We start from the raw sequence: 60,687 nt of genomic DNA, 5'->3' as shown, positions 1-60,687 counted from the left end.
TTAGTTGGTGCTGGCTTTAATCTTGTATCGAGAATATCTTGTAAACCCGTGCTTGAATCGTCAACAAATACATGCCTTTACTCCTTAATCCATTCCCTCAAATAACTCTGTTGATCGAAAATTTCCTCCCCTGAGCTCTGATGCCGGTTTGTTAATGCGGAGACGTGTAAACCAACGGGTGTAGACGGAATCAAGAACAAGAAAGATTAACCCAAATGGCCAAATGTGGCGTTCTTTATTCACGTGTATACGTACATGAGAGAGAGAGAGAGAGAGAGAGAGAGAGAAGAGAGAGAGAGAGAGACTATAACCGGGAAGAAAAGTGATTACCAAATCACTTGATACTTATCCATCTAGAAGGGTCAAAGTCAACTTTGACTTTGACTTTATCATATTTGCAAAACAACCCCTAAACTACAGTTTTAAGCAACTTTACTTCACGTGTCCTGTTACTACAAATTTTGTATCTTTATGGAGTGAGAATCATACCACTAGACCAAATGCCTTGGTTTTGCTGCTTTTTTTGTATCTTTATTTATAGTTGTGTTATTTAGACATGAAAATTGCTGGTCTTCTACTCTTTTGAGTTGTACATATTTGGGTATTGTGATATTGATATGTGGGTTTCATTGCACAACCGGACTTTAAACAAAGGATTAAATGCTATAAATAGCAACATAATTTTATTTACTTGTTTGTTATGGCATTCTACTTTCATTTCTTATCAAACCATTGTACTTTCAGAAATCCATCCAACTATAGAAATGTCATTCAAATACAAAGTAATTCTCATTGCTTTAATTGGATAGATTTACAATGTATGGTTTGAAAAAGAAAAAATTGAAAGTACAATGCTATAATTGAATACATTTTCAGGTACAATGCCTTAATAAGAAGAAAAACTGGACGGATTCTATTTTCACCATTGCGGGGTCGTGTTTCAAATATGTATTTGGGGTTTGTTGTTGCGTGGTATCATAGTATGTAAAAGTAGGATGCTATAATACTACACAACTAAATGAAAGTAGGTTGCTATTTCTTGCATTTAAATTTTAACCCAAAAATGGAAAAATGAGTAAAGTATGGGTGGGGCATTCCGAGAATTGAACTCAGGACCTCTCGCACCCTAAGCGAGAATCATACCACTACACCAAATGCCCATCTTGTTAGTTCTATCTATCTCTTTGTTTTTGTTTCTTGAAATATGAGTTTACATAATCTGAAATATGTAAGACCAGTGAATTTTCAGGTGCTTCATCTACATGTGATTTTAGACTTGTATATAGAATCACACTGCAATTTGATTATTTGAGTGAGAGTAGTTTGACTTTGAGGATGGAATGTGCGAATCAAGGAGTGCTTTGCATTTGCTGTCCTAAGTTTGCTTATTTTACTTACGTTTGCAAAGCTCATATGCAAACACACATATCCATTTCTAACTGTAAAATATTGCCGTCTCGGAAGATATTTATATTAATTTTCAAAATGAATTCAGTTTTCTTAGATCGCTGTATCTGTTTGGCTCATAAATGCTACCTATCTATGTAAATACTAGAAAAAATGATAAACAGCCAGACTCAATTATTTGCCAAATTATAGTAAAATTAAACCACATTTCACAAATAACCGCCAATTTTGTAATGGCTCCACTGCCAAATGCTCTACAAAGTCGTTTTGGTCAATTTAGACTACGAAAAAACTCCCTAGAAAATGTCTTACGAAATGGGCATGCGAAAAAGTGGAGGTCATTTTTTTCGTAGTCTAATCTATCTGACCAAAATAATGTTGTATAGCAATTTGCAGGGCACTATCACATTTTGCAGTGGGCTCACTGGGAAATGGTTGGTAATTTGTGGAATGTGGTTAAATTTTGGCTACTCTTTGGAAAATGTGGCTATATCTGTTATTTTCTGTAGGTAATATATGCTTTTGTTCATGAAATCTTACATGGTGCTTGTGGAAGCCCATTCCCACACAAAATTCCAAACAACTTTTAAAAAAACATCTAATCACGAGAGTATTGCACTACACTTTAATTAAGTTCAAGTTAAAGTCCATGAAGATCACAAATCTTGACTCAGTATTTTACATTTTTTTTTTTTTGAGTTATGAGTTTAATTAGAGTTCTTTAAAGTTTGCCAATTCTTTATCTTTACCAAGTATTTTAAGCTTTTTTTTTTTTCAAAAAAAAGGATTTGATGTTTACTTTGAAATAAATTTGTCGCCACATTATAAAGGCTTCAAAGTTGTAATAGAAAGGCATCTTTCGATTTGAATATACAACAATAGGTTAAATGTTTTATGCACATTAGGAGTCAATTCTTGATTATTATTAGTGTGGTGTTATTGCTTTATCACTAATAGTATTCAACTTTCGCCAATTTAATTTATTTTGGTGGTGTTTAATTACTTTCTCCTTGATTCCGTCCGGTTGTTTGGTTTTGGCTTGGTGGTGTTTATATTTCTTTAGTAGCATCAACTAACTAGATACAACCGGTGTTACTAATCATCAACGAATGCTTATCATAGATATAAGCATATCCATCTAGAAAATTTCAATAGATGTATGTCTTCAAAAGTTGCTATCTTCCTATTTTCTTTCTTGAGTATCAACAAACTTCTTTTATACTGATGCTTTTTCTTAAATGTCATGTTAGAGCCTCACCTCTTGCTACATGGAAATGCATGGTGTTTTGCTTAAATCCTAGTGAAACAAGATATCATAAAACCCTTCCAAGTATGAAATCCATATAACTATATAATACCATATATCACCGTGTAGCATGCTTGTCCTTGCACAGTTGTAGTTGTGATATTACTGAACTATAAACATGACAATGACAAAGTGTAATCGGTTGATATTACTGGAGTTGGGGATGTTGTCCTCAAAGACATCTCTTTTTGGTACGAATTGGACATTGAAAAATATCAATACATTAGTCCATACCCAAAGAGAATGCTAATATATGTGCTACAATTTAGACGACAAAGGATATCAAGTTGATTTCAGTGGTTGAAGATGACAAAGGAGAAGAAATTTAGTAGTTTCTTGTGGGGAGAAACAAGGAACATTGTACATGTTTGAGGTGTCTGTAGATGAGGCAAACATTGTTGTTGACCTTTGCTAAGATGGAAATGTATCCCAAGGCTGAGAATCTCGCACACTTCCCAGAAACTATCACCCCGAGAGGATTTGAATTTGCCTTTGATAATTGATACCTGGATTTCAGAAACTAGCACCCCAAGATTGTTGTAATTTGTGATCAGAAGAAGTCATTGCTGCCCTTAACCTTGATTGCAAATAGCTTGTGGAAACCACGATTGAAAAGTCACCCAATACATGGTTAAGAACTCTTCCCAAACAGCTCAAATGATTAAAAAATCCCTCCAGCTTTCTGTACCAGTTTGTTAATGGGAAATGTGTAACATACAGAAAGATTAAACCCAAATGGTCACATGTTGGCTTTCTTAATCCACTATGTATATGGGGAGAGGAGAGAGAATGCAGATAACATTAAACTGGGAAGAAAATATGTAGCAAATCACTTATCTATCTGTATGGGTCAAAGTCAACTTTGACTTTTGACTATTCTCTATTTACAAAACAGGCCCGTAGACTTAACTTACTGTTATACGTATACTTCAGGTGACATATAGAGCTATCAATAAAAAAACAATTAGAAATTCAGTAATGAATCTTGGATGTAAAAACAACAATTTACTTTTATCTATCTGTTTGTTATGGCATTCTACTTTCATTTCTTTGTATTAAAGTATTATACTTTTGAAATCTACCCCACTATAGCAATGTCATCCAAAACAAAGCAATTTCCATTGCTTTAATTGAAAAGATTTTTAATATAAAAAGTTTTAGGAGAAAAAAAATTGAAAGTACAACGTTTTAATAAGAAAGGGTTGGAAGTTCAATGTTGTAACAGAAATAAATGAAAGTATGATACTATGATACCTATTTTAATGAAAGTATGTTGCTATTTCTTGTATTTAACCCCAAAATATAAAATTAGGGGCATTCCGAGAATTGAACTCGGGACCTCTCGCACCCTAAGCGAGAATCATACCACTAGACCAAATGCCCATTTTGTTGATTCATACTATTATTGCTTTTTATAGTCATTCATACTTTATGCAGCTAGTTAATAATACACATGCAGTAAGTACATAATAGAAGTAAAAATAAGTGGTTGCAAAAAGATATCTTATTCTGGTAATAAAATTACATCTTTTCAAGATTTTCTGCTGGTGAGTTGCATTTATTGACAAAAGAATCTTTTCAGATCTACAACCACATGTTTGTAATATATAATATCCCTTTAGTTGGTAGATTTTTTTTTTTTTTTCCAGAAGTCCTAGTTGACTTTAAGCTATATCAGTGATAGAATATGAAATTTAAGTAAATAGTATCAAAAAAAAAATTAAATATAAAATGTATGAAAAAGAAAGGAAGGGGGCATTCGGAGAATCGAACTCGGGACCTCTCGCACCCAAAGCGAGAATCATACCACTAGACCAAATGCCCACTTCTTTATGTGACTCTTTTTGTTGCATATCACCTTAGTTGAAATATTCATTTGCTTACATCACATTGTCTCAAATATGGAAGACCACTGAATATGGGTAACCAGTGACCCATGATGCCAACATCACCTTTGATGTCTTTTCTGACCTCAAACTCAGATAGGAGGGAGTGGATGCTTAATATCAGGGTAATGGTCCTAATGGAGTACTATTATTTACATAAACATTTATGATGTTGTGTTATACTGTTTCTAACATCACATCAATCAATAGTGTGTGTGTGTTTTTTTAATTTGCAGAATTATATAAATAGTCCCTTTGTAATAGTAAAATTACAGAAATAGTCCATGTGTCGGCAAAATGCAAATATTACAGAAATAGTCCATGTGTTTTTTAATTCAGAGAATTACATAAATGGTTTCTGTGTAATCGTAAAGTTACAGAAATGGTCCATGTGTAATAGTAAAGTTATAGAAATGGCCCCTGTATAATAGTTTAAAACAAAATTGTTGAAATGGTCCCCGTGTAATAGTAAAATTACTGAAGTGGTCCCTCTGTCCTTACATCTTGCAGGAAATAACCTTTTGTATTAGTTTGTTCTGTCGAAAATAATGTCTTAAACATATAAGATTAATAAACTTGTGCCGCAACACACAGGATTAAAACCCTCATTAAAAACAACTCATATGCTGAATTTTTATTAAATGTCAATCATTTTTTTTTTGTCTGAATGGTTATGGTTGCATTGAACAAATTTCCCAAGATACTGAACAGAAGATAGAAAAGAGGCAACACCCACCCCTACACAGGATTCACTATATATATTAAACAGTACACACAAGGTTTTTTTTTTTTTTTTTTAATGAATGTAATTGCAAATAGAAACTGCCCAACTCTACCCATGAGTTGAGAATTAATGCATACAAAATCTTGTCAGAAAAGTTCAACTTATTTCCACATGGTGAAACATAAAACAGAAATTAGGAAAATTAATGTTTCTTTACAAAAATCTTGAAATTTTAATGATATTAAACATAAAGCATTATCGAAAGCAAATCATATATTACTACTGGATAAAAATGTTAGAGACGCTTGAAATGAGATGAGATTACCCTTGTATGCAACCTTTTAAGGCTGGCTTTTTTAACATTTTGTATTTTTTTTTCTTCTTTGTATTAGAATTGGATTACTCAAAATGCAGTTGCAGTTGTTTTATCCTTGCTTTCTGACCTTTAAGAGTGGCAGCTAAAAAAGTAGGAACAGGTGACTGACAAAGAATTATGTTTACTTTGTCAATAAAAAGTAACTTCGTTGTGGTTCATATGTTTTCTTTATTTGTCCTACTAAGGGGCATTTTGGACAATTAATCACCAGGCAAACCACTTTTAATTTTTGCTTAGGCAGTGGTGTGGATTAGAAAACTGCAATTTTAAGCTTTGCATGATTAATTGTTATGTTAGTGAAGGTACTTGTGTAGTATTGTTTGCATATTTTGAGAGAGATGATAGATAATGCTGCAAAATATAAATATTTATTGTAAAATTACAAGTAAATGAAATGCTGCAATGATATTGTAACTTGTAAGATGAAGAAAGGGACATAAATCCGATAAGATCCCAAGTAAACTAAATCTTGCATTAAATAAGGTTAAGATTAATCGGGAGGAATAGGATAGTATATTATTTTTTTTTTTTTTTTTTAAAAAAGACAAAAGGATAAAAGAAGAATAATTTTAATAGGTAGATATCATGTCCATCTTCCTTTCATATTCTTATCCATATTATTACAGCTGTCCTAACAGTAATAATAAAATTACACCATAATTAATATGTGGTTTCATCAGTTATTTGATTTTGTCAAAAGAAGATCATATTACTTTACATACCAATGGCTTTTCATGATTCTATCAACTCATTTATTTATTTATTTTGCTTGTTCTGGTAACGAAGTTACATATGGTTTTCATGAAGTTACATCTTTTTATGATTTGTGCATAAATAGCAAATGTATATATATATATATATATATATATATATATATATATATATATATATATATATATATATATATATATATATATATATATATATATATATATATATATATATATATATGCTGTGAGTTGAATTTGCTGACAAAGAATCTTTTCAGATCTACAAGCACATGTTTGTTTGTGGGATATAAAACAATATCCAGTTTAGTTGGTAGATTTGTTTCAAAAAGTCTTGACTTGACTTTATATTCAGTAGTGGACTATATATATCAAATTGAGTATTATAGTGGCATTTAAAAAATAAATTAATATTAAATGAGTTGATTTAGTTGAAAAAAATAAGGAAGGAAGGGGGCATTCCGAGAATCGAACTCGGGACCTCTCGCACCCAAAGCGAGAATCATACCACTAGACCAAATGCCCTTCATGGTTTATTTCTCTATTTTTTTTCTTTGTGCTCAAAATTCCTTTTTGACATTACTTTTTTATCAGGAAAATAAATGAAAAGTAAATTACATTTGATTAAATTAGAAAGAGTAACCTGCAATTTTTGTTCATTTGATACATCAAAAGTTATGTTTTTCCTCTGGATGTTTGATTTATTGCATACGTCATCTGGTAACATGTTTGATTAAGTCCATGATGCTAAATGACCATTTTACCCTTGACGTCTGATTTCTTCATCTCCTTGATGATGAAAAGATTTTTTTAATGATGGCTTTAAGTAAATCTTTCCCTAGTTGTGGTCCCTGGATCCCTAATGAGACTATCAAAGTACTGGACTCACATACTTGAGTCTATTGTGATGTCAGAAAATTCATATTTCAACTAATAAGGTGATAAGCAACAAAAAGAGACACATGAAGGAAGTGGTATGATTCTTGCTTTCCCAAGTTTGATTCTCGAAATGCCCCTTCCTTTTTAGCATAATCAACTCATTGTATTCATTTAGTTGCATATAAATATAAACCCAGTCAAGTCTATGACTTCTCAATCTACCTACAAAAGTGATGTATATATGTTTTAGATCTCACAGTATTCTTTGTCCATATATTCAACTCATGGTTATAGTCATGGATGTTTTTATTTATGCACCAAGTCTAAATTGATGAAAAAATTTACAATTCATCACATTGGTTCTCTTTCATGCACTTACCATCTTGTGACTGGATTACAAAGAATAACTGATCTAAAAAGACATGATAGAATGATCATTTCAGCATAATTTTTCTAGACTTGTAAATGTCTAAATTTTTATGAACAACTTTGCATTACATTCCTCGAGGATAAAATTAAATTGTGAGGGGGTATTGTTTGGGGCAACATTCAAAACCCTAATTATACGACTAGGGAGTATCAACATTCAAAACCCTAATTATACGACTAGGTATAGTTATCGGAATAACTTCATAAATCCAGAGCACCAACAATTTAAAACTTGAAAACAATTCATTCGATTTTTAGTATAAGTTTTACTCAAACAAAATAATACAAGCAACAGCAGGAACTGATTCTAACCTTTTATAACCGTTTGGTTGTAGCCGAAGTAAAAGAGGGATGGAGGGCAAAACGGATCCAACGACAATTCTGACTGAAGAAAGTTCGATTAAAATGCAGCAAAGGAACCTGATATTCCAGGAAGATAGAAACAAAATTCAAAAATGTACAAGAAAGAAGTTTATTAATCAACGCGGCAAACGAAACTGATAATAAAGATCGTGATATGTGAAGCAAAATTAAAATGCGTTTGCCGGGAGTCGAACCCGGGTCTATTGCTTGGAAGGCAATTATCCTAACCGTTGGACTACAAACGCAAGATGTAGGATTTTACGAAAGCTGAACTGCTGAAGAATTACACCTAAACAAAAAATATTAAATAATCAGAACGTAAAATTAAATACTGCATAGAAATATATTAACAACTAAGGTAAATTGCCTGATTTTAGTGACTAGAAAAAATAATTTAGGGTAAGAAGAGTTTCAAGACAAGTAGAAAACACGTAACATATATCAACAATTCAGATTTTACAATACTACTTGATTAGCATAGTTAAAAGTCAAAAGAAATACAATTACTTTTGGTGTTGATTGTGATTGATTATTTAAAACAACTTATCTTTTATTTATGAGGTTATGTACTAGCAAAATGTTTTTTTAAATAAATGTTTGGATTAGTATATAAGATACAAAAACACATTAAGCTATTACATTCTTTTTTAGTATTTGTCAATATTACATCTAAATACATCCTTAAAACATTTTACTTTTGTCATTTATAATACTATTTTTGGCACATTATAGTAATGAGATTATGAAATATCTTATAATTATAGTATACACTTAAATATCATTTTATGGTCTAAAGAATCAACATACTTTGTAATCCACTTAGACTCAGAAAAAATCATTTTAAAATATTAAACTATTATCAAGTAATCATCTTTTCATTTAAAATTCTTAAGTCTAGTTTTTAAGAATTTTGCTTAGACATTTATCTAAATTATAAATCTTTAATCTGACATCCCTAGTCACACATCTTTAGGTTTACATCTTAAACAACGGTTAATCATAAAAAGTCATTATGGATTTCATTCTTACTAGTCTTTGGTCTTTTGTCTTCGTTTGTGAATAACATGTAGATCATATGTAGTGTTTAGCACAAAGCACCCTACACATTTCTCATATTTTAGTTTTTTTTAGGCACAAGTGTGTTATCGTTATTCGTCATAACTACTATACATAAGGTACCTAGTCTTACTATAAATGAGGTGTGCCTAATATACCTTCACTATGGACAATAATCTTTCATCTTTGTTATTAATTTTGTCTTTTATCATGGTTTTTATTGAACACTCAAGTCTTCCCAACCTAAATGGAATATGTTTAACTAAAATTTATCAAAATTAAAAGTTATTTTACCTAGAATTCAATGGTTGATATTCAGGGCCGATCCTAAGGTTCTTCATTTTTGGACCATTGTGAGTAAAAAGCTTCTAGCTTGCTCATTAGTTTCATAGATCTAGTTATTTGTCATATTTTCCATTTTTTGGTCCATTGAGTTTGTGTTTTAGGAGTTGGAAGAAGTGCAACACCTTTTGAGTTATATGGAACACTCTTGGGACTTACTGGACTTGGAAAATTATGCTTTGGTGCTTGTTCATTAAGCCATGCAAGCTATGTTAGCATTTTTTGTCATTTTGGTACATAAAGTTTAGATCTTGAAAGTTTGTGGCCTTGTTATGGATAAAGTTGGAAACTTCATCCATTTAAACATCATATTAGTTTAGATATGAAGGTTGGAGACTTGAAGTTAATTCATTAAGTTGAGAAAGATACATGTTGATCCTTTTGAGACTTAAAGACTAGATATTGGTTGTTTAAACCATCTTAATGGATAAAATTGGAAACTTTATTCATTATGGAGCTATTAGGAACCAAATCTAAGAATTGGATGGTTAACTTTCTGTATTAAGCACTTAACAGGAAAAGTTGGATAACAGCATGCTACGCGGGGCATAGCCTCAAATTTCCTATTTCACCACCTTATGATGTACATGGTGCGTAGAGTTGCATGCTACACGAGGCGTAGGTTGACTGAGGTTGACCATTTTATGTTTGACCATTGACTTTTTAACCGGTTTGACTTTTGGTCAAACTTTGGTAGAATTAAGTATTTTACTAAGGACTGGTCTTGGTTTGACGTTAGGTAGTTGGGATTGGTTGTTCTGTTGATGGGGGTAGCTATTGAGTAGTTTAGGTGAGTTTTCCTCACTGTACTCATGGATCGAAGGCACCAATGTTAGCTCACTAGGTTGTGTTATGTATCCTGGCATATAGGATGTTTTTATGGTATAATGATATGTTAGATTAGTAAATCAGTATGATTAGCTGTAATTGTTGGTTATTGTTTATCTGTGCATATGTCGACATAGTGCGGTTGGGTTGAGGCGGTATTGCTTTGTGTGGTAAACCAATAAACCCAGGAGTAATCTAGTCATAAACTAAGGGCTGGGAGGGCAATATAGACTTATGTTGTGGGCTCCGGAGCAATCGAATCATAAGTTGAGGGCTAGGAGGACAATCCAGACTTATGTTGTGAGCTCAGGAGCAATCCAGTCATAAGTTGAGGGTCGGGAGGGCAATCTAAACTTATGTTGTAGGCTCAGAGGTAATCTAGTCCGGTGACTGTGGGCCCAGTATGCATGTTTTTATATGTTTAAATGTATGGGGTATTTGGGGGGAATTCGCTAAGCTTTGTACTTACGATTTATGTGTAAAATGTTTCAGGTACTTCTGGTTTCAAAAAGAATGGCCCGACTGGATCACACTGCAATCCCTGCAGATTTATTCTGCACTTATCAATGTTTACAAATTACTCTGTTGTTTTGAAAATACTTTGATTCTGATAATCTTTTAAAAAAATGAATGAATGTTTTGACTTATTAAAAATGAAATTTTTACTTGGTATTTTTGGAACGTTACATGTTAAAAATAACAGTAAATCGAAAAATATACATAATATAATTAAAAATAGGAAAGATAACATTCTAACCCTACTTTTGGTCTAAATAGTCTTTGGAGATTTTTTTTTTTTTTTTGTACGGGTATAAAGTGAGTTATAACTTGCTCTTTTAGTCCCTTTCACCTCTAACCACCGGTTCAGATAGCCACATGTACATTTTCAACACAAGTTAACGATTAACATGAGATATATTGATTAATTAGCAACCTTGTTGTAAGTGTATGTGTTGCACTGTGTGGGTTTGGAATCGCTTACTACTTTTTCTTTTATTCACTTGCCACATTAATTGTGGAAAGAGATTATTTCTTCAATTTTATTTTGTTCTTCAACATCACCTTCACATATTATCATATTTCTTATTCAAGATCTTAAATATCTTCCTACATTTTTATCCTAATCTTTATTCTACTCATATTAAATGGCGACAAGTGTATTAAAATAATATTAAGTTTATTTAATATTGTCACACCCCTTAGTCGACAACGGAAATGTTGGGCGGTGAGATGACATCATTGATTACAATCATTTATATACACAGAACAAGCACAACAATAACACAACAGTAGAGATATTATTATTAAAATTGAATTACATTGATACTTGTTTAAAGTTACAATACTTTGATGCCTCAGTAGGTCGCTTAATATAACTGCATCGCAAATCTATAGGTGATTGTGACTCCACGACTTTATTCTGCGAGTGTAAGATTTCATCTCTTCTTTTCCTAAGAATACATGCCTTTTGAAAGTGTCAACATAATGTGGGTGATTTCACATGAAATGTTTGCATCAAATGTACTTTTCATCTAAAAAATATGTTTTAGAATGTACTTTAAAACTATAAGATTTGTACTTTTAACCCAAAATGTATGTTCGATGTATATAAGTGTTATTTCAACTTATATAATGTACTTTTAAACCAAAAACTATATGTGTTACGGTGTATAAATATTATTTCAACTTATATAATATATATACTTTCATACAAAAAGTATGTGTTATCGTATCTAAGTACTGTTTCAAAATATATATTCATGTATTTAGAACGATCTCAAGATTACAATGACTCCTTATAACCGATATTACAATGACTCCTTAAAATGGGCAATTGCACAGGACCCAGTTTTTTTCATTATATATTTTTATTTATAAATACAAAATTATAATAAAGATAAGGGTTTTTTTTTCTTCCTCGTCCCGGACCTTTAAGAATATTTCATTTTTCAGAACTGACCCTGACTATTATCCTATATATATGGACAAAGTAACAATAATGTATAACTAATATCGAAGTTATATGAAATGTGATAGTTTAACGACACTTAATATAACAATTAAATAACATATTTTGTTTGTAATAAACAATAATTAATAAATTAATCTATATAAACAATATATCGTTTTAAGTATGTATTCTCTCTCGAAAACAGTAAAAGATCAAAAACAAGGCCATGAAATTCACCCTCGATGTGTGCTTTAAAAATGTTGCGTTTTTGTAAAAATGTCGGATTACGTCATAATGGAAACGAGCAACGCTTTGCCGTATTTTTTGTTGGAAAGTGGTCGGGATTGAGGGGGTTGATTTCTGGAATGTTTCACCGGAAAAAGTCACCAGCAGCGTACGCGTGCCAAAGGTGGTTTTCAATAGTGGCAGCAGTTGTCGAAGCTGTTTTCGGTGAGTTCTTGAGAAGATAACATGTAGACGGGGATCTGCTGATTACACCACGTGTACACGGGATTCTCAAACCAAGAATAATAAAAAAAATTAAAAAATAAAAATAAAAATGATCCGATAGCAAAGCATTATTGTTCCTAAAGAAGCATGTAATTAATCTTATTATATAATTATCAATAATTTTAAACCGCAAACTATACATAACTTTATTAATGCACATACGAGTAGATGTCGTTGGGATAATTTAACTCGAAATAAATATTCACCTTAAACCATACTATTATTTTTGAATTTTATAATGGATATTATGTTCAATAATTATAACAAGCCGTTCAAAAAAAAAAATTATAACAATCACAACTCTTTTAATACGTTGTAATAGATATCTCACTATACGATTCAATATAATGACAAGGTTTAATAACATATTTAAAATTTAATATAAAAAATATTATTTCATAGTTATGGCAATAATTTAGTTATTTTTAATCACACACAGTTGTCTATATCTAGCAATATAATACTATTTTGCTTCAATATGCGGGTATTCAATTAGTTTACAATTACATAGATAGGTAGCATATATTAACAAAACAAGTACATGCCCAGAATATGCAATATATAAAATTTTACAATTAAAAATGGATGTGTTTGCATACGAGCGTTGCAAACATAAGATAAGCAAACTTAGGACATCAAGTGCCAAAGCACTCCTTGATTCACATTCTTGCCTCAAACTACTCTCTAGCAATTGCAGTGAATAATCACATGTAAAAGCACTTCATAATCACTACTGGTTTTTACATATTTCAGATTATGTAAACTCATATTTCAAGAAACAAAAACAAAGAGATAGATAGAATTAACAAGATGGGCATTTGGTCTAGTGGTATGATTCTCGCTTTGGGTGCGAGAGGTCCCTAGTTTGATTCTCGGAATGCCCCCATTCCTTCCTTTCTTATTTTACAAAATCAAAACATTTTATATATAGAAAATTAGGTGCATATATTTTGTTTAATTTGATATTCTACTAATGTCAACTGGGGACTTCTGGAAACAGATCTACCAACTCAAAATGGACACATTATATACCAAAAAACATGTGCTTTCACATCTGAAAAGATGGTTTTAGGTACCAACTTGGTGAAAATATAATATGCAACTGCCTACCAGAATAAGATATCTTTCTGCTACCACTTACTTTTACTTCTATTATGTACTTACTTAATGTGTATTATTAACTAGCTGCATAAAGTATGAATGACTATAAAATGCAATAATAGTATGAATCAACAAAATGGGCATTTGGTCTAGTGGTATGATTCTCACTTAGGGTGCGAGAGGTCCCGAGTTCAATTCTTGGAATGCCCCATACTTTACTCAATTTTCTATTTTTGGGTTAAATTTTAAATGCAAGAAATAGCAACCTACTTTCATTTAGTTGTGTAGTATTATAGCATCCTATTTTTACATACTATGATACCACACAACAATAAACCCCAAATACATATTTGAAACACGAGCCCCCAATGGTGAAAATAGAATCCGTCCAGTTTTTCTTCTTATTAAGGCATTGTACCTAAAAATGTATTCAATTATAGCATTGTACTTTCAATTTTTTCTTTTTCAAACTATACATTGTAAATCTATCCAATTAAAGTAATGAGAATTGCTTTGTATTTGAATGACATTTCTATAGTTGGATGGATTTCTGAAAGTACAATGGTTTAATAAGAAGAAATGAAAGTAGAATGCCATAACAAACAAGTAGATAAAATTATGTTACTATTTATATCATTTAACCCTTTGTTTAAAGTCAGGTTATGCAATGAAACCCACATATCAGTATCACAATACCCAAATATGTACAACTCAAAAGAGTAGAAGACCAGCAATTTTCATGTCTAAATAACACAACTATAAATAAAGATACAAAAAAGGAAGTAAAAACAGGGCATTTGGTCTCTAGTCGTATGATTCTCACACCATAAAGATACAAAATTTGTAGTAACAGGACACCTGAACTAAAGTTGCTTAAAACTGTAGTCTAGGGGTTGTTTTGCAAATATGATAAAGTCAAAGTCAAAGTTGACTTTGAATCCACGTATCAAGTGATTTGGTAATCACTTTTCTTTCCAGTTATAGTCTCTCTCTCTCTCTCTCTCTCTCTCTCACACACACATGTACGTATACACAGTGAATAAAGAACGCTACATTTGGCCATTTGGGTTATCTTTCTTGTTCTTGATTCCGTCTACACCCGTTGGTTTACACGTCTCCGCATTAACAAACCGGCATCAGAGCTCAGGGGAGGAAATTTTCGATCAACAGAGTTATTTGAGGGGATGGATTAAGGAGTAAAGGCATGTATTGGTTGACGATTCAAGCACTGGTTTACAAGATATTCTCGATACAAGATTAAAGCCAGCAACAACTACCTCTAATTACAGATTACAGCAATCTTAGTGTCCGATTTTCTGAGAAGTCTTTAGAAATCCAGGTTAACTATGGGAAATTCAAGTTCTCTTGGTTTGGATTAATTTGTCATTGGTTTTGGGTTGTAAATCGAAAATGGGATACTTTTAGGAATAAATTACGTGTTGAGGTGGAGTTCCGAATCTCGCACACAAGGTGTTTGACAAAAGTCCTCAAAAAAAAAGATCATTGTTTATGAAAATCTACGAACATGGGTTGTTGAGCTTGAGCATTCACGAAATAAAAGCACAAGCATGAAAACCAAGTGGCCATTTGGTCTGGTGGTAAATGCTCATTTTAACCTAGTTTAATCTTTGTTGGTTTTATGTTGAAAGTTAGCGTTTCAAAACCAGGGTTTGAGGCGTTTTGTGTGAAATATTGACTAAGGATGATTTTATGATGCCATATTTGTCGGGTGATTTTTGGGTGTGTTGGATGAATGCTATAAAGGGTTTTGAAGGATGGGACAAAGTTTCGTATGTGACTAGGTGTTGGTAATTCTCATTTATACCTGTGATTGTGGTTTAGATCCGAGAGGTAAATTTGGTTTAGACACAATACATATACAGGATCATTAACCTTAATTCTTACACTTGTTACTATTACCTTCATTGAAAAATGCAATCTCACAATTTCACATTGAAGTATAAGACACCAAGACATCAAATAAAACCACAGAATCTGACAGATATAAATTACCAATCTTATTAATCTTCGCAGAAATCCTATTAGGTATCCGATTAATTTGAAACAAATGACCCTCTTGGTATCTAAGGACACACCTGCCATGTTAGCCACAACATTGCCTCCTTAGGTGTCACTAAGACTCATAATTTTAGTGATTTGATAAGGAGAAAAAGTAAACTTGCATTCTTTTGAATCAGTCCAAGAACAATTATTTGCAATATGTTTGTTTTAAATTTGAGTATCAATTTTACCTTTATAATCCTTTGGGTATCCGATTAATTTGAAACACCTTTCCATTGTATGTACTTTTTGGCCACATTTATTACAAATAAAAAATTTCATGTTGTTATTTGAAAACCTTTTCTTACCATAATTAACTTGTCCAAAGAAAGCCAAATTAGTATTATATTTATAAATATGACAGAAAAGGAAGCTGTATAAATGAAACTATTAGGGTAAACCTATCTAAGAAAAGGACTAAACTAACTTAAATTAATAGACATTTATGGCACCTTATGACACCACTAGGCCACATGCCCTTTGTTATAAGATATAGATATGCTTCGGAATGAGCTTTTTGCAAAGATAACATAAATAAATAAGACCTTGAGTGTTTTCCTTTTCTCATTGGTTGTACTATTTCTACTTTTCTTAAAAATCATAGGTGGAAGTGGAAGCACCTCAAACACACTGGTCTCACAATACATAGTTGAGACAATGTAATAGATATTTGAAGCAAGATCATAACAAATACATCAAGGGCATTTGGTCTAGTGGTATGATTCTTCAACAAAAAATCAAGTGCCAATATTTTGTTTAATATGATATTCAACATTTAATATAAAGTAAAGTCAACTATGGACATGGGGAAGCAACTCTACCTCCTAAGTAAAATATTATATGCCCAACAAATTAACATGTGCTTGCAGATCTTTATCAGTAAATTGGAGTCATCAGCAATTACTTCTGCCTGATAATCATGCATTAAATATGAAAAGATGCAACTACATGAAAAGCATGTGTAACTTCATTACCAGAATAAGCAATTATGTAACTATTATACAGTAACGCTATTCTTTTTTTGTGAAGATGCAGCAACTTGGTGAAAATATGTAACTGCCTGCCAGAATAAAATATATCTTTCTGCTACCACTTATATTTTTACTTCAATTATGTACTTTACTTACTGCATTTATATAATTAATTAGAAAAGTGCATCAAATAAATGACTATAAGTGCAATCCAATTAACAACTTGGGCATTTGGTCTAGTGGTATGATTCTCGCTTTGGGTGCGAGAGGTCCCGAGTTCGATTCTCGGAATGCCCCAATCTTTTTCTTCAACATGATCATTAATCAATACATTTTTTAAGAGTCACTACTTTACTTAATTTGATATTCTACTATTAATATAAACCAAAGTCAACTCTCAGGCTTTTCAAAACAAAGTGGATAGTATATCATATGATTGTAGATCTGACAAGATTCTTTAAGAATTAATTCTCAACTCATGGGTAGTGTTGGGCAGTTTCTATTTTAATTACATTTATAAACAAACTTGTGTGTGTGTGTGTGTATATATATATATATATATATATAGTGAATCCTGTGTAGGGGTGGGTGTTGCCTCTTTTCTATCTCCTATTCAGTGTGTTGAGAAATTTGTTCAATGCAACCATCACTAATCAGATTTTTTTGGCATCATGGCTTACTGATGACCCATTTTCGCTGCTCTTGCATGCTTGAGAAAATGTCATATCAGCAACCTCATATTTGAACCAATGTGACAAGAAATAGCAATGTACTTTCATTTATATATGTATTATAGCATCCTACTTTCATTTATTTCTAATACAACATTCTGCTTTCAATTTTTTCTTATCAAGGCATTGTACTTTGAAAATCTATCCAATAGCATTGTACTTTCAGCTTATTAAGAGGCATTATTGCACTTAAAAGATCTATCCGATTGAAACAATGAGAATTGCTTTGTTTTGGATGATGACGACATTGCTACAATTGGGTATATTTTAAGAGTAGGATGCTTTTTAATACAAATAAATGAAAGTAGATTGCCATAATAAACAAACATATAAAAGTATGTTGCTGTTTCTACATCCATTTTTTGTTACTGAATGTCTCTAATTCATTCTTACTGACTTATGATATCCAACTCTCTGTAAGACCCAGCTATGACACCTGGAGTATAACTGCAAGTAAAGTGGCTTAAGAATATATATATATATATATATATATATATATATATATATAGCTGTTTTATAAGTAAGGGAAAAGTCAAAGTTGACTTTGACCCATACAGATAAATATGCATCAAGAAAACTTGCTAATCACTGTTTTTCAAGTACGTTGTGCTAATAAGAACTAATCTGGAATAGAACAAAAAGAATTGAAAAGCACGTAGCTATTTCTTGCATTTAGCAAAGTTAAACTGTCAAATACAATAACCAGCTAATTCCATCAAGCAGATGCCAGTCATGCCACACAGTAGTAAATACTTCTTAAGTTGTTTAAAAAAATTAAATGAATCAAACTCAGATAAGACTTTTTTTATAGTAGTTGCGTTTAAAACATTTTATTAGACTATTATAAGATGTTTTGCTGTCCGAATTAACATCTTTCCCTCTTTGGGGTACCAATTATTATTTTCAAGTGTACAGCATTTTAATAATTGAATAATTGCATATAGTATGAATGGGTATAAAAAATGCTACAGTATGAACAACAGAATGGGCATTTGGTCTAGTGGTATGATTCTCGCTTTGGGTGCGAGAGGTCCCGAGTTCGATTCTCGGAATGCCCCTCTACTTTTTTAAATATTTTGTTTGATATGATAATGTTCATCTCTTATAAAGTAAAGTCAACTATGGATTTGGGGAAACAGCTCTACCTCCTAAATTGATATTATTTACATGCCCAATAAATTAAGATGTGCTTGCAGATCTAATTAAGATTCTTTATCAATAAATTGAAATCATCAGCAATTACTTCTGCCTGATAATTATGCATTAATTATGATAAGCATGTGTAACTTCATTACCAGAATAAGCAAATATGTAACTATTATAAAGTAAAACTATTCTTTCTTTGTGAAGATGCAGCCACTTGGCAAAAATATAATATGTAACTGCCTGCCAGAATAAGATATATCTATGTGCTTTACTTACTGCATTTATATAATTAATTAGAAAAGTGCATCAAACAAACGACTATAAATGCAATCCAATTAACAAGTTGGGCATTTGGTCTAGTGGTATGATTCTCGCTTAGGGTGCGAGAGGTCCCGAGTTCAATTCTCGGAATGCCCCAAACTATTTTTTTCCCTATTTTATGGTTAAATGCAAGAAATAGCAACCTACTTTCATTTAGTTGTGTGGTATAGCATCTTACTTTCAGTTATTTCTATAACACCATGCAACAAAAAACCCCAAATAAATATATGAAATGCGGTCCCACAATGCATTGGTGGTGAAAAACGAACATTGGGGCAAATAAAAGATAATAGCAATAACAGCTAAAAGCATATACTATTACTTCCACATAAACCAAAAAACTATAGAGTTATTGAAGGAGACTAGACTAGTTTGAAGATTAGTATAATAAGTATCTGCCCAGAATTTGTAGTCTTTCACTATTAGAATTAAGAAATAAATATATGCTTCCAATTTCCAAATGTGCTTTCCAAAGATATGACATAAGCCAACTTAGGAGTAGGACAGCAAGTGAAAATCTTAATTCACACACTCACTCACTGTAGCCTCAGATCAAATTATGGTCACTCGGTTCCAGCAGTGAATTCTACACGAGAGTTCTGTAGAAAATCATAAATGTCCAAAAAGCATATCTGAAAGCACTTCAAGTTGTTCACTAGCATCACATATTTCAGACAATGTAATGTCCATAATCATGGGCAGATAGATACATTTGCTAATATGCAGAAATCTTGAAAAGATGCAGCATCATAAAAAGCACATGCAACTTCATTACCAGAATAAGATATCTTTATGCTAGCAATTATTTTATTTTTTTGTGTAAGGAATTTAAATAATTTTTTACTAATTGCATAAAGTATGAATGGGTATAAAAATGCTATAGTATGAACAATAGAATGGGCATTTGGTCTAGTGGTATGATTCTCGCTTTGGGTGCGAGAGGTCCCGAGTTCGATTCTCGGAATGCCCCTCTACTTTTTTCAACAAAAAATCAAGTGTCAATATTTGGTTTAATATGATATTCTACATTTAATATAAGGTAAAGTCAACTATGGACGTGGGGAAGCAACTCTACCTCCTAAATAAAATATTATATTAATATATTATATTATATGCCCAACAAATTAACATGAGTTTGTATATCTTTATCGGTAAACTAGTTAATATGACATTAATTAGAATGCTTAATATGGTGACACATGACAAAAAAAACTACTCTTTTATTAGAGAAGGGAGATTTGAAATTTGAAATGGAAAATTAATAGGTTGACAAGCAGCATGACATTGATTAGGATGGTTGACATATGGCAAAAAAATCACTCTTTTATTAGAGAAGGGAGATTGGGCTCATCAGCAATTACTTCTCCTAATAATCATGAATTAAATATGAAAAGATGCAACTTCATGAAAAGCATGTGTAACTTCATTACCAGAATAAGCAAATATCTAACTATTATACAATAACACTAATCTTTCTTTGTGTAGATGCAGCAACTTGGTGAAAATATAAAATGTAACTGACTGCCAGAATAAGATACATATTTCTGCTACCACTTATATTTTCACTTCTATTATGTACTTTACTTGCTGCATTTATATAATTAATTAGCAAAGTGCATCAAATAAATGACTATAAGTGCAATCCAATTAACAAGATGGGCATTTGGTCTAGTGGTATGATTCTCGCTTTGGGTGCGAGAGGTCCCGAGTTCAATTCTCGGAATGCCCCTCTACTTTTTTTAAATATTTTGTTTGATATGATAATGTTCATCTCTTATAAAGTAAAGTCAACTATGGACTTGGGAAAACAGCTCTACCTCCTAAATTGATATTATATTATATTATATTATATTTACATGCCCAACAAATTAACATGTTCTTGCAGATCTTTATCAATAAATTGGAGTCATCAGCAATTACTTCTGCCTGATAATTATGCATTAATTATGAAAAACATATGTAACTTCATTACCAGAATAAGCAAATATGTAACTATTATACAGTAACACTATTCTTTCTTTGTGGAGATGCTTTTAGGCACCAACTTGGTGAAAATATGTAACTGCCTACCAGAATAAGATATATCTTTCTGCTACCACTTATATATTTTTACTTCTATTACAGACTTACTGCATTTATTATATAACTATTAACTAACTAGCTGCATCAACTAAAAGATTATAAATGCAACAGTTACAGTAATTGGGCATTTGGTCTAGTGGTATGATTCTTACTTAGGGTGCGAGAGGTCCCGAATTCAATTCTCAGAATGCCCCACACCTTTTAACTTTTTCTTTCCTTTTTTTAGTTTATATGCATGACATTGTATGTATCCTTCCAGCATCACCCCCACACTCACCATTTTCTTTGTTGAATACTTGTTTCTCTCTAGCAATGCCAGTGAACCCCTTCTACTCATCAAATCTAAACCACTTGTGTTATCCTGCTTGCCTCCATTATTACTTTAAGTAATGACCTAATGGGCTAATGTCACTATATGCCCATAAACTCTCTCTTAGTCTCATTTTGTCCAAAATACCATTGTTTAAACTTGAAGGGGTAAGCCAGTTACCTAGACGATGTGTCAAACCATGTGGCATCTTCGGTTGATGCTTTTAGCCATGTGTAATAACCAGCATGGAAAAACATTAAAAAAACAAAGTCTGTTTTGGGAATAATATTTGAAACCGATGCTTAGATTCTATAGTTTTGCAATGTGACCAATGTTTGGATTAGGTTTCACTAAACCAAGGAAATCTTGCAAAGATGTTTGGCATTGAGGTTAGTGTTGATCAATGTAGGAGGGCCAAAAAAAATGTTTTGAGTCTCAATGAAGGTAGCGTAATAGAACACCATGCTAGACATTGGTCATACGCTGAGGAGACTAGAAGAACAAACCAGGGTTCACATATGTGTTTTAGATCTCACAAATCACAATATTCTTTGTCCAAAAACTCAAATCATGGTTATTAATGCTTTTCTTTGTGCACCAAGTCCAAATTGGTCAGTCGCATCATCGCATAGAATAGCTGATCTAAAAAGGACGTTATAGAATGATCAATTGAGCATATCTGGTTCATCGATGTGATCATATCACTCAATTCAGCATAATTTTTTTTGAATTCTAATTGTCTAAATTTTTATAAAGAATTCCTACATTGGGGGTAAATTCTGAGAGGTCTCTCCTTTCACGCATTAAACTTGTTTGGGGCAACATTCAAAAACCCTAATCATGCGACTAGTTATCGGAATAACTTCAAACTTGAGAATAACTGATACGATTTATTTATTTTTGTTTGTATAATTTTATCCACACAGAATAATACAAGTAACAGGAAACTGAAACCTGAAACATGAAAAGCAATTGATTCTAACCTTTTATAGCGAGCTGTTTGGTTGTAGTGGAATAAGAGAGGGATGAAGAGCAAAACGGCTTCCAACGACAAATTCTGAAGAAAGTTCGATTGAAAGGCAGAATTGGAACATTAACTTCGAGGAAGATGAAAAACAAAAATCGAAAATTTCGAATAATCTACAAGAAAACGCGGCAAACTAGAAGGCTGAAAATAAAAGTTGAGCGGTACTTTATTTCGAGTCATGTGAAGCACAAAATAAAAAAATCAATGCGTTTGCCGGGAGTCGAACCCGGGTCTATTGCTTGGAAGGCAATTATCCTAACCGTTGGACTACAAACGCTAGATATTTTCTATAAAAAAACTATTCCGTATTATATCTATATAAGACATGGCATATTCCGATTTCTTAGCGTTGTATGATTCAGCTCCGAATGAAAATGATTTTCCTAACTGTTTTGTGCATACATCATTACATCCTCAATGACAAAATGTTAGCATTGTAACCCTCTTATTGTAATTTCTTCATATGAAAACAGCAAATAAACTTAAAAGCATGTGGAAGTCTCCAAATTCAGTACTTGCAACAAAGATATCAAAAAAATCAATATAAGACATGAACTTAAAATAAAAGTGAAGCATTCACATAATGTCTAAATTTGCTACTTCTAAAATAAACCAACATATAATGGCACTTAAATCCTACATGTTGAACACCATGCATGTTTACTTCTTAGTACATGCATTGGATACAAATCATAAATGTGTATAATTGAAAATTACTTTTCAGATGGACGTTTAAGTAATATAAACACTTGTGAAAGTGCACCCTTGGGAAAATGGCGTTGATGTTCATAGAATATAAAAAACTTCTTGAACACCCATGGTAATGTGTATAAAGTAATTAGAAGTTTAGAACATATTTGATTTTATATAAATATAAATTACAAAATATTTTAAGATACAAATTTATGACATCATCAGTTACAAAAACTTTTACCAAAATTTAATGCAAAAATATACAAATTAAAGGAAAGAAAGATTGAAGCCAAACATGAGATTTATTTTAATTACAACATTGTATTCCATTTTGTTTCTTATTAAATCATTATAATTTGAAAGTCCATCCAATAGCATTGTAATTTCAGTTTTTCTTATTGAGACATTGTACTTAATAGATCTATCCAATTGAATCTATGAAAATTTCTTGGTGTTGGATGACATTGTTATAATAGGATAAATTTTAGAGTAGAATGTTTTTATACAAAGAAATGAAAATAGAATGCCACCATAAGCAAACATATTACAAAAAATAGCATGTTTTTATTACATCCATGATTTGTTACTCAATGCCTCTAATTGCTTCTTATTCACTTATATCGGACTCTGTAAAACCCAGCTCCATATCTGAAGCATAACTGTAAGTAAAGTGGCTTAAAAGTGATAAAACTATAGTCTAGAGGCTGTTTTGTAAAAAAGTCAAAGCTAAAGTTGACTTTGACTTCATTCTACACACATTGGTTTACACGTTCCCCATTAACAAACCGGTATCAAAAGGAGGAAGAATTTTTCGATAAATGGGGATGTTTCGTAAGAGTTCTTGGCTGTGTGTATTGGAGTTTTCACAGGTATTCCGTTTTCTCAATGCCAACGACAACTTGTTCAAATCTAATTACAGAATAAAGATTATAACAATCACGGATCAAGAGGTGCGCTTTTCTGGGAAGTCATCCGCAATCCAAGTACGAAAGGCAAATTCAAGTCCATGTTGTTTGAATTGATTTGTCATTGGTTCTGGGTTGTGAATCGAAAATGGGATCCCTCTACAAATCAAAATGAATGAAGATGAAGTCCCCCGAAATCTGCATCTTATCTTGCACACGAGGTGTTTGACAGAAGTCCTCAAAGAAATATAGGGAATAATTAGCGTCTTAAATCAAAATGAATGAAGTTGCAAGATCATAAAGGAAGTTTTCCTAAAGTGGTTGGTGAGTGAGCATTCACCATCTCTCAAAGTGCTACTATATAATATAAGGCAACCGGATGAGAAATTAAAAGTTATATGCAAGTAAAGTAACAACTCAACAATGCAGTAATAAGTCTTTAAGCCACAAGTCCTCAAATGTCTTATACTTTTTGGGTAGAATACAAACTAGTAAATGAATGAGTGAGGTCAGTATCTGCCAGAATATGCAATCTTTCACTATTAGAAATGGATATGCATCTATATGAGTTTTGCTTTTGCAAAGGTAATATAAGCAAAGATTGACTCACACACTGTAGTCTGTAGCCTTGAATTATGGTCTCTCATTGCAGTATTCTACACTGAAAGGTATAAAACATAAAACTCTAAAATTCACGTAAAAACACCATAAATTCACTTCACTGGTGTCACTCGCATACTTTGGATAATGTAATGCCAGTAAACTCATATTCAAGCAAGTGGGCATTTGGTCTAGTGGTATGATTCTCGCTTTGGGTGCGAGAGGTCCCGAGTTCGATTCTCGGAATGCCCCCATCCCTTCCTTTTTTATTTTACAAAATCAACACATTATTATACGGTAACACTATTCTTTCTTTGTGGGGATGCTTTTAGGCACCAACTTGGTGAAAATATGTGACTGTCTGCCAGAATAAGCTATATCTTTCTGCTACCACTTATATATTTTTACTTCTATTATGTACTTTACTTGCTGCATTTATATAATTAACTAGATTATGACCCGCGTTAAACGCAGGGAACATAAATTAAATACATACCACATTAATAGGTAACATTGTCTTAGGTAAAATTTTAATAAAAAAATGTTAGTTAGATTCATTTTGAGAGTTTTTGAACCAAACTTATTAAATAAAAATATTTAATATTTATATTAGAGCAATTTGGTTTTTTAATACAGTATTTTTTAACATAAATGATCCACATGATCTTTGTTTTATCACAACATGATGCAACTCTTTGATAAAAACATGTTGCGTAGTAGCTTTATCAATTGACTATAAATGACTAATGGTATGATTCTCGTGACTATAAATGCAATCCAGTTAACAAGATGGGCATTTGGTCTAGTGGTATGGTTCTCGCTTAGGGTGCGAGAGGTCCCGAGTTCAATTCTCGGAATGCCCCCAACTTCAACCCCTTTTTCACTTTATATCTTCACTGCCTTCTTTATAGTGTTTCAGGTGCACTCTCGAAATTCAAAAGAAGATGATCACTAATAAGTAACTAACATATCTTTCATTTACTATAAGAAAGTCAAAGTTCACATACATAAAAGCATGGAATTCAAGTCTGAACTTGTAATATACCCTCACATATGACCATATGATAGCTCGCCAAAATTACAACAGTGCATTTAGTTTTGGTAACAGCAATGAACACTTCCAAGTCCTTACAAAAACCTACAAAATCAGTATCATGACAAACAAACACAATACAACTCAAAAGTGTAAGAAACCAGCAGTAGTTCATGTATTTATGATTTATCACACAAATAAGAATAAAAATAGAAGTACAAAGGTGGAAGTAACCAACACGGCATTTGGTCTAGTGGTATGATTCTCGCTTTGGGTGCGAGAGGTCCCGAGTTCGATTCTCAAAATGCCCCTCTACTTTTCTCATCAACAAAATCAAAACATTTTATATAAAAGAATTTATTTAATTTTATATAAACATTAAGTCAACTAAGGACTTTTGAAAAAAAAAAAAAAAAAAAAAAAAAAAGCTGCCTACCAGATGCTTTTGCAAATATGCAAAAAACATAAAGATCTTTCTCAAGATGTTTAGACACCAACTTGGTGAAAATGTGCAACTTTCTACCAGAATAAGATCTCGTAAACTAAGAAATCATTCACCGAAGTTCCCAATTGGGTATCATCCTACTATATGTTGATGCCTTCATCACTAGAATAATTTATGGAAACACTAAACTTATTTTGTACATAACTAACTTCATTTTATAAGTTATTATTTAATGTACCATGTTATGCATTACATACCCATACATTTTAAATGCTTGTACATCATTTGTTAAGTTATGGAAACACTATGGTGCTTGATGACAAGGTATGTAGTGCTTGGTTGACGTGTTGGGTTTGTGGGCCGAGATCAAAGGTTGTTTATAAATAGATATACTAGGTTCTAAGGATTTTTGTATACATGGGAGGAGATAAGTTGACATTAGCTGGGATCACAAGGGGGTTTGTTTCTTGAAAATGTCTCAACCTAAAGAATCAATGATAAGGATGTGTTAGTCCCACTTTCAGTTTGTAGATTTGATGAAGACATGTTATGTAGAAACTGACTTACTCTAATAAATTTGACAGAGGAGCAAATACCTTCTGAACTTCAGTGACATGGTTACATATAATATTCACAATCAGCAAAATACAAAAGCATCCTAATATTCGACTAAAGGAGTATCAAACATAGAATTCAACATAGTTATCAAAATAAATTCATGAGATTCACAACCCCCGACCGATTTAAAATTTGAAAATAATCTTTCAATTTCAAGCATAATTTTATCAACGGGGAAAGATGAAAGTAAATCAATTCAATTCTAGCAGAAAATTGAAACCTCATACATGAAAAGGGACTAATTCTAACCGGATTAAGAGAGGGAGGAAGAACCTACAGGCTTTCGAACGACATTCTGCAGGAAGTTCGTGAAACCGAATGAAAATGCAGCAATGGAACATGATTTTTCGGGGAAGACGAGAAACAAAAAATGGAATCACAGTTTTGGGGGAAATTTGGAATTATCGCGGCAAACGAGAAGGTTGAAATTCAAATTTTAGCGGCTTATTTGGTGATTTAGTTGAACATTTAAAAAAATAAATATGAAAATAAAATCCAAAATTGCGTTTGCCGGGAGTCGAACCCGGGTCTATTGCTTGGAAGGCAATTATCCTAACCGTTGGACTACAAACGCCGGAGGTTATTTTTTTATATTCATACACTTAAAATCATTTCCGTGAAATGGTTATTCCATTACTCTTTAGCATGGATACTTGAATAATAGCAATAAGTTGCATGAAATATAACTTTTTAGTAAGTACGCTGAATTGTTGTTATATTCATATATTTGAATAATTTTATATTCATTAATTTAAAATCATTTCCGATAAATGGTTGTTAGATGACTTTTTAGAACGGATATTTAGATGACTCTTTAGAATAGATACTTGAATGATATAACAAATACTTTTCCTGTCATTTGAATAATGTTTATGAAATATAACTTTTCAATAAGTATGTTGAATTGTGCCTAAATATAATAAGCTCTCTTTTTGAATGGATACTTGAATGATATAACAAATAGTTTTCCTGTCATTTGAATAATTTTTATGAAATATAACTTTTCAATAAGTATGTTGAATTGTGCCTAAATATAATAGCTTAGCTAATATAATAGTTTACATATAATTGCAATTTTAAAGTGTTCAACAATAAATTTTAATGTGAAACATCTAAGAGTAACTAGTTAGAAATATTTTTCATATAGTTATCATATATTCATTGCTTAGGACTGTGTTTGTGTTCCATTCATGGTCTTTTTGATACTTATTTATTTTTGTTCTTGAACTTGATATAAGATATTATTTTCGTTCCCATTAATAACTAATTGTAAATAATGAATTTTTTTATAATATTTGTGGATATGAAGCAAACAATCAATATATAACGTTCCAAAATTTCAGAGTAAAATTTTTATTTTTAAAACAATAAGTTGTACAAATAAATTGCTCCAAAATCAATCAAAGTGATTACATTGTTGAGATAATATTGATTTTAATATTGAGTTGCACGTTATAAGGAGAATAAGTAGCCAATATAAAGGCTTTACATGAGCATTTAGGAGTAATTTAAATTGACACCTAGAATGATTATACATGTTAAACATTTACTAACTAAATATGGTAAATATTTTAATGGAGATAATTGTATGGATATTTACATGATATCCTTGATACGCCCACGCGAGATGGAAGCTCCATTGGAGACACCAATCTTGGATCGAAATTTAAGAAATAATGGACGAGCGAGCGGCTTGGTAAGAGCATCGGCTGGTTGACCCTTGAAGTTGATATGATAGACATTTAGCAGTCTGGCATCAACTTTTTCCCGAATAAAGTGGTAATCTAGTGTGACATGCTTCACTCTAGAGTGATAGACTGGATTGGAACACATATATCGTGACACAGTGTTATCGCAATATGGGCTCGGTATTGTGGAAGTTGTGATATGAAGTTCTTGTAACAAGTGTTCAACCCAAGTTACTTCCACTGCAGCATTAGTCTATGTTGAGGATCAGGAGACGGTTTTGGCGTGTAGATTTCCATTAGACTATGTTGGATCCAAGGTAGATGAGATATGCCGAGGTGGACCGGCCCCCATCATTGATACCACCCCAGTCGGAATCTGCAAAGGCAGTGATGTGGAACGGTTATCCACACTTTAAGAACAAATCGTAGTGAATGGTGCCTTTTAAGTACCACATGACCCGTTTGAGAGCTTACATGTGTTTTATGGTGCGAGCATGCATGTATTGTGATAAGTTGTTGAATGTGAAACAAACATTTGAGCGAGTGAATGTTAAGTACTGCAAACATCCAATAATTTCCGGTAAAGTGATTGGGTCGATTTTGGATGAACCATCTTCTAAAGTGTGGGATTTAGTTGAGCTTAAGGGAACGACAACATATTTTGCGTCATCCATATGTAATGTGATGAGAATATCACTGATGTGTCGATGTTGGGGTAATAATGTGCCTTGAGGTGTGGAAATGACTTCTATGCCCAAGAAATGGTGAAAACTGCCAAGGTCTTTAAGCGAGAATATTTTCGACAAAAGATCCACAAAGTTGTTCAAGAAGCTTGTATAATTTCCCGTTAAGACAATATCATCCACCTATACTAAAAAAATACATAATGAAGTCGTTATGACTATAGATAAAAAGGGAGGCATTCGATTGAGATCTCTTGAACCCGTAACTTAGGAGGAAGGTTTGGAATTCCATGTACCAAGCTCGTGGCACTTGTTTGAGATCGTAAAGGGACTTTCACAAAACCAAATAATCAGGCAATTCTATCATGCAATTTCTAAAGATCCCTAGCCTAGTACTAGCATGATGTGCTAACATATCACAAAACCAAATAATCTGTAAGGTATTTTGGGGTCTACTCACGAGCTCCGGCTGATCGTACACTTGCATCCTCCTTCAGTATTTTGAAAACCATTTGAAAAATCATTTTAAAATCCTGTCCTTAATTTGAGACTGGAAACACATGAGTGTTTCCTCCAATTCACTCAAACCAAGACTCCGATACCAACTTGTAACACCAATAAAATTCAAGCCAATTTAAAACTTTTTAAAACATTTAAAACCATTGAGTTATTACAATTTGTTTTCAAAATAGTTTAAACATCAGAGTATTCCCAAATAAATCATGAAAAATATAAGGAGGTGAACGATCACGCATTTACATTCCCGTGATCATCAAAAGTACCTGAAACATAAAGAACAACTGTAAGCCCGAAGCTAAGTGAATTTCACCAAAATACCAACGCCATAAACATATCAATAACATATAAGCAAACAACATGTATAATGAGTCTTCATCCTGACTGGACCGCCTCGCAGGACTTCAGCCTATCTGGACCACTCTTCATGCCTTTGGCACGTCTGGACCGCCCTGTAGGGCCTATAGCCTATCCGGACCGCTCGTCGGGCCTTCGGCCTAACTAGTATACCCTAACCGGGTCTGCAGTGTATTCGGTTCGCCCTAGGTACTTTGGTCGACAGCACAAAGTAGGACCTGCCTCAATCCAATCCCTCAAACCAACAAACATGTGCACATAAAACTATACACTAGCGTATATAACAGTTAAACCGATCTAACATATCACTAATCATAACAACATCTTGTCACACCCCGAACCAGACGGCGGAAACATCCAAGGGCTCGTGTGTCTATCAATTGAAATATCATCACAATGAATATACATGAAACATAACATAAATGTCACCATGCATTACATATTACAACTGATATTGTTCACTTCAAGTATATTGTTTCACAGTACATAATTCAAAACATAAATTGTACGGAGATTCACACATCAATATAAAATTCCCAAAATACTCTTGATGATTTCTTCGGCTTAACGATTACCTGAAAATACAAGTTATTTTGAAAATGGTCAACATATATAATGTTGGTGAGTTCATAAGCATGTTTAACTGAAAGATTTTGTATTGTTTGTATTGTTTGTAAAACCCAGAAAATCCGATATTTTCTGTAAATTTTTATGAAAATGATGTAATGATCAAGTATAAATGTATGTGTGATTTCCTTTGTAAAAACATGTATAATTAAGCGATTCAAAAATTTTCCTTGTATTGTATCTGTTTGTAAGTAGAAGGTAATGAATAATAACATTCCCCAGAAAATCCGATATTTTCTGATTTATAAATGTGTCGTAATCCTTGTATGATCGTATGAATTGTTTTCGTATAATTATGATTAAAGCACTTTGATTTCCATAATGTATCGATGGTAATGGATCTCTACGTGAGTCATTATAACCATGCATAATAATGACTAATTCGCCTGTCTTGGCGTTTTTTCAAACACCAGTTTTGATCAAGATTTTGTCACCCTAGACTGGCCTAGTCTAACTATAGCGAACAACTCAGGTGTGGGGGAGTCACCCCCCGTATAGATCTATACACAAACTCTCGCTCTCCCTCCAGGAGACTCTGATTATAACTACATGCTACGACCAAACACTTAATGGTGTCAACTGATAGTTCTCACTAGATCCCAATGATTTGTCACATGAATATGTTTAATGTTTAACGTAGTTTGATTTACTAACACCTGATGATACTTGAATGTGAAAGACACGACCCAACAAACATGAATAAGGACAATTGCGGCCCATTAAACACGTAAGTTATTTCTAGGCTTGATGGCATGCAAACGGACACATTGAAGCCCATTAAGCATACAACGAATCTCTCCAGGCAAAATTAACATGTGAATGCGCCACTAAGGCCCAATAATATGTAAAAATTAATTTAGACCTGTTGAGCATGTTATAGGATCACTAAGGCTCATTAGACACGAATTGAATATATTAGGCCCAATAAACATGCAAATGGATCACAAATGCCCAATAAGCATGTATCACAAGTACCACGCCCAATATTAGTATCATTGTTCTATTTTTGTATATTTGATGTGGTATAGTGTTTTTATATGAAACATTTACTTATCATGTTAATATACCCAACGTTTGATCTATAATGATATTATTAGTTTATAAAAATATACCATTTTTAAATCCTTATAAAAATTTATATCCTTGGCCCAATGGTTTAATAATTGACACATTTGACTCAAAATATTTATTTGACCATTTCAGTCCCTTTTTCACATGAAATTACATTTTCAGCCCCTTCTTAGTATAAAATGACATTGTTAGTCCTTTTTGATGAAAAATGACATTTTTAGTCCTTTAAGTCATTTTACTTGGCATTTTCGGCCCAATTATAATTTAAATTACAATTTATGCTCAAAATGAAATTATTGACATTTCCAACCCTTATTTGGCAAAATTTTACATTTTTGGCCCATTTTCCGTGAATTTTACATTTTCGGCCCCAATTCCAAAAACTTTGCATTTTTAACCCAATTTAGAAATAATGTCATTTTTAAACCTGATTTTGGTTTATTTACATTTTTGGCTCAAAATTTTGATAAAATAACATTTTTTATCCTAAAAGTCTCATTTTTTTGCAAATTGGGCCCAAAACCGTAAGGCCCAGACTTCTAAGCCCAAAATGATAAAATTTACATTTTTGGTCCTTTAAGAAAGAGTGATTATCATAAAATTTTCAGTTTTATCCAGATATAACATCTTTGGTCCTTACAAAACCGAAAACATCACTTTTAACCCCAAACTTTACTTTATTTGTCAAAGATTCTTATATAAAGCTTTTGTTTTGTTTTACACATTTTAGACATGCAATATACTATTGTCTTTGTAGTATGATGTATAAAAGTGTTTTAGTTTATGAATTCTACTTATTTTTTGTCAAGGATTTCGAGATTTGTCAAGATCTAACACATTTTCACCACATAATTCAATAAATCACACATACCATGCATAATACACATATATCTACACATTTTACTTGTATTCTCCCCCAAAAACAAGTAGAAAACCGAAAACAAAGGGGTATGAACTCACCTTTACGTTGTTGTTTTTTTGGTTTTTGAAGAAGAAATGGAGAGATTTTTGGTCTTAACAAGCTTCTTGAAGAACTTTGGAACCTAGATGGCTCTAAGATGCATGATTCATAAATGGTATGAATTAGGAGGAGATTTTTGAAGAAATCAAGAAGCTAAACCATAGATCTAAGCAAAACTTACCAAGGATGGTGGTAGTGGTGAAGTATCCTCTTGAATGCACCCTTAATCTCAAAATTTTGATGGAAGAAGGAGGAGGTTTATAGAGTATTTTAAAGTGTTTTGAAATGAGAGAATGGAGGTGGTGTGGTGGTTGCCTTGTACGAGTATAAGAAGAGAGGGGAGAGAGAAGGTTTCCTAGGAACATGGTAGGTTTGTGCATGGATACCCCATGCATTAATGAGGTTTCAAGAGCTCAAATTTCCTTCCTTTTTTTGTGTAAATACTTTATGGGCCGAGAATGGGCTAGGAGGAAAGAGGATGAAGAAATTTGGGCCTTCACCTGGCTTGTTCGAATTCATAAAGCCCAAAAATAAATTTTCGACCCATTAGGCCCTTAGGAAGGTTTACGGCCCAATATGGCATAAAGGAATCGGTTTATGGCCCATTAGGGCTAATTAATTCATTTATGGCCCAATAAGGCCCATTAGGGTTAGAATGAATTCTAGGTCCAAAATGTTATAATTCTATGAATTGGGTCCATTTTGAATCCAAATAGGGTTCTAAGCCCAAGTTAGTCAATTTGAGGGCTTATTGGTCCATTAAGCCCAATAAGGAAATTCTAATCCATATAGAACTTGAACAGTGATTTTTGGGGTTTTCAACTCCCAGTCTACTTTCATAATTGTTTTGCATCGAGTTTTGAATTTTAATTGTAAATCTTGACTAAGTGTGTGTTGTCATAGAATGAATATAGTGTATAATCTCATGTTAGAACTACAAGTATCATCATGGATGATATTTACATGATCGTAGAAACTTCCTGACTAAATTGCCAGTTGTGGCACATCCTATACCAGGATACCAACCTAACCAGGTCACTAAGCATATCATCATCCTAATTACCAGGATGCAAATCAATAGGCACATCATGCAATAAACCGGATACAAATCCGAAAAGGGCCGATATTGGTGCCTTCGACCCTATTAGTATAGTGAGGAAAACCCACCTCACACTGTTGAAGTCCCACGGACAAAACCCTAGCAGCGGGACGACAGATTCCATAACTGTCAACATCAAAACAACACCCAATTAATAATTGGGTTCCAATACATAACCATAAGTCCATACTTATGGTAAAAGACTACTTTACCCCCAACCTAGCTTGATTCAAGCCCAAGGCCCAAACTCACACTCAAAGGCCCAAAAGTCAACAAATGGACCAAAGCCCAAGATATGGCCCAAATTTCCAAATTGGGCCCAAACCCTTCACATGGTCTCATCTTTAAGACCCAACTATTTATTCTAGTCCCAACACTTGGCAAATGGATGGTCCAATATCTGAAAATTATCAAGGCCCAATTATGTCCCATCTATGGCTCAATTTTCCAAATTGGGCCCAAGTCCCTCACATAGGCCTTACCCTAAAGCCCATCCAAATATTTTAGTCTATTTACTTGTTCTTGGATGACCCATCAGTAGCCTAATCACCAAAGTCTAATAGAAAGGCCCAACTCAAGGCCCAATCGAAGTTAGGGTTTTTACATAAAATGACAATTAGGGTCGAGTGTTTCTTACTTAACCCATGAAGTCCATCACTCTACTAGATAGATCGTATAGTGTGATTGGGTGAATTTGATAGTTCAATTCCATTGACCCAAAACACGGGTCCCAATAAACCCAAACCAACAAGTCCAAAATTAGGGTTTTCTTAACCCTAATTAAGGTTTCCAACCCAATCGTGTGCCCATTAATCAAATGGTTAGGATTTTAGGTCAATTAGAGCTTCATTGGGTCCATTAGGGTTAAACAAGTTGGGCACCACCTATTACCATCTTGGGTAGTGATGGTTAACGACGGCTCACAACGGCGGCCACCACCTCGTGGTGGTGGTAATGATTTTTGGCTAAAAATATCCAAACATCCCAAAATAACAATCACACACATAAAAGCACACAACCACCCAAGGATGCGGCTGGTGGCGGCATAATGGCGACGTGAGGTGGCAACCACCACCTCACGGTGGTGACGAGTTGTTTTTATTTGATTATTTCATCTATACAATACAATTTTATAACAATATCCAAATACACACATATAGTCGCTCTCTGGCGACAAACGGTGGTCGGAGGTGCTAGCCACCACCTCACGGTGGTAGTGGTGGCCCTCTTATGATTTTCGGACAACTAGCCACATACACACTCACACATCTTATGTTCAAAAAAGGAACCCAGCCACCCACCTAGTGGAGTACGATGGCGGTGGTGGCACGAAATGGCGGGCAACAACGGTGGTCGGTCGGCAACAATAGTGTCATCGGTGACAGCCACCATGGCCGGTAGCTATGGTGATTTTTCTTGGGTTTTTCTAGGTAAACAAGAAACCATAATCACATCACGATGAAGCATCAACCTATACACATGAAACAAGATTCCCATCTATGAAGTACGCACATACGAACTCAGCCACCCTCATGGCGGCTTCTGGCGGTCGGAGCAATGGTAGCAACATGTGACAAAAAAAGAGACAAAGAAGGAAATGTGTGTGACCTTTAACCGAGAATAGCATTTGATTTGGAACTTGAACAGCTTGATGTGAAAACTGCATTTCTTTATCGAAATTTAGAAGAGAAATTTTATATGTCCCATCCGGAAGGGTTCCTTGATACTAAGAAGGACCATGTATGTTTGTTGAAGAAATCCCTATATGGTTTGAAGCAGTCTCCATGATAATGGTACAAGAGATTTGATTCCTTCATGATCTTGAATGGTTACGCTCAGAACTAGTTTGACAATTGTGTTTACTCAGAGGAATTGTCACCGGATTCCTACATATATACGTTGCTATATGTTGATGATATGCTCATCACAACAAAAGACATGGTTGGAATAAATGACTTGAAGGCAACCCTAAAGAATTAGTTTGAGATGAAGGATTTGGAGCAGCAAAGAAGATACTGGGGATAGAGATACAAAAGGATATAAAAGCAGGGAGTTTGTGTATTTTTCAACAGAAGTACATTAAGAAAGTTCTGCAATCCTTCAACTGTGATCAGTCCAAGCCAGTTGGATCTCCTTTGGCGGCTCACTTTAAACTTGGTCCAAGCACTATATCCACTACTAATGAAGAAAGGAAGTACATGAGCAGGGTTCCTTACTCTAGTGCTGTTGGAAGTCTCGTGTATGCTATGGTTTGTACCAGACCTGATTTGGCTCATGCAGTTAGTGTGGTTAGCAAGTTTATGAGTAATCTAGAGAAGACTCATTAGGAAGCTATAAAGTGGATCTTACGATACTTGAAGGGAACGACGAATGTTTTCCTGGTGTATGGAGCAACTACGAAGAGTGACTTGGTGGGATACGATGACTCTGATTATGGTGGTGACTTGTTGAAGCACAGGTCGCGGACGTGCTACATATTCACTTTATTCGGGTGTGCCATCAGTTAGAATTCAACGTTACAAGATACAGTTGCTTTGTCTACAACCGAATCCGAGTACATGTCTATGACGGAAGGAATATAGGAGAAGATATGGTTGCAAGGGCTTATTCAGAGTCTTGTTCTAAAGGTGGAGAAACCTATCTTGTATTGTAAGAATCAAAGTGCTTTGAGTCTTGCAAATAATCTCGTATATTGGTGGTTGTCGAGGCCAACACAAATAATAACCCTAAATATTACACACTAAAATAGTGTATAGTGGTATAGGGATCAAATCCACGGAGACTGGTTCAATTTGATAACTCTATGAAAAATCTCTTTGTAAAATACTTGGAATATGACAATAAATTAAAAATGGGGGTTTTGATGTTTTTAAATACTTGAAACAAACTAGAATTAACTATGATTTAAATAGACAATTGCAACAAAAATAAGAATTTGATGTAAAATCAATAAGGGAAAGATGGTTGACTTAAAGTTTTCTCACTTTGACTTTTGATGAACATATCATTAGAATTCAATGGTGCAATACTTGTTTTTAATCCTCAATTTGGCTATAGTAATCCAAGGAGCTTGAGATTACCTAGAATTTTCTTAATTGTTGAAATGGCTAGAGAAGCTCATAACAATTTCCTTAGTCAAAGTCACTAATTCCAAATAGCATGTAATTAGTGAAAGTCAACTAGCATTAAGAACCAAAAAGTCACCAAATCCAAGAGGGGTCAAATGCTTTCACCACCATGTTGGAGGAAATATTTTTATGATTGTGTGAAGCAAAAACAACAAAAAAATCATTTGTTGCTTGCTAATTTGAGGATCCTTTACTTAATCAAGAAATTAGCCAACTAATCACCACAAACACATTTAAACTCATGAACTAAAACATACAAGTAATGATAAGATGTTTAAACACAAAACATTTCCATAAAGATTCAAGAACATGTTCATGGATTCTTCAACATTCAACAAAAGTTCAAAGGATTAACCAAAAGTCAACCAAGATTAGCTTAGCCAAGCATGGCTAAACCCAAAGAAACAAAGTTAGAGAAATTTGTACCAAACATTAAGCAAGAATCAAGAGGTAAAAATATGATGTTCTTCAAGGGTTCTTGGCCTTCAAAAGTCTCAAAAACTCCAGAGAGAATCTTCAAAAATCGGATGTGCAAGAGTATGCAAAAGATGGGCACCAACCTTCCTCAAATAGCTCAAAAGAAGAATTTCCGAAATTGCCCCTGCAAAAGGTTGCGCGACCCGCGTGCTCTTGCGCGGGTGGTCCCTGTATGTAGCATCTTTGAGGTTTTGGGCCTCTATAGCTTAGCCCACTTGGCCCAGATCGAATCCAATCACCTCCTAGCCCATTTTCTTCAAGTTTTTCTTCATTTTAAGCCCAATTTGACCTCTCCAAATCCTCCAAAGCTCGTGAATTCGCCCGATTAATAATTTACGTACGCTTGAATATTCCCCCGCATCTTGCAAATTTAAAGTTTATTTCTCTCCAAGTCTTCAAATAATCATCAAGATCACTCCATGCATCATCGCCACTACCCATCAAGCCCAACGTCATTTTTGTCTACCAAATCTCATCGCCTCCTATACGTCCCGAACACTCCCGCTCCGCTAGACCCGAAAACCTGCAATTATGCTCACAAGATTCGAGAGTACCCGAAATAGTCATAAAATAACAAAAAGGAAAATATGCATGGAAATTATCTAAATTATGAATGAAATATGCTAAAATAAACTATAAAAAGAAGTAAATAAAATGAAGCTATCAAATCACCCCAAGCTTAAACCTTACTTGTCCTCAAGTAAGACAAGACTAAATGAACTTGGGATGAACTACCCTAGAAATAAAAAGAATGGATAGAACCATGGAACCTGTTCAACATTAGTCAACATGGTCAGAATTGATTTCACTGCTATCTTACAACTTTTTCATCCGATGACAATGGAACCATAAACCACAGCCAGGACAACTCCTTTAGGTGAGTAAGGAGGGATGAGCAGTCGCAGCCTCAATGGAACATGTATACAATGGAGAACATCTGTAGTAGGGAGAAAGCAACTGGATGGGCTCGGGTGGAGCTCTTCTTTAAGTGCACACTCTGATCTCACATCTGCCGGTTTCTCTCATGTGTAACTAGGTTTAATCGCTCGGGCACCGTTGTAGGAATCAGTTCACTTAGTGTTGGCCCAAACCTCTCGTAGTATCCGACTCGATAGTCTCTCTAACATCACCAATTTGTGAGAAAGAAAAAAAATAACAACTCGATCTATATACAATAAAACAGACCTATACAAATGAATATCAAACGTCGGGTGACCAAGATGTTGGGAAATTTGTTCAATAATTGAACCGGCCACCTATCTAAGATAGTTGCAACTGAAAATTTGCATGCTTCATTTTTTTATTTTTTTTTTTATTTTTTTTTATGAGAAAACCCTTTGACTCAAAATTTTGTTCCCAAAGGTGTGTAGGTGGAACCGAAAGGGTAATGATATAATCCGAATGGCCTAAGTGTGAAAATGACCATGTGTGGAGCGTAAAGATGTAATGTAAGCTCCTTTTCAAACTTGTGGTTTTTCAAAGATAATGAAAATGTCCAAATGTGGACTAAAAGACTCTCTAAATTCTAAGAAAATCGCAAAAAGATATGGTGATGTAAAGAGACCGGATATGGATTCTACTCGGGGACAAGCACCAATGCTTCATCCTAACAGTTCAAACATGATCAAGTGTGATCCTCTCCGCGGTAGTGACTGCAAGGCTAAGACATCCATTGCTATAGTATATCCTACAGTTGTTAGTATTGTATGCATAATTCTTCATGAAACTACCTGGCCATGATCATTTACCCCTTTAAGCTACCAGCATCTGATCCCAAGTATGAAATCCCAAACTGCAGCTAGTGGTCCCTGATTCGATGGGTGAGATAGCAACAAGATCCTGGATCAATAATGATACAATAACTGTGAACCTGTTCCATGGCATCCAAGAGAGGTGAGAATAAACAGACAACAAAAATGCATGAATGCTAATGTCTTAAGCTAAATGTTATGCAAAAATAAAAAGTGGAAAAAGAAGAAAATAAAATCTTTTTGGAATTAAAAAAAAATGAATGATGATTAGCTTAAAACTAAAATGTTATGCAACCTAATTAAAAATGCATGAAAAAAATAAAAGGAAAATGAAATGCCCCACCCCAAGCTTAAGAACAAGCATTATCCTCAATGCTTGAGGAAAGGGCGGAAAGGACCTAAATCGGGGGGTCGGGCGGCGGGAAATGTCCGTGGCGATAGTGGTAGTCCCACATATCCTGGACCTGGTGGGAAGTGTGAGAGGAGGACTGCTCCAATCGATCAACACGGCTTGCCACATCTAGGATGGCTCTCGGATTTTCTTGCGTTTGGGCGTCGATGCGTTGCACCGTGGAGAACATTGTGGCAAATAGGTCAAAGAACATGGGGGGGGGGGAGAATATTGTGGGACTTCGTGTCCTTCCTGCTGATGCGGCTGGTCAAAATGGTGTGGAGGGGCCTGGAATTGATCATGCGGAAACATTGGCTGCTGCATCGAGGGCTGGTCAAAATGATCCTCAGCTTCGGGCATCTCGTCATTCTCTTCGTCATCTTCTTCCTCTTGTTGCTCTGCGTCGTCACCCTCATCATCACCGAATTCTGGGAATACACCTACTTGGGTCAATTGATATGGAGGAAGCCAAGTGTCGGGGTTGCCTGTATCGAATGAAGAGCCGATCCAACTTGGTAGGATGTAAACCGGGGCTTTGTCAGAGTCTAACCAACTGTACGTGCGGGTTCCCCGGTCGAGCAACATCTCCATCCGGATGAGAGTGTCACAATCTAGCAGGAAGTTCGGTGGGGTGTCGACAGGTATGTACTCGGGATCCGGGAAGTCTAGGCCGACGGCTCGACCTATGATCGTGATAAGTCCCCCGATGAAAATTTCCCCTGAGGAACGTTGGCGTATGGAGTCACATTTGTCTAAAAAGAAGCCTGAAAAACTGAGGGGGAGTGCACGCCTCATGCTTCGGAGGAAAAATAGCTCACATCTGTTGATTTGACCGGGCTCGAGACGCCCGAAGATACTCGTCGTAAGGACTCGGTGAGCAATTCGCCAACAGGGGTGAACGATGTGCTTAGCTCGCTGTCGGCTTAGGTTGAAGGTTGCGAGACCGGAAATTTGCATCCAAAAGTTTGCATCAGGGTAACGCAGAAAATCTTGGTACTCTTGATTTTGGGGGCTGATGCGGAATGGATCGTCTATACCCATGATAGAATCAAGCTCTTCGTATGTGAGCCTATGATGCTCCCCTTTCAACTGGAATGTGAGGACTTTCGTGTCATCATCTCGTGCATATGTGCTAAGAAATTCCATTGTGGGTTCCTCGTAAGTTCTGTCACAAAGTCGAAGAAAACCACACCAACCGAGTTTTATGAACAAATGGTATACACCATCATGCACCCCAAGCTTTTTCATGGACTTTTTATGGTAGAATTTTGTCGGCCGGATTGCGCGACCCCGAAGATTGGAGCGATAGGTTTTGATCTCAGCATTTGTAAGGGAAGGATCGCTTCCCTCTTCTCCTCTTTTTTTCGTTTACCAGCTGCTTTGCGTGATGGACCGGCGACATCCTTTTGCGGGTTAGGATCGATCGATGATCCATGGGTGCGTGTCCGAGCCGTGGTTTTGCCCATTTTCGAAACCTACAATATCAAAAACAACTTCACCAACGTAATCCCTCACCTCACCACTCTCAAATCAATGCAACTATCTTTAGACCGAACACAAAAAAAATCCAAGAAATAATGACACCCAACTTTTGACAATGTAAAATGGTTTCAACAACAACACTCGGTTAATTTGATAATCCCAACAAAAATTCGGCAGCAATACGAGACAAAATGAGAAAATCCCAACCAAAGTTTAAACAATTTTTGAACAAATTTCCAAGCAAATTAACCAATCTCAACCTTTCTCAAATCAATGTTTCCAAATAAACCGGGCAAAAACTAACGATCTTAGGCAATTTCCAAAGCATAATTGGATGCAATTACCGAATTGAAACAATGCAATGTAATAAAAACCAAGGAAAGAGAATACCCGTATTATCCCAAAATTGAACTTGAACCCGGAATCCGCTACCGTGCACCCTAAGCTTTGGTTATTCGTGGATGCCTAAATGCAAGACTTGTTCATTGAAGGGATATTTTCAACTTGATTTGTGTGAAAAATCCGGCGGCGGCTCGTGGTGGCTCAAAAATTATGGGAAAATTTTTGGTGAGATTTTGAGGTTTTGTTTGGTTAGATGTGAAGATCCCTGAAAAAGAAACACTTTGGTGGTGTCGGAATTGCGAGAGGTGGTAGGAGTTGGCCGGAAAGCGGCGAGTTGGGTGGTGGTGGCGCCCCTAGACCCAGCGATGGATCGGAGTAAACTTCAGGTGGGGTTTGTAGAGCACGGAAAATGGTGAAGAATGGTGGTGGTCTCGTCGTATTCCGACCGGTGGAACTACGGGAAATCAAATTTTTGTGAAAAGTGGGTTTATGTGTTCTTGAGAGTTTGAGAGAGAATGGTGGGGTTTTTGAGAGAATGAAATGAAGAAGAAGAGTTGCTGGAGGTTTTTAATCCATATTCAAGTGTGGTCAACACCCGGTCAATGTTGGTCAACTCATTAAACCACCTAGTCAACGAAAGTCAAAGCTGGTCAACAGAATATGGGATAGTCGTCAAAGCAGCACGCGGGTTGCGCAGAGGGGGCGCGCGGGTCGCGCAGATCATGCAGTTTGGTGTCTGAATTTTGTTGCAAGTTGAAGACCGGCCGCGCACACCAGCCGCGCACCCGTGCGCGGGTCGCGCAGACCCCTGCTCCCGGAAATTGATTTTTCTCTGTTTTCTTCCGTTTCTTCACTAGTTCTTGATCCCAAATGCCCCAAACACCTAGAAACTCTTGATTTCTTCAAAAATGACTTCAAAAGACGGATCAAAACATTTTCAAAACTTCTTTATTCGAACGTAGAAACACGAAAGCATAAAGCTTTTCCAAAAATGCCTCTCTTTAACGTCTTAGGCGACACGTCCTTCTAGCTTGGTTCAACACTCCGGGACATCCAAGTGGATGACTTCAATAACACTTGCATTAAAACTTTCATAGAATGGCTTTAATCGGTGCCCGTTAACTTTGAAAATATGTCCTGTTTCTTCACTTTGGATTTCCACCGCTCCATGGTCAAAAGTCTTTATTACAACAAATGGGCCAATCCACCTTGATCTTAATTTTCCCGGGAATAACTTCAATCGTGAATGGTAAAGTAAGACCCTATGTCCCGGTTCAAAATTCTTCCGGGTGATGGACTTGTCGTGGAAGAGCTTCGTTTTCTTCTTATAAATCCTTGCGTTTTCATAGGATTCGTTTCTCAATTCTTCTAGCTCTTGGAGTTGAAGTTTCCTATGCCTTCCAGCCTCGTCAATGTCGAAGTTGCATTTCTTGACCGCCCAAAATGCTCGGTGCTCTAGCTCGACGGGAAGATGAGAAGATTTTCCGAAAACTAATATGAAGGGCGACATTCCAATCGGGGTCTTATAAGCGGTCCGATATGCCCATAAGGCATCGTCAAGTCTCAAACTCCAATCCTTCTTTGTTGGATTCACCGTTTTCTCTAAAATAGACTTCACTTCACGATTCGAGACCTCCGCTTGACCATTCGTTTGAGGGTGATAGGCAGTGGAGACACGATGAGTCACGTGATACTTCTTCAATAGAGCCTCCATCATTTTGTTGCAAAAGTGCGTCCCTCTATCACTAACCAAATCCCTAGGCACACCAAATCTCGCAAAAACATTAGACTTTAAAAACTCGATAATTGTTTTGGCATCGTCCGATCTTGTGGCTTTGGCTTCAACCCATTTAGAAACATAGTCAACCGCGAGTAAAATATAAACGTTGCCAAATGATACGGGAAATGGGCCCATAAAATCAATCCCCCATACGTCAAAAATTTCACAAACAAGGATTGGATTTTGGGGCATTTGGTTCTTTTGCGAAATGTTTCCCGTCCTTTGACACTGCTCACAACTTTTGCAAAACATATAACTATCGCGTGACATGGTTGGCCAAAATAATCCACATTCAAGGACTTTTCTCAAAGTCCGGCTAGGTCCGAAGTGTCCCCCACAAGCAAATTCATGACAAAATTGCAAAATGGATTGGTGCTCTTGTTGGGGCACACATCGCCTAATGATTTGATCGGGACAATGTTTCCACAAATAAGGTTCATCCCACACATAGTATTTTGCATCACTTTTCAACTTGTCTTTTTGATCACGCGTGAATGTGTCGGGATACCTTTTTGTGACCAAAAAGTTAACGATATCGGCATACCAAGGAATAGATTGGGTAAGGGAAAAGAGATGCTCATCCGAAAACTCGTCCCGCAATGGGAGAGGAGTTTCATTTGAAGTGATCCGACTTAGATGATCGGCAACGAGGTTCTCGCATCCGCTCTTGTCCCGGATTTCCATGTCAAATTCTTGTAACAGTAGGATCCACCGGATGAGTCTCGGCTTTGCATCTTTCTTCGTCATCAAGTACTTAAGAGCTGCGTGATCCGAATACACTATGACCTTGGTACCAAGTAGGTATTGTCTAAATTTCTCCAAGGCGAACACTATGGCCAATAGCTCCTTCTCCGTGGTAGAGTAGTTTCTTTGGGCATTGTCTAGTATCCTTGATGCATAATAGATCACATGGGAGGCCCTCCCATTCTTTTGACCCAAAACGGCGCCAATCGCATAGTTGCTTGCATCACACATGATCTCAAAAGGGAGATCCCAATTTGGTGCTTGCATGATGGGAGCGGATGTAAGCAACTCTTTGAGCTTGTCAAAAGCTTCTTTGCACGCCTCATTGAACTCGAAATCGACCTCCTTTTGCAAGAGTTGGCACATTGGTGTTGTTATCTTTGAAAAATCCTTGATGAACCTTCGGTAGAAACCTGCATGGCCCAAAAAAGAACGAACTTCCCGAACACAAGTCGGGTAAGGTAAGCTTTGAATAACATCAATTTTGGCCTTATCTACCTCAATTCCTTTTTTAGACACAATGTGACCCAAAATGAGATCTTGACTCACCATGAAATGACATTTCTCAAAATTCAAAACCAAGTTTGTTTCAATGCATCTTTTTAAAAATTTTGTGAGATTAGTCAAACATTCTTGAAAAGAGTTGCCATGTACCGTGAAATCATCCATAAAAACCTCAATTATGTTTTCAGCATAATCCAAAAAGATACTAACCATACAACGTTGGAAAGTGGCCGGGGCGTTACACAATCCAAATGGCATTCTCCGGTATGCAAAAGTACCAAATGGGCATGTAAATGTTGTCTTTTCTTGGTCCTCCGGTGCCACCGGGATTTGGTGAAAACCAGAGTACCCGTCTAGACAACAATAATGGGATTTCCCGGCCAACCTTTCTAACATTTGGTCAATGAAAGGCAATGGGAAATGATCTTTTCGTGTGCTCGCATTGAGTTTGCGGTAGTCAATACATACTCTCCACCCGTTTTGCACACGGGTAGGGACCATCATACCTTTGTTGTTCTCGACCACCGTGATTCCCATCTTCTTTGGAACGACTTGCACTGGACTCACCCACTTGCTATCCGATATTGGATAGATCATCCCCGCATCAAGAAGCTTTAATATCTCTTTCTTCACGACTTCCATCATTGGTGGATTTAGCCTTCTTTGCGCGTCTCTACTTGGCTTGCATTCATCCTCCATTAAGATCTTGTGCATACAAGTGGAGGGGCTCAAACCCTTGATATCCGCAATCGTCCAACCCATGGCTTCTTTATGCTCCTTCAACACCTTGAGGAGTTGCTCTTCTTCAAATTCGGTTAAATGAGTTGAGATGATAACCGGAAGGGTTTCATTCTTTCCCAAGTAGGCATACTTCAAGTGTTGAGGTAAGACCTTTAATTCCAATTCGGGTGGTTGAACAAGGGATGGAGACAATTTTGTATGAGTTGGGGACAATTCAATTTGCTTGACATCTAATCTTGTGGATTTTTTCATTTCCATTTTATTTACCAACTTCTCAACTTCCGGATCCAAAGAATAAAGCTTTAATTGCTCAGCTAGCTTCCCACAATCGAATCCTTTGCTTAAGATCATCTCCAACATATCACCGTTAGATAACTCAAACAATTCTTGAGTAATTGGCTCAACAACATCAACAAAGTACAAAGATGAAACATCACTAGGATATCTCATGGCATCATAAATATTAAAACTTATTGTTTCACCATCAAACTCCATTGTCAAACTTCCTGCATACACATCGATCTTTTTCCTAGCCGTCTTCAAAAACGGTCTCCCAAGCAAGATTAGAGCCGATTTGGAAGACACTTGCTCATCTAGATCAATCACATAGAAATCCGTCGGGAAGACTAATTGGTTCACTTGCACTAGGACATCTTCTAAAACACCTCTAGGAAAGACACTTGATTTATCCGCAAGAGAGATTATGACACCGGTTTCACTTAAGGGTCCGACATTTAATGATTCATACACTGAATAGGGCATGACATTGATAGAAGCACCAAGATCAAGCATAGCACTACTAAAAGTGACATCTCCAATCTTGAAAGGAACCGTGAACATTCCGGGATCTTTGCATTTAGGTGGAAGTTTCCTTTGTAAAACCGCGGATGCGTTTTCATTCATCAAAAATTTCTCATTTCCCTTCAACTTCCTCTTGTTGGTACAAAGTTCTTTCAAGAACTTTGCATATCTCGGGATTTTCTTGATTGCATCAAGTAGAGGGATGTTTACTTCCACCTTTCGGAAGGTGTCCAAAATCTCTTTCTCCTCCATATTCTTCTTTGAAGTTGCAAGTCGAGAGGGGAACGGTGGTTGAGTGGCTATTGGTGTTACTAGAGGGATGGACTTCTTTGGAACTCCGGCTTGTGCATCGTTCTTGACTGTAGGTTCTTCAATGGGAATGATCTCTATTTCTTCCTCTTCTTCCCTTGGCTTTTTTTTGAACTACTTTCTCCGGCTTGCTTGCCACTTCTCAAGGTCACCACATTGACATTTGGGTTCTTTTCGGTTTGAGAAGGGAGTTTACCACGGGATTCCAACTTGCTTATGGACGTAACTATATCTCCCATTTGTGCTTCAAGGTTGGAGATACTAGTCCTTGTCTCTTTTTGGAACTGTTGGGTACTAGTGGCTAGAGATTTGACAATGTCTTCAAGAGACATTCCGGAGCTACTTGGTTGAGATTGAGGAGATTGTTGATGATGATGTGGAGGGTGCGTTTTGGATTGATAGTGTGGTTGTTGATGTTGGTATTGAGGTTGTGGTGGTGGATAGGACGGTCTAACCAATGCATTGTGAGGCAATGGTCTTGGGTTGTAGCTTCCGTTGGGATTTGGTTTCCAACTTGAATTATATGCATTTTGGTACCCGGATGGTTTGTTGTGGTAGTTTTGGAATTCTCCCGTGGCATTCACATGCTCCGCATCTTCTTGAAGGATGGGACACATATCCGTAGGATGTCCCATGGTTGCACATATTCCACAAACCATCACTTGTGGAGTTTGTCCCATGGCTAGCTTTTGGATGACGGATGTTAGATCTTTTATTTGAGACTCAAGATTCGATGTTCCCACTTCATTAACTTTGTGTTGTGTGTCTCTCTTCATGTCTTGGCGAGGGCCAAAATGTTGTGAATTTGCGGCTATGGTGTTGAAAAGTTGTCTTGTTTGTTGTGGGGTTTTACTAAAGACATCTCCACCACTTGAGGCATCAACTAGTCTTCTCTCCATTGGCAACAATCCCTCATAGAAGTGTTGAATGAGGAGTTGTTCCGGAATTTGGTGTTGTGGGCAACTATAGCACAAGTTGTTGAACCTCTCCCAATAATCATGGAAAGTCTCATTTTGACCTTGGCGGATTCCACAAATCTCATTTCGAAGACTTGAGACTCTTGAGGCGGGATAAAACTTGTCAAGTAAAGCTCTTGCCATGTCGGTCCATGAGTTGATCGACCCCGGTGGAAGATAGAATAACCAATCTTTTGCTTTATCGGCCAATGAAAAGGGGAATGCCCTTAGCTTAATTTGGTCATCGGTTGACCCTTGTGGCTTCATGCTAGTGCAAATAATGTGGAGCATCTTCAAATGCTTATGAGGGTCTTCATTCTCCAATCCATGGAAAGTCGGTAGGTGATGGACTAAACTTGACTTCAACTCCGAGCCTCCTTCCAAAACCGGGTAATTGATACCGGTTGGAGTTTGTGTAACATCGGTCTCCATCATTTGCCTCAAAGTTCTTTCGGGAACTTCTCCTCCGTCCGCCATTTCAATTGGTTCAATAATGGGTGGATTTTATTGTAGGGGTGGTGTTTCGGGAATTTCTTGGCGAAGGTCGGGACTAGAATCGGGCTCTATGTTGCTTAATGAAGCGGTTTCGACCTCCGGATCCCCGTGAGGATTAGAAGTTTGACCACGTTCAATTCGCTTTTCCTTCGCCAAACGCCTTGCTTCTTTTTCGATTTCTGGATTGTAAATCAAGTCACCTGTACGCTGAGATCTGGGCATAGAGAAACAAATTGATTAAAAATAAACCAGTCCCCGGCAACGGCGCCAAAAATTTGGTGGTTGTCGAGGCCAACACAAATAATAACCCTAAATATTACACACTAAAATAGTGTATAGTGGTATAGGGATCAAATCCACGGAGACTGGTTCAATTTGATAACTCTATGAAAAATCTCTTTGTAAAATACTTGGACTATGACAATAAATTAAAAATGGGGGTTTTGATGTTTTGAAATACTTGAAACAAACTAGAATTAACTATGATTTAAATAGACAATTGCAACAAAAATAAGAATTTGATGTAAAATCAATAAGGGAAAGATGGTTGACTTAAAGTTTTCTCACTTTGACTTTTGATGAACATATCATTAGAATTCAATGGTGCAATACTTGTTTTTAATCCTCAGTTTGGCTATAGTAATCCAAGGAGCTTGGGATTACCTAGACTTTTCTTAATTATTGAAATGGCTAGAGAAGCTCATAACAATTTCCTTAGTCAAAGTCACTAATTCCAAATAGCATGTAAATAGTGAAAGTCAACTAGCATTAAGAACCAAAAAGTCACCAAATCCAAGAGGGGTCAAATGCTTTCACCACCATGTTGGAGGAAATGTTTTTATGATTGTGTGAAGCAAAAACAACACAAAAATCATTTGTTGCTTGCTAATTTGAGGATCCTTTACTTAATCAAGAAATTAGCCAACTAATCACCACAAACACATTTAAACTCATGAACTAAAACATACAAGTAATGATAAGATGTTAAAACACAAAACATTTCCATAAAGATTCAAGAACATGTTCATGGATTCTTCAACATTCAACAAAAGTTCAAAGGATTAACCAAAAGTCAACAAAGATTAGCTTAGCCAAGCATGGCTAAACCCAAAGAAACAAAGTTAGAGAAATTTGTACCAAACATTAAACAAGATTCAAGAGGTAAAAATATGATGTTCTTCAAGGGTTCTTGGCCTTCAAAAGTCTCCAAAACTCCAGAGAGAATCTTCAAAAATCGGATGTCCAAGAGTATGCAAAAGATGGGCACCAACCTTCCTCAAATAGCTCAAAAGAAGAATTTCCGAAATTGCTCCTGCAGGAGGTTGCGCGACCCGCGTGCTCTTGCGCGGGTGGGTTGCGCGGGTGGTCCCTGGATGTAGCATCTTTGAGGTTTTGGGCCTCCATAGCTTAGCCCACTTGGCCCAGATCGAATCCAATCACCTCCTAGCCTATTTTCTTCAAGTTTTTCTTCATTTTAAGCCCAATTTGACCTCTCCAAATCCTCCAAAGCTCGTGAATTCGCCCGATTAATAATTTACGTACGCTTGAATATTCCCCCGCATCTTGCAAATTTAAAGCTTATTTCTCTCCAAGTCTTCAAATAATCATCAAAATCACTCCATGCATCATCGCCACTACCCATCAAGCCCAACGTCATTTTTGTCTACCAAATCTCATCGCCTCCTATACGTCCCGAACACTCCCGCTCCGCTAGACCCGAAAACCTGCAATTATGCTCACAAGATTCGAGAGTACCCGAAGTAGTCATAAAATAACAAAAAGGAAAATATGCATGGAAATTATCTAAATTATGAATGAAATATGCTAAAATAAACTATAAAAAGAAGTAAATAAAATGAAGCTATCATATATCATGAGAAGACGAAGCATATTGATGTCAGGTTGAATTTCATTTGGGTTATTTGGAAAGAGACAAGTTTTCAATACTGAAGTTGATACTAAGGTCAACCCAACATATATGTTGACAAAGTCGTTGCCCACGGAGAAGTTCAAGCTTTGCTTGGACTTGGTTGATGTTCGCAGGAGGTAGGTCCCTTCGGGGACAAATGGCGGGAAGGGAGAGAAAGTTCTTGTTCGAGGTTAAGTTCAAATAATTCTCAAGTCAATGCGGAGATTGTTAAATGTGACTCAAGCATTTGGTGCATATAGATCCTGTTCATGAAGCATTTGGAGCACTTGGACCTCAATGGAGCACTTGGGGTTCATGGAGCATGTAACAAAGGAACAAATCTTCTGAGAGAGGAATGTATCATCAGACAAAGGAACTGATCAAGTGCCAAAGGAACAAATTGTGTGCAAGGTGGGGGGGGGGGGTGGAGCACCTAGAAGGAGGTTGGAGCACTTGGAATAGGTTTAGATCAACAAGGGATTCTTGTTGAGCCACATGATGAAGAGATGGCTCAAAAGGGATGCTCTTGAGATATCTTGTTTTCTTGTTAAACCATGCATGTGGTTGTTGCTCATGGTGATGTTGTTTCTCCAAGATTGAAGTTGTGCGCCACACTTGATGCTCTTGTATCATTTACATCCCTGTTGCGCCAACTAGGGTTGTTGTTAAGCCTTGAAGAAGTTGTTGCGCGATCATGGACCATCTTGGTACATAATGCACCATATTGATTCCTTAGTTGTGCCATGTTGATCCAAGTATACCTAGAAGAAGATAATGCTCAAGAATGTTCCAAAAGATGTTGCATGGCGGATTGTGATTGGTTGACACCCTTCATAGGCCTATGGGCCAATGGGCTTGGCCCATTAGGGTTTTTAGGTATGATTCCTAAAGTATAAATAGGGATGCATGCTAGGTCATTTTTTGTATCTTGAATTCTAGAGTGATAGGCGAATTTCTGTGCAATTTTACTTGTAACCTCTATCTTGAGAGTTCTGAAATAAAGAATACTCCCCTCCTGCCTGTGGACGTAGGTCATATTGACTGAACCACGTAAATATTGTGTGTTGTGTGCTTTTGGTTTTGCTAGTTATCCGCTTTACTTCCTAACACACTTTGCAACCCAAACAAAACATAAACCCTTCCGACCTTAAATTATCTTGTTGATTGCTAATACGACTCCACTTCATGAGCTATCACTTATGATAGTAGTAGTAAGGTCATATTGTTTATTTCTGTACTTAAATGTAATATGTGCATGTGTCCCTGTTTGTAATTTATATTGGTCGTGTATATGTCATGACATTACCCATAAATCATGGTTTACAATCTCATATAAAACACATGATCTAGACTGTTATAATGGGTGTGATAATATCACTTTTCAGCCATATTTGTCCTTGTTTGTTTGCTCAATATATAAATTTTATTATATCTTTACTAATCCATAAGGATAAGGTTTTCATTGTCAGTTTTCTTCATGTTTCTAACATCCAATGCTTTTTAGTTGGGTTATATTATGTTGAAATGAGTGAGGGAGCATTGCATATTGGAGCTTAAAAAATGTTTAGATATTAATTAACTAAGTATGAGAATGAATTTTCTATAGAATGGTGGTATTGGACACTAAGTTAAGATATGTTTGAACCGCAAAACTTTTTCGATCCATAATGTATCACACACAAATCAACCTTCGATATGATTATATAATGAAGTCACAAAAGGGGTATGTTGCTACCATTTTGAAGGGGATCTAAAACATATTCAACTTCAGGTATAAATGGAAAACATCTTTATTGGTTTTATTGGTTCTACTTCATATTTTTTATGAAAAGAATGAATCTTTTTATCGAATGACTAGAAAAAAATAAAAGATCCTAATATCATGGATGAATGATTTGGAAGAGCCAAAACAAAAAATAATGGTATTTGGTACCAATCACATAATGAAGGTAGTCGATCAATAAATATTGATTCATAATCTGATTCAAAACCATCATAGCTTTCTGTTTATAGAGGGAGCATACTTAGCATATAATAATAAATTGTCATGGGTTATCAATGTTATGAAAAAAGTAATTGGATTTGTCATCGAAGTTACTAGTAGGAAGATGCCATGGTCTTAAAATTGATGTTGTTGCTAAATGATTTTTTTTGCATATAAATACCATCCAATGGTCTCTAAATTTATTGTTGGCAAAACATCTTTATGGTTATCCTGTATTTTCATCATTTTCATAATTTTCACAGTTGAAATAAGATGTTCTGTAGAAAAACACTTAAAAATTAAAAAAAAAAAAAACTCACATTTTCAATTATTTTGAGCATAATTGTTAAATCTATGCACTATATGAGAATGTAAGATAAATAAACTTACTTCATTTGGCTCATTTTAATCGTTGCTTATCTATTTTGTTTAATATTATTCTTAATGCAACTCAAACAAATAAAAATGAAAAATAAAAATATTTTTTTATTTAAATAGGTGGACCATTGCGGCCCATTTCGCATGGATGTTGCCCGTTAAGCAAGTTGGGGCTTTGGGATTCGAAAATGAGTCTTTTGTTTAATTTTGAAATAAATTTATGAAAATTATTAAATTCATCTATTTATTGAAAAATCAAAACAACTTATAGGATAAACACAAATTATTTTGTGACATCTACAACTAATAAACGCTATTATAAGCAAATTTCAAACATCTCCATTTTCAAAAACTCCTAAAATTGTTTTTGAGATATCTCCCTAAAAAAGAATAAATACATTAAATAATTTAAAAATGTTATATTGTCTTAAATATTTATGGTAATTCTCGTCGATTCAGATATATTTGCTAACGTCGAACAGATATTTTTATTGTGCACTGCATCACTGTCCATGAAAATTTTGCATATATTAACTAATCTAATGAGAATAATTAATTATTAGAAAATGACACAGTTAACAAAATGGGCATTTGGTCTAGTGGTATGATTCTCGCTTAGGGTGCGAGAGGTCCCGAGTTCAATTCTCGGAATGCCCCCAAATTTACATATTTTTTTTTGTGTATGGCTGCCATCAATTTTGAAACAGTTTTTGTGTCATCGTGCAGTATTTAACTAAAAGGAATAACAAACAACTCTCATAAGAAAAAAGAAATATAGCAAGTCAAGTAATAGAAAATTAGAAATATTAAAAATGAGAAGTTGGTTAATTGCAATATTTAAATGAGGAAAAAAAAACTCTGCTACATTTCTCCAAATTTTCTATTGCAACAAACAAGATAGTTTAAAAATGTCTTATTACAAAAGACATGAATGGGCATTTGGTCTAGTGGTATGATTCTCGCTTTGGGTGCGAGAGGTCCCGAGTTCGATTCTCGGAATGCCCCCTTTTTATTTTACAAAATCAGCACATTTTAAAACAAACTATTCTCATTTCTAAATTCTACTATCTGTACATTCTTTATTTTAACTTTTTATTAAGAAATAATATAATCATCCAGAAATAAATTATGTTTTTATGCATTTTGTTAATCATATATTTTTCTAAACGGTTCTTGTAACATGCTTCTACTATATTCTAGCACGTTAGCAGCCATATGTAAAAGAAACAAAAAAGGATAAAAATATAACTGCATTTGAGTAGAATTCGTTTAGCAGATCCAACAATGAACCCATGTTTCAATCAGCAAAGCTTTTTGTCATTCAAAATCAACCAAAAGCATTAAAGCAATTTGTGAAAATGAAAAAAAATTCCTTCTCAACATACAAAAAAATGTAACACATGGTCTTCAACAACCTTCTATCTTTAATGAGTCTTCAATATACAAAAAAACTTAACACATGATCTTTAACAACCTTCTATCTTTGATGAGCCTCACCTTATCTCAAGTTGGGGATCCACCATTCTTTAAACATCTCAGATACAATAATCACGATGGCTATTCATGATATCATAATACATCTAGTAGGAGCAATTGCTTACTTGGCTACAAATCTATAGAAGCAAATCTCTTTACCCCAAGGATGCAAGGAAGAATTTACATGACAATAAGTGTTTTTTTTCTTTGTTCAGAAAACCATTTCAAGAGCTCCATCACTTTTAGTCGTCCATAAAAGACGAGTCTCAAAAGTCAAAACTCCTTACGGATCAGATGTTATGTTTGTTTGAAATGGGGTATTTTTCACTACTTTTTATCCATGTCTCATTTGTCCATTAAGATTATGTTTGGCGTGCAACAATTAACTTATAAAAACTAGCTTACTTTTTAAAGTTTTTTTTATGTATAAGTTTGGTAAACCAAAAATTAGTTTATAAGATTTCTAAAGAAGTTACTAGGAATAGCTTTTCAACTAGCTTATAGAACTTTTTAAGAATTCTTCATATTACACCCTTTACTAATTAAGTAATTATAATAAACACAATTTTCTACACGACCTTATATGTCATTTTATACCTTTCAATTAGTTTTTACTAAATATTATTTTTTAAAACCAATAAACCATGTAAGGGTTTAATCACTTCAACAAATGATTCAATGATTTCACAGAGTAATAATACAAACAAAAAACAAATGATACAATATTTAACATAGTTCATACAATTAGAGTGATCAGTTATGTCCACGAGGGAACACGAGAAATTTTATAGATTATCGCCAAATAACACATTTTCTGTGTTGGCCTACTTTTCACACATATACATGTTACATGAATTCAAGAGATCCATACATATCCTAGTAGGTTCCCAAAAAAAAACCCTGCCAATAACGAACTAGTGCATGGAAAATTTCACCCCCCATTCATGTTCTTCCCAACGGCTACGGGTCAAATAGGTGAATCAAGCTCTACTACTTAACAAGTGATAAGAGTTCAACAACTGCTTTGATGAAGTAAAGACGACATTACTTGCTTCCATTCAGCCGTTCAAAAAAAGAAAAGAAAAACTTGCTTCCATTGATCGTGCATTTCTAAGCAATGAAATTGATAAAGAGCGACTTGTGAAAAAATATGAGTGATCAACATGTTTATTTGGTCACATCAATTAAATCGAATACACATAAGTTTGAATCTTGGATTCCTCACTTCCAGGGTGGAGGTATTTTACATTTGTATGAATGTCTACATTTGACCTCTTACCAGTTTCCTAGTTAGATTTGGTTGCTGTTGTTGTTTTGTTGTCTGCAACAACTATTCTCAATTTTATAGCTAAAAAAATCAAGAACAATGATTATAGAAAAAAGCAAAATGTTGTATATTCATTTAATACTTCCATAAAGTAGAAACTTTTACCATATGAAGCCACATGGGCATTTGGTCTAGTGGTATGATTCTCGCTTCGGGTGCGAGAGGTCCCGAGTTCGATTCTCGGAATGCCCCAAGTAGAAATAAATATTGTTGTTCTTATTTTGTCCCTTTCTAAACTTCAAATTAATGGTAGATTTACTTGAAATCTTGCCATATTTCTGTTCCCTTAATCTTACAATATTGCAGAATTTACATGTAATCAGGCAAGATTTCATTCATTTAACTAGAAAAGTAACTACGTTAAAACTATACCTTGCAAATTCAAGAAAACATATGGATCACAATGAAGTTACTTTTTGGGCAAAGTAAACATAATTTGATTACATGTCAACAACTGATTGGCAACACAATACTTGCATAATGTCACAGATCCTACACACCTATAATGTTACAAATTCAAACAATGGGAAAAACTAAGTGTAAATTAAAACTTACCCAAAAAAGAAACATTGCATTTTTTTGGGACAACCAGAAATGGAATTAGCATTTTAACTATTGTGACAATAAATAAATAAAAGTAAGTGGGCATTTGGTCTAGTGGTATGATTCTCGCTTTGGGTGCGAGAGGTCCCGAGTTCGATTCTCGGAATGCCCCACACCTTTTTTATTTTACAAAATCAACTAAATTTATTAATATAAATTGATTATTTTTTAAATGCCACAATAATACTCGATTTGATATAAACTAAAGTCAACTCAAGACTTTGTGAAACAAGCATGTGCTTGTAGATCTGAAAAGATTCTGTCAAGAAAGCATATGTAACTTCATTACCTGAATAAGCAAAAAAAGAAAAAAAAATGACTTGATAGAATCATTAAAAGCCATTGGTCTAGTAATATGATGTTCTTGTGACAAAATCAAATAACTAATGAAACCACATATTATATTATTAAAGTTAGGACAACAACTTTTGCTTATTTCCTTATTAAAGACTACCTAATTTCATTTCTTTCCATTACAACATTATTATATTTTGCTAAAGCGTTATAGTTTGTGGAAAATACCAAATAGCGCATTCTAGTTTTAATTGTTTTCTTATATGGCCATTGTACTTTGAAAAGACTACCCAATAGCAATGTAAATTGCTTTGTATTTGAATGACATTGCTATAAATGGTTAGATTTCTCAAAGTACAATGTTGTAATGTGAAGAAATAAAAATAGGATATTAAACAAATAAATGAAACAAACGTTATTTACCAAAAATTCCTGAATATCACAAGACCAATGCAAAAGGGAAAGAAAATCAAACACCATATACAACTCCATAAAAGCTTTGTGTTGTCCAAAACAACATAACATGGTTTCCTTGAAATACAAGATAAAGCAACCAATAATGAGAATACATTGTGCTGTTACTTTTGTTTTTCTTAATTAGGCATTTGACTTTGAAAAAAAGTCTTCCATATTATAGCATTGTACTTTCAAATCTTTTATCAGGACATTATACTTTCAAAGAGCAATGATGTGATAATATAACAATAAACAGATCAATGAAAAAAAATGTAAATATTTTTTAAAGTTAAAATGTTGTCACAAAGAAACTAAAAAGTGCAATCCTATAAATGGATTGATTTTTCAGAGTATGCCTTAAAAAGAAAAAAAAAATCAAAATGTTACAAATGTTTTAACAAAAATAAAACTGAAAAATGTAATGACACAATTAGGTTTACTTTTCAAAGGGAAACGTGCTTATAATAACAAAACAAAAAGTACAATGCTAGTATAAAAAGTGCAATGCCATACATGGGTTGATTTTTATAAGGAAAAAGCGCAATGCTATAAATGTGTTGATTTTGCAAAGTATTTGATAGGAAGAAAAAAAATGTTACAACGTTTTAACAAAAAGAAAACTGAAGAATGCAATAATTGTTGGAAATATTACAGCCACTGCTATATATTTATGAGCTGTATATTGGCCTAACTTAGCTCTCTAATTGCCATTATGTTAGATGTACTTTTAGCCCGTAATTCTGTAATTAGAGTAGATTATCTGTTTCCTAGTTTAGGATATTTCTTCCGTGTATATAAACTATTGTGATGTAAACAAGAAATACAACTGAAAAGTTTTTCATCCTTTGTTTCATGGTATCTCACTTTTACTTTCCTGAGTTTTTTTCTCTAACCCTAAGCTATCTATGGCACAACTGATCCTGCTTCATACGAAGCAGCAAAACCCACTCTCCACAAAATTTGGAAAGGTGTCCAAGAGATGTACTCAGATCTTGAAAGCACATCTCATTGCAAGAAAACTTTCCATACGAGGGCATTTTCCTGTCTGCTCATGTAGTAGAGCAAACCCTTTCGAGAGTAATTAAATGTGTATTTGTAGGTTACTCGTCTACACAAAAAGGTTCTCTACATCTTATGTGTCACATTTCTTGAAAACCAACCATTTTACTCTCATGATTCTTTTCAGGGGGAGACTTTAAATGAAGCGAATCATCGGGACCCTTTATATCTCTTCCATTGTTGCCTATTTCTAAGTCAATATCACCATCTGTACCCCTGGTTACTGAAAACATCATTCCCAAACCAATTCAAATGTTAGAATCATGTGAAGGGGGAGAACCATCTTTGTGTGTCTACTTAAGAAGACCACGTGTAACTAACAAAAACAACCATCCGAACCAAACTCAGATCCTTCACAAGAATTGCAGCAACAACAATCCAAAGTGGATGATCTTGATGCTCCTATTGCAATCCGAAAGGGGGTAAGATCTTGTACTCAACATCCTATTTCAAAACAATCGCCCAAAGCTTGGTTTACTCATTTCAGCACTGTTATGAAGAATTTTTGGATATCGCCAAGGGCAAGCATATCACACTCTATTTGTTAAAGAGTCAAAGAACAGAAAACGATGCATCTTGATGTCGACAAGATCAACAACTAGGGATGTCAACGGGGGCAAACGGGACGGGGATTGCTTCCCCCTCCCCCGCCCCCAAAATTTTTCCGTTCCCCCGCCCCCGCCCCCGAAATCTCCATCCTTTCAACCCCCACCCCCACCCCCGAATTCCCCTTCTGACCCCCGCCCTCGATTGATTTTGGACTACCTTATTTGGGCTAAAAGAAGTTCTTGTTTAGACTAAAAGAAACTATTTTTTGGGTAACAAATAGATATTTATAACATAGTTTTACATGTTACAAACAACTTAAAAACATGTTTTTTGTTGGATTTTTGTATGTAAAAATCATTTTATTTTTTATTATATTGATATAATTAATATATGTCAACTTATATAACTTATTAACAGGGCCCTCACAGGGGTTTCGAGACGGGACTGCCAACCCCCACCCCTGCCCCCGAAATTAAAACAGGGTTAACCTTGCCCCCGCCCCCAGCCCCGTCCCTGATTATTTTCAACAAATGCCCCCATACGGGATAGGGGGTCCCACGGGACTTTTTGACATCCCTATCAACAACCTCAAACGGCTACTGTATTCAAAATTCATAGTTAAGGATCTAGGAAAATTACCATATTTTCTTGGAATGGAAATTGCTAGAAGCAAAGGTGGAATCTTCATTTCACAAAGAAAATATATCCTAGACCTCCTATGAGAGATAGGAAAGCTTGGTTGTCGACCAACAACTACTACAACGAAAAAAAAAACGGAAGGAAAAGTTGACCGAAGAAGACCCTCGAACAAAAAAAGAAAATACCAACAAATAATGGGAAAACCGATCTATCTATTTGAAGAGAAAACCTGGAAAAGGAATTCTCTATAAAAAACCGATAACCGAAAGATTGAGGAATTTGTTGATGCAAATAAAAAACAGGGTAGTGTACCAAGTTTTAGGGAAATATGGTCACTTTGAGAAGCAAAAAGCAATTAATCATGTCAAGAAGTAGTGCTAAAGCAGTGTATCGTTCTATAGCAGTTGTTGTATAGGATTATGAAGGAGAGAGAAGAAGCAACAACCAACGATGGTTCCTTTGTATAAGAAGAGAGGAGCGGCGGCGACGACAATCATCGATTCAGCGGAGGAGTCCAAAGAAAAGCAACGAGAAAGAAAGAGGACTCGAGTTGTGGCGGATGGAGCATATTTCGACTGACTCGAAAAATAGATCTGAAGAAGAGGCAAGTTGAGGAGAAGGCAAAAAACTTAGAGGCAGGAGCCATCCGACGAGGAGATATAAGTAAACGAGGCAGTAAAAGAAGCTGATGAAAGAGCTCTGGTTTGGTGTCGGCGTTTGTTTTATTATTTAGACACAAAAAAAAAGCAAAAAAATATATGTGAAACATAATGAAGGTACCTCCGGTGACTATTAGAGAAGGTCGTCGGAGGTGGAGGGCGGCGACTACAGGTTGTGGTTAGCAGTATCATTTTAAGTTGGTCTTAACAAAAAAACTGAAAAATGCAATAATATAACTGGTTTTATTTTAAAAAGAAAATATAATACAAAATCGAAAGAACAATGCTAAAATTTGTGGATTTTTCAAAGTAAAATGCCTAGATAAGAAAAAATGCAATGATATAATTGGGTTTATTTTTTAAAGGGAAATGTGCAAATCATAACAAAGCCGAAAGTACCATGTTAAAATTGGTGGACTTTTCCAAGTAAAATGCCAAGATAAGAAAAAGAAAAGTAAATATTTTTTAAAGTTAAAATATTGTGTCACAAATTAAAATTCCTTGATATGAAAAAAAAAAAGTTAAAATCTTTTAACAAAAAGAAAACTGAAGAATGCAATCCTATATAGTTGGGTTTACTTTTCAAAGGAAAATGTGCTCAAACTAAGAAAACCTTAAAGTTTAATGCTTTTATTGATAAATTTTACAAGAAAAATGCCTCTTTAAGTTAAAAATTGAAGGATAAAATGTTGACACAAAAGTGCTTATTTCTAAAAAACTGAAAGTACAATGCTGTAATTGGTAGGTTTTTCAAAGTAAAACTGAAAAATGCAATAATATAATTGGGTTATCTTTCAAAGGGAAATATGCTAAAGCAGTGGTATTTCCAAAGTAAAATGCAAAGATAAGAAAAAAATGGAAAGATATGTTAAAATTGAAATGCTATAAATGGGTTGATTTTTCAAAAACTGGTAGATTTTTCAAAGTAGTTACAATCTTTTAACAAAAAGAAAACTGAAAAATGCAATGGATATTTTTCAAAGGGAATTATAATAAGAAAACTGAGGGTGTAACAATAAATTTTGTGGAATTTTCAAAGTAAAATGGTTTAATTAGAAAAACTTTGAGAGTTACGATGTTTTAAATGAAAGAACAAAGAAGTGAAGTGCACATTGCTAAAATTGGCTTTATTTTTCAAAGAAAAATGTTGTTAAAATAAGAAAAACTTAAAAGTGCAATGCTATAATTGGTATATTTTAACAAGAAAAATGCATTGATAAGAAAAACTTCAAAGTTAAAATGTTGTCATAAAATGGATGTTTTTCAGAATGTAAGCATCCACTAAGTTGAGCATTCTAGAGGGGGTATAAAAGGGGAATTCACCAAAAAAAGAGTAATGGAAGGGTAATTTAGGCATTTTTGGTTTTATTTCTGTTAGAAGGGTATGCTAGTCATTTTTGTCCCTTGGATGTTACATGGGTGGAAGGAGAGCACATTATCTTTTTGTGAAATCTGGAATTGATTCCTTGGGGGAACAAAATGGTAAGAGTAAAATAGATACTGTCACTGTTGACAAAGGAATAATGGATAATAAGGTGAATATGAAAGGAGAAAAAGTGATGAACTCTGGAGTTGAGAATAAGAAAAGTAATGTAGATATTGGGATCGATTGAGGAGGATTT

General features: G+C 34.9%; 2 long non-coding RNA genes and 17 other non-coding genes across 19 annotated transcripts in view; 12 read left to right on the top strand and 7 right to left on the bottom strand.

Moving 5' to 3' along the window:
- Positions 1–1,503, top strand: part of LOC145047403 (uncharacterized) — an 11,471-nt gene extending 9,968 nt beyond the window's left edge. Inside the window, exon 3 of the long non-coding RNA XR_013682221.1 lies at positions 877–1,503. This is a non-coding gene — a long non-coding RNA (uncharacterized LOC145047403). The remainder of the gene's footprint in view (positions 1–876) is intronic.
- Positions 1,504–4,024: 2,521 nt separating this feature from the next.
- TRNAP-AGG (transfer RNA proline (anticodon AGG)) lies at positions 4,025–4,096 on the bottom strand. Its single transcript has one exon. It is a non-coding gene; the product is annotated as a tRNA-Pro (tRNA).
- Positions 4,097–4,465: 369 nt separating this feature from the next.
- On the bottom strand, positions 4,466–4,537 carry TRNAP-UGG (transfer RNA proline (anticodon UGG)). The gene has a single exon. It is a non-coding gene; the product is annotated as a tRNA-Pro (tRNA).
- A 2,342-nt stretch (positions 4,538–6,879) lies between these two features.
- Positions 6,880–8,330, bottom strand: LOC145047404 (uncharacterized). Its single transcript, XR_013682222.1, has 2 exons — positions 8,048–8,330; positions 6,880–7,528 (listed from the first exon to the last, which is right to left on the bottom strand). It is a non-coding gene; the product is annotated as an uncharacterized LOC145047404 (long non-coding RNA).
- On the bottom strand, positions 6,881–6,952 carry TRNAP-UGG (transfer RNA proline (anticodon UGG)). The gene has a single exon. It is a non-coding gene; the product is annotated as a tRNA-Pro (tRNA).
- Positions 8,272–8,343, bottom strand: TRNAG-UCC (transfer RNA glycine (anticodon UCC)). The gene has a single exon. It is a non-coding gene; the product is annotated as a tRNA-Gly (tRNA).
- An 8,800-nt stretch (positions 8,344–17,143) lies between these two features.
- On the top strand, positions 17,144–17,215 carry TRNAP-UGG (transfer RNA proline (anticodon UGG)). Its single transcript has one exon. It is a non-coding gene; the product is annotated as a tRNA-Pro (tRNA).
- Positions 17,216–18,635: 1,420 nt separating this feature from the next.
- TRNAP-UGG (transfer RNA proline (anticodon UGG)) lies at positions 18,636–18,707 on the top strand. Its single transcript has one exon. It is a non-coding gene; the product is annotated as a tRNA-Pro (tRNA).
- Positions 18,708–19,140: 433 nt separating this feature from the next.
- Positions 19,141–19,212, top strand: TRNAP-AGG (transfer RNA proline (anticodon AGG)). Its single transcript has one exon. It is a non-coding gene; the product is annotated as a tRNA-Pro (tRNA).
- An 802-nt stretch (positions 19,213–20,014) lies between these two features.
- Positions 20,015–20,086, top strand: TRNAP-UGG (transfer RNA proline (anticodon UGG)). The gene has a single exon. It is a non-coding gene; the product is annotated as a tRNA-Pro (tRNA).
- Positions 20,087–20,773: 687 nt separating this feature from the next.
- On the top strand, positions 20,774–20,845 carry TRNAP-UGG (transfer RNA proline (anticodon UGG)). Its single transcript has one exon. It is a non-coding gene; the product is annotated as a tRNA-Pro (tRNA).
- Positions 20,846–22,740: 1,895 nt separating this feature from the next.
- On the bottom strand, positions 22,741–22,812 carry TRNAG-UCC (transfer RNA glycine (anticodon UCC)). The gene has a single exon. It is a non-coding gene; the product is annotated as a tRNA-Gly (tRNA).
- A 2,101-nt stretch (positions 22,813–24,913) lies between these two features.
- On the top strand, positions 24,914–24,985 carry TRNAP-UGG (transfer RNA proline (anticodon UGG)). Its single transcript has one exon. It is a non-coding gene; the product is annotated as a tRNA-Pro (tRNA).
- A 539-nt stretch (positions 24,986–25,524) lies between these two features.
- TRNAP-AGG (transfer RNA proline (anticodon AGG)) lies at positions 25,525–25,596 on the top strand. The gene has a single exon. It is a non-coding gene; the product is annotated as a tRNA-Pro (tRNA).
- A 1,735-nt stretch (positions 25,597–27,331) lies between these two features.
- Positions 27,332–27,403, bottom strand: TRNAG-UCC (transfer RNA glycine (anticodon UCC)). Its single transcript has one exon. It is a non-coding gene; the product is annotated as a tRNA-Gly (tRNA).
- Positions 27,404–52,588: 25,185 nt separating this feature from the next.
- On the top strand, positions 52,589–52,660 carry TRNAP-AGG (transfer RNA proline (anticodon AGG)). The gene has a single exon. It is a non-coding gene; the product is annotated as a tRNA-Pro (tRNA).
- Positions 52,661–52,936: 276 nt separating this feature from the next.
- Positions 52,937–53,008, top strand: TRNAP-UGG (transfer RNA proline (anticodon UGG)). The gene has a single exon. It is a non-coding gene; the product is annotated as a tRNA-Pro (tRNA).
- Positions 53,009–54,926: 1,918 nt separating this feature from the next.
- TRNAP-CGG (transfer RNA proline (anticodon CGG)) lies at positions 54,927–54,998 on the top strand. Its single transcript has one exon. It is a non-coding gene; the product is annotated as a tRNA-Pro (tRNA).
- Positions 54,999–55,449: 451 nt separating this feature from the next.
- TRNAP-UGG (transfer RNA proline (anticodon UGG)) lies at positions 55,450–55,521 on the top strand. The gene has a single exon. It is a non-coding gene; the product is annotated as a tRNA-Pro (tRNA).
- The last annotated feature ends 5,166 nt before the right edge of the window (positions 55,522–60,687 follow it).

This window comes from Lactuca saligna, chromosome 5, assembly GCF_052625555.1.
Source record: "Lactuca saligna cultivar CGN05327 chromosome 5, ASM5262555v1, whole genome shotgun sequence".
Taxonomy (NCBI): Eukaryota; Viridiplantae; Streptophyta; class Magnoliopsida; order Asterales; family Asteraceae; genus Lactuca; species Lactuca saligna.
This window is presented reverse-complemented; position numbering and strand designations above follow the sequence as displayed.